Here is a 60,948-nt window from a genome sequence, read left to right on the forward strand (position 1 = left end):
TGACATAATTTATCCGATTACATTCTGTAACATTGTTAAAGATTAAACGACTATCCTAGTAGAAATCTTCAGCGAACAAGTCCAAGAACACTTGGACAAATGTAATGCTTGCTTTTACGAATGAAAACCCCAAATACCAGCGAATCTCAAACTGAATCCCAATATCATGACAATTCATTCAAGCTTTTGTATTGATCGACATAGCGTCAAAACGATTTCAACTATTTTTAACGATCGGTTTGGTCAAGCATTAGATAAACGTTTCCGAGGTGTGCTGATCAAGACCTTTCAACTTCTCATCTCAAAATGGATTTCCTAGACAGCAAAATACCGATTGTCATTTTTTTCCATTTTGTTTGCTATTCTGAATGGAATCAACAACCAAGTCTTCACTGCCCTATCGAACTGAAGAAAAGACTTAATTTGATCGTTACGTATAACGTAGTGGGGAAAAGAGCTGCTCTGTTGCTGACAATCATTTAAAAGATGATTCAAAAATTGCTGTTTACAACGAAGGAGGAAACGCGTGTCACCTTACAAAAATTGCATATTATCTTCTTGTTCGTAAATGGTCTTTCAACAGTGCCACTATGTACTAACAAAGTAGATACTGAAGAAATGATTTTATTTTAGAAAGGAAAAGTTAAAGTACATTTTCGAAAAGGATTCTTGGCTGAATTGTAACATATATCCTGTGTAACGAGGAGTAGCTCGACAACGAGGCTATGTTTAAATTATACTACCTATCTTAAAATCAAAGGTCACTAGAGGATTTCGCTCTTTAACCGATAAAGTTTTGCCGTTAGGAAACGATTTCTCCAAAACGTACTCATTGACCAACAAAGTCTTAAACAAGAATTCATCAGATCAGTGGGAAACGTGTTAATTCAGAGAGGAATAAAAATTCGATTCACCGAGACACCCCCTCCAACTCACTTTACATTACTATCAAAGTATTGTATTCTTCTTCTACGATACATCAAGGACATGGCAGAAATAGACGCTGAAAACCCTTTAAACTTCAAAAACATACCCAGAAAAAAATACGAACAGAAGTAAAGCTGTCCGAAATATGAAAGTGTTTCATTGCTAAAAAGAACACATGATGCTCCGAGATTTTTGTGAACGTTGCAGGTCAGAATTGAATCATTATGACATGCCATCGACGTTACTAACGATACAAGAAACCCAGTGGATACAATTTCATCCCGTGTTGTTTACGACCCTATCAACACATATCGAACTGGTATAAAAAGAAGACAAATTACAGAGATTTTAATAACGTTTACTTGTAAAACTCTCAAAACGGACATCACAATTCCGAGCCTCGATGTCAGAGTAGCTCCGTCCATCCATCCGTTGTATATAGTGAAGTGGATTTGCACATGAATAACAAACTATTGAGCAGCAGTTCTGATACATACCCTTATCAAGCATACCTGGAAAGTCTTTTGTACTGAAACAAGCAACGCTCACCTAGAGGCATCAGTGGTGTGGAAAAGTGAACATTTCGATCCATTCAGTAACGTGGTGCTGACACAAGATTATAATTCTCACAACGTTGAATTAAATGATAAACGGCTGCCGAAAGAAAATCAAACAGAGACAGTTATTTAGAAAATATGGATCGCTTACATAACAAGTATTTGTTAAATGGTGTTGATGTACGTCTGAGATAGAATCGAAATAGTACCGCCCATCATTTGATGGTTTCTGCTAACAACTATAAGACGAACATCGAAAAAGCCAGACTCTATGTGCGACGTGTGGAAATCTCACCTAAAGTGGGAAATGAAATCAGTGAAACTCTGAGCAGAACGACAGCCACATATCCTCTACGACGTTGGAATTCAAAACCTTTACCATAGCCTCTGGAATCCGACGCTAGATAGAAGATCGTGTTGTCCAATGTTTGACAGACATGGTAAACCAGACCCTTTGAACCTAGTTTTTCCCAGGGCAATGACTTGAGATCTTACTTGGCTGTTTGAAACCACACATTTATTATGAACCAACGGTATACACGGCATTTTGTGCGACTATAGTGCTGGAGGATATGCTCTGAGGGATTTGATTTCACACCAGATGCTGTCAGCGAGGAGGGACAGTTCCATCCTATAAAACCAATCCGACTTGATGTGGAACTCCAGTTTGCGCTGGTTCTTGTGAACAAAGTGAACTTCATATTGTAAGCAGAATTCAGTGATACCTTAGAAATCAACAGTCTGAGAAAACGGATGTTAGATTATTAACAACGTGGAACACGAATCCATGGGGATAGGCGAAGATCATTATTTCTATCGAAAACAACAATCACTGAACTAAATGGAAAAGAAGAAGAAGAAAAGGAATGTATGGAACACGAAGCCATGGAAGTAACCGAAAAGGATGATTCTCATCCAGAAGAACATTCACAGGGCCCAATTCTAGGTGGAGAAGAAGAAAAGAAAGATATCGAACACAAAGTCAAGAACATAGGCATAGAGGATGATCTTTTCCAACCAGAACAGCAATCATAAACACTTAATGAACAGGCGAAAGAGACAATCATTATGTCACGATGGACAAAACAAGAAAAACACAAAGTTTACCATTTTACTTGCCATGTAACTGAACGAATCACACACCTGAAAAGATAGCACTGTTGTGACTGTCAAATTCATCATTCTGGTCTGTGCAACATGATAAATGTTAAGTAATAAGTTACAAACAAAGGTAGGGAGAGTATTTGGAGAAGCGTGGACTCAAAAGGGAAAATCTTGAAAGAGCGATTTAAGGACTTGGGTTAATATCACATACAGATACCGAACAAAATTATTTCCCAGTGGGTCTATCTGGGGTGGTTGTAAACTTTTGCTGCCAACGGCTTTAGATTTGTCAAATCGCGTCAGTGAATTGTAACCCAATCATACGCATGGTTTCATTATGACCGAAAGAGAGCGTGTCTCCCAATCGCAAAATCGCTCTTATGAGTCATCAAAAATACATACGCGTACTGATGTCCTAATAAACGTTCTGTATTAATGAGGTTGAATCATTCCACAATAGCCTGGTCGCAAAGTATGTTGACATGTCCAACACGATCCAGAACTTATGTCTCAAAAATGTCTCAAAAAATGGTTCAACTTCCTTGCATCGGCTGACAAACTTCACAATGGTTAACGCATGCTTGTATGTGCGTCGGCGTACCCGATCATGTGAAAAAACGAAAGCTTGATGAACTTCGTTGGGGGTCTTCTCATCAAACCATTTCAGAGGAAATCTTCCGTTCTTCGGGTATGTAAATCTGCCAAATACTTGTTTGGCAAATCATTCTCGAGCAGCCCACTAGGTAACTATTACTAGGATAGCTGGCTTTTTAACTGCTCCATTCCCCTTCCAATAACTACGCGGACTCCATCTTATATTCTTAGCCTTCATGCCACAAATAATGCTCCATCTTGCGATTCTCTTATCCAGTGTGGGACTGATCGTATTCAAGTCATTGATGAGATCCGCATCATCACGTTGACGTACACGGATATTGCACATTGCTTATTACACGAGATCATATCTATAGCATACAGTATATACGCTGTTTTATATGTTCTTCTCCTGGTTTCGGTTGATTGTTAAAGTACAGTCATATATCCAGTCGTATCACAGTACCACAGTAATTGTATCCAGGGAGATGATTGTCGCAAGGACATCCACTCTATGATGTCTCTGGTAGATTCGTTAACGCGGCAGAGATCTGTCAACCTGGCAACCTTTTTATAAGTGTAAACGTCTTTGTTCCAGACAGGTCACAATTCCAGCGATTGTGGTTCTTTTATTACGTGTTACAACTTGAGTTGGATTTTCGGTACGTGTTTTCATGCACATTATGAAAGCGGACTTGAGTTTTATAACAAGTGATATCTAACATGGCATCACAAAGGAGAAAAAACCGCAAAAAATAAGAAAAGCTGACCTTACCGTCATTGACTTCACTGCGCAGGCAAAGCCAAGAAGACCCAATCAGGTGGCATGTTTCTATACTCAGTTCGCAAGACAATCAGTGGCCCGACCGGATCTGGGAAAACCCATCTGATGTTAATTCTGCTTATGAGATGGCTAACGTGTGATCGGGTGTAACTGCAGCATACTCTGACGGCCACACATTTTGGATGTACCAAAGAAATTTTCGGAAGCGCTTGAGTTGTCGAGAAGCTTGTCGTAATTCACATTGATTTCTTTTCCACAATGAAGAAAGTGTCCACGATTGATAATCTATATCCAGAGTACATTACTATTGTTGTTTACTACGATGCAATGTTTGAAGACCAAGACAACCCCGCGAGGATATTTTCAAAGGCACAGACATGATCTATGTAACACAACGATACGCACACGTATTTAAAATGATCTGGGAAAACTGTAGCATGGTCCGGATACCATATCGCACTAGATATTTTCAGGATTACCAAAATGATTCAGATCAATCTAATATATGACGCCATCAAAAATGGAGATTCCTAAACCGTAGTGTCTCAGGGTCATATATTGTTCAGGTTCTCCCTCATCGACAGCAACAATACCCGTACCGCTCAGAAAAATCATCAGTGAGGCTATATCACAACGTCTTACTGATTTCATGATTGCAAATCTGGCAGTGGGAAGTGGAATACGATCGTGGACAAATTCTGGACGCAAGTGGTAACACCACATATGTATTAGACGAAACTGATGATGCATAAATAATAGCAAAATTTGAAGAAGTATCTTATCCTACTTTTGATATGGACGCGTCTGTAAACGTAGAACGAAGCAAAAACATTTTCAGTATTACACTGAGAAAGGTCCTGATCAACGGTATCATGACGTTGTTCAGTGGACCACATTATTTCATTGATGGAAAGGAAATGAAGCATGTTTGAGCAACGTCGACATTACTCGACATATCTTTGAGCCATCAAATTTTTTGACGAATATGCAAGATCTGCTGGCCCGTCTCTGTTTCGTTTGGATGGATCCGATAGTGCAGATCATAAACCGTATAAATTACAGAATGCTTTTATGGACATTGGTACGGATGCTAGACCTAATGCCAAGGCGTCGCTAAGATGTTTAGCTAACTCTGTAATTTTCAACATTATATGCATGCAAACGGCATTACCAGATCCTCATATACACCATAATCTTGCAAAGGTAAAAAAAGAAATCGGCCACTGCAACCATCTTGGGGTGACAATACCAACTCGAGGCCAACTTGAAGTCATTGTATTAGCACATCAAATACCCGGTCGCAGACTACACCACCAGGTATGAAAACACTCGGAGATTGTTTCTACAACAATGAAGTAGAATTTGTCAGCAAATCAACACCGGCTACATTCCGCGTTAATTATGCTGAAAAAATTGGCTCAGGCAAGAAGGACAAATCTCGACTGCTATTCAACAATGATGCACTTGTCCGCGTAACATTTCTTGGACGAGAATGAGATCGATCATTTGAGACACCAAGATATGGTTCAAAGTGAACGTGGTGCTAAACCCCTAGGGCACACAATAGCCAAAGACATGGAAGTTATACAAGTTAAAAGAGTAATTGGTTTGGAGTCAATTGCGTGTTGCACCTGAGCTATAATTGTAGAAATATGATAGACCCTCAAAGTTACCGACTCGAGAACATAACTGAAGCGGAATAACAGCTGCGATATTAAATCACAAATAACACCACGGTACTCGTGAAATATAAAAGTTTGGAGAGAATCACGACTGTGGAGAGAATCACGACTACGTAAACTATTATAGGCACACGTACTTCGTTGGTGTTACATTTGATTCTGTTTTTTTAAGGTAAACGCAAAATAAAAATAAATACAAATCTGCATGCCCGTTTGCCTTTTCACGATCTGATAGTAAATATACATTTCCATTGTCCGTGTTTCCGTTCTGGTATTGTTAACGTACATGTTTGCAGAACCTTTGAGGGTTTCTCACTGTTTTTAAATTTCACTGCTTTTCAACTCAACCTCCTTACTAATTTTCTGAATATTTATGCTCACTTTTTATATTCTCGTTCTCACTGGTAATGAACCTATTACAAAGACTCTTTTTGTTTTAATCTTTGAGTGAAATATATTCTTTTGAGGAAAACTGTTGCGCTTGTTTAATACTTAGTTGATACTGGCATTCAGTGATAATTATTGGAGCACACACATCTACAGCCTTATGTATTTTATTCACAGATCAATATTATTTACTAACATATAATGATAATAAAACTAAAATGCACTGAACATCCAGTAAACTTTTACTAAAGTTTGCTTTTTCATATTTCTATTATAAGATCAAAGATCATAAATGTGTTTTAAATGATTGAGTTGAAATTGAAAGAAAGTAGCTAGGTAGCTTGTTTGGTTATCTAGCACCGACTATTTAAGAGAATTGTGCAAAGCAGGCAAAGTAGCTGGTAGTCAAGATATATAGCTGGTAATCAATGCAATTTGGAACAACTAATTTTACTTTTTCATTGTCATGTGATGTGTTTATATGTGAATATTTAAAAGAATACAATCAAAGCACGACTATCATTTTTAAACGAAAGTTGTAACCGATGCTGAAGCAAAAAACCCAGATGATTTGTGCGTTGTCAAATTAAGCCTATAAACGGTGTTTGTACATTCAAGTATGGACCACACATGAACTACCTTCATACTAGGTGTGAATAATAACAGTTCAAGTATAAATTACACTTTGTATACCTCATACAAGTTGTATTCTCAAGCTACACGTATTACTTATATATTCTTCACACTTATGACAAAACCACTTTCTTTTTGGTGCTTTCTTCCTTGGTAAACATTTTCCACTTGACCGGTCAAAGTAGCCGTCACAGTATATGGCATTGATATGGTTACTGAGCAGCTGGGTTCATATATATCATAGCCATACGACTTCAGGTATGGCTTTCTTTGTATGCGAAATAAATTTGTACAGTATCCCAACCAGCTGTATTCAGATACATCATGGGTCTCATTGAAATGGAAATTTCACCCCTACGTACATCATATATATATATATATTCAGCTTCAGCCACAACCCTATTACTTAACATATCACTACACATTGCATATTGAATGTCGCCATTACTAAGGAACCAACCAAACATCTGCTTATTTTGCTCATTAATATCATTGTGAATGATGGATGTGGCCTTAGAAAGTCTGATGTGCTTGCAAGATAATTCGATGACATTAGATCTTTATGGTCTTACCCTCTTGTTCACTTTGCTTGGTAATATCATTGTTGTAAGCTCTGGATTATCGGTGGCTGCCACGTTGGATGAAGTAGGCTGGGATGGGAACGAAAATGGTATCCATGATATAAGTAGGTTCTGAAGGGAGGGCGGTGAATGTAACCATAGGAAGAACGAGATCTGAAGGGAGGATGCTGGTTACGTCCATGAGATGAGAAGGTTCTGGAATGAGGGCGACTGAATCTATGGTAGGAGAAGGGTTTATACAGAGGATGGAAAAGGCCATGGGATGTGCTTGATCTTCTAAATAAATTATATCCCAGATCAACTCAGGACCTGTATCCTCCAATGCCTCAACTGCGCTCACATTTTCCACCGAGACATCTCTTCCAGAATCTCAGTAGGTTGCAAGTTGCTGAATGATTTTCCGTCATTCTCTGCCACTGAGCCATTCAACTAATGTTTTTTTTTACAGGGTTTAACGCCATTTTCAGCCCAAGGTAGCTATACGTAGCGGCCAGTGTAAAGGGCGGAGGAAGAATCCTGGAAGAACCTTCGTCCAACAGGAAGCTACTGGCAAGCTTTCTCACGAACTTATATTGGCCGAGCCCGAAATTCGAAACCACGCAGCCAGAGGTGAGATAGTAGTGATTTGTAACGGTGGGCTTTTTAGACCACTCGGCCATTCTGGGACACCGCGTTAGTCAATTGAGATGTTGCAATTGAAGCTTTCTTTAACTTCTAACTGAAAGACGATGGCTTTAAACTTTTTGGGATCTACTCCTGTGAAATTCTGCATGAAGATGCTTGTGAATATTGTTGCAGTCTTTGTACTTATTGTTTGTCCATTGCCTTTGAACAAAATCATAGCAGGTGTCTTCTCCATTCTAAGGATTGAGCTTCATGATGATTCTACATGGCAGATGCACAGGTTTCCAAAAAGTGCACTGACATTCTTTAGCTTACACAGTGATTTCTCCAAGAGCAATTTCCATGTTTTTCCATTTTCTCTCAATGCCACGTGCTTCTCTAATTAGTACCTCTAGAAGTTTTGCTACATTCGGAGTCTGAATGTACCAGTATTTGCTAATCACATCTGATGTTGTGCAGAACTCAAGATCGTTGTGCGAACCTCGTTTGTAATATTCATCACTGATGTCTTCAGCGATATCGTGCATTAACTAGCGAAACGTCGCCGGGTCCAAGATGTTGCAGGTAATCAGCCGCTTACAAATAGATGCGGCCTCATTGAGGGCTTCTAGTACGCTGCTGCCTATTCGATCTGACCCCACTAGCGTTTCCAACCTGTCCACGAGTTTGTGGTCTGTGGTTGCGCAATTAACAATAGGCAAGCGTTTCATCTTGCTAATATTGCTGATAACTTTACCAGCAACATTTTGTTCAGGACACTGTCTCTCAACAATTTCTTACTGTCTGACTCGTTGATGTTCTTTATATATTGTTTGCTTCAGCTAAACTCCTTCTACTTCTTATCTGCTGCCTAATGCCTATTAAACCTCTTCAGATATACCCGACCAACCCAACTGTCAGATGCTACCTCTTTGGAAGAATTTTGGAATTTAGCATTACGTATTTTTTTCAGTCATCCTTGGGGAAATAAGCTGCAAATTTAATAAAACCCTTCTCGATCTATTGGCGGCCAATCTCGTTAAATATTCCGAGCTGTGGTATTTTCGACCTGTGCTTGTGTGAATCCGTTGCCTCTTTAACTTCGGCCGCGCTGGCAACTGTTTAATGACTCTGATTATTTTGATAATCGGACCAAGTTCGTCATATTTTTCCATCATCCTTATGTGGTTTATGCGACTTTCTTGACTTTTTTTGCGGTTTCGCATGTGGGTTTGAAGGCCGTCTTTGAGGTCTTCCCTTTCAACCAGTCGCGACGCAAACATTTACGGACACTTATGTAACCACGATATCGATCCTGTGCAGTTTTGCTGGTGATTTTCTGGTTTGTATATTTTGTTTTCATTGTATACATTTATTTTGGTTATTAAATTAATTTATTCAAACCTTCGCGATAATTTCGTCAGCAATCAGTTCAGTCAATCGTGAAAAAGTATGTTGGTTCTTGGTATCCTCAAAGATCATTTCCCGAAAATCATCCCACGAGTAATCGACGGCACACCCTGTCCATTGAATGTTTGCGAGACCATGCACGTAAATATCATGCCTTCGAGAGACAACAATGAACGAAAGATCTCAATAGATAGCAACCGAGTTTCTGAAAACTTTTCTCAATTGTTCATGTACTTATATGGATAGATTCCTTTACGAGTGAGCAAAGTGAAATTGGAACTTTCATCAGCATTTCCACCGTATTGACGAATGCTTGTAAAACGATACTCTACAAGATTGTTTACAAACTTGTGCAGCTTGGAATTCAGGAACTGAAGCGGGTCAATAAAATTCAGCTGGCTCAGCCGAAACGTCATGTATCTTTCCATGTTTTTGGAATCATGCTTATTTGTGCATTTGTTCCGACTCCTTACACGATCAGGTGATCATCATACGTCATGGAATTCCGGACTGGAAGCCATTACTAAATTGTTAAAATTATCCTTTTAATTGATTTGTGCATTACTACGTTCACTGGATATTTTAATGTCACGTTCTTTACTACTCATTTCGATGTCGAAATTGCTAGGTTCGCTCAACGAAGAATTGGTGAACGTCCGCTACGTAAAATTTTCTTCTACAATATGAGTACAATGACTTTTCACATTTTTTGTGATAAGCTTGACAGAGTTTACATGGTTCTGGTTCCATTATGATCCCTAAAAGGTTTACCTTTTAAAGTCTCTCCGAATACGTATTTGAAAATCATACAACATCCTTCGAGCCTCTCTGACAAATCGGTAAGTATTATAGTGGGATACGTTAGCGTCAATGGAATCTCAGTCTAAAAGGTCATGGGAACGTCTAGCGTCAAGACTTTTCAGACCTCCTGGCAAAATTTAGCGCCAAGGGAAGTTGAACATGGAGAATATTGGGTCTGTATAAGCGACAAGGGAAAGTTGGGTTGTTGTAGAGGCAGTAGGAATGGAACAGGTGAGGTTACGTAACGGTACTGAACATTGGTAACTATGTAACAAGGGTTTAACCTGAATACGCGCTACTCTAGGGAGAGACAAATACAGTGTCACGGAATTGTATAAATCCTTTTATTTCTTAAATACATGTACCCGGCTTTCGTTTTTTGTCATACAACGGTATCAGAGGATGATTATGTATATTGTACAAAGATTTCGAAATAGTGAGTTCGGTTCATCCTCTGCCACACGTGCGAAGTGATTTCGATGGGAAGAACCGCATACTTTCAGCGCACAGACGATGTATTGCGGCATTGTCTGTGTATAAATACCTCACCGTAAGAATAAATCTTTACATTACGGAATATATGGTCAGTGAGCGGTCTACTTTAAGGACTTGCACATCTTCAGCTGTAGAGGTATGTGAATTATTAATTTATAGTGTATAAGTTATAACTATTGTACTACCACGTTTATTTTTTTTATATTTTCTATGTTGCTACGGCTTACGTATGTCATGCAAATATTTTATATTCTTGTTTGTGACTTAGAAAGAAATTTATATTGACAATATATAAAGTTGCATTTTTAAGAAACGTCTATTACCGTAGGATTCTTGTCGCGCACAGTTAGGTTCACTTCTGAACTTGTGTATTTAGATATTATACGCAGGCATTAATCATGATTCTTTTCTCATTCAAGTCATTCCGCATTAAACATTGTATATGTATCACATCAAAAGTGTTCTGTTGTAAATCCGAAATCCCACCCGGATATTTTGTTACATACAGTAGAGATATAGACATAGACATATACAACACCTAGACATAGATTGAAGAATATCAATCTATCACACCTAAACCATAAATTCGAGAAGAAGAAAAAAAAAGTAGGCAAGGAGAATAAATGCATATGAGTGGCCCTGAAAAGGCCCTTTGGGTTTCTTTGTCTTGTTCTTCTAGTTCCTTTTTTCCTCCACCATCTTTTTTATTTATTATTGCTGTTGTCTTCTTCTTTTTATCCATTTTTTCTCTCCTGTTTTTCCTTCTCCTCTTCCTCCTTCATCTTCTTCTTCTCTTATCCTGTTCCTTTTCTATCTCTTTATTCCATTCCTTCATTCTTCTGCTATGCTCTTCATCCTCCTACTCCTCTTTTTCTTTTTTAATAATTTCCTTTAACATGTCCTTGGATTTTCTTAGATTATTGATTTCCATCTTGACTCGATGGGGACTGTAAGAATAAAAATCGTCATCCAGTTTGGCTAACATTTCTTTGATCATTCCCAAATTGTCCAGAACGTCTTGCAGCTTCTTCATTTTGTCAGGGTAGTTACTTTCCATCTTGGTTTATTCAACATTGAATGGCGCGAGTGACAAGCGCTCGACTTTATATTTGTCAAGCACGGACGTGAAGGAAAACATTCATTTCACTAATTTCACATAGTATCTTCTATCCACACAAACGTACACGAACACATACAATCACAATATTTACTATCGACACAAACGTACGCGAACGCATACGAACCACAAATATACTATTAACACAAACTTATGCGCAGTCATACAATCACACTATCTACCATCCACACATAGGAAGTAAAAAGTACAAGCGCAATATCTCCTATCCACACACGGGAAGGAGACAAAATAAACACAATATCTACTAAACACACAAATGTACGCGAATGCATACAAACACACACTGTACAATCTACACACGGAAGCAGAAAAAAATAACCCCAAATATACTATCCACACAACGAATATACACACACACACACACACACACACACACACACACACACACACATATATATATATATATATATATATATATATATATATATATATATATATATATATATATATATATATATATATATATATATATATATATATATCAGCAACGGAGTGGGTGTTTATAGTCACACTACTCCACATTCACACCAATTGGCAACATGAATAGTCTCTTTGGTTAGCCCTGGGAAGGCTGTTTTTGTGAGCTTCAGATACACCTGCTTAATGCTGACATCTCCCGGGCCTGGCCCCACACACGCAACGTCTACTCCAGTCATGCTCCCAATTTGAATTTGTTCTTGGTAGCGCACAGGCGGGTTGAGTGGCCTTATCGTCCAAGTCTTCACTTTGTGGCACTGGTATTGTTGGCTTTGTTGACGTTGTTGCGGTTGCGGTGCTGGTTGTGGTGCTGGTTTTAGTGGTGGAGGCATCCTCACATCAGGCTTGATCTCAAACATAGTTCTCGGCATGAGATAAGGAAGTATCCCTCTCTTCTTTTCCTTCTTCTCTTCTTTCTTTCTCTCATCTTCCTCCTCTATCCCAGCACTTTCTGCCATTTCCTCCATAGCCAGCTCATCAAACACCCGCCTGACATACTCCATGTGCATCTGGAGCTCGAATAGTTTCGCTATTCTGCTACTCATTTTCTCAAAGTTGATACGTCAACTTTGGGTAGCCAGACTGACGAACTCTTCCCTTCATTTGTCAAGCACGGACGTGAAGGAAAACATCACTTGACACTAAAACTTACATTGCCCATATCATCACCCAAAAAACATGGAACGCGCGGACCTAAATGAAACCTTCAATCACTTTTTTGCCTACAAACAATAACTGCAAACGCAAACACAGACTATTTGAAAAGCTAGGGAAACGAAGTGCTTATAGGTACACTTCTATTTTTACATAAAACAAAGAAAGAAGTGCTTATAGACATACTTCTATTTTTTACCTACAGACAAACACAAGTAAACAAATTTCTGGCAATTGAACTAGTATGTCTTTTCTAGAGTATTGGGGTAGCACTGAAAAGGGCTATTTTTTGGACGGGGATTATGGCAATCATTGATCGTCTAAGATTGCATACCCGTCTGGCGACAGACTTTCCCAGAGGACAGGGTATGCTTCTTTCGAAAGAGAAGGAGAACTCTTTCGTGTCCACACGGCAGTCGACAAAACCTCTGTCAGGTTCATGTTGTTGGTGTTGCTGTTGATACTGTTGCTACTGATCTCTCTGCTCTCTTTGTTTCTGAACTCTGTACTTCTCGGTCCACTCTTCTTTCTCTTTCTTGATTTCCTCTCTGAAGAGCTCTTCTATCAGGTCTTCGGTCACTTTCAACATTCTGACATTCTCTATCGTTTCAGGCTTCGGTATCAGGCTTTGCCTGACACGATGTAAATTCACATAAGCTTCGTTCAGCTTGGATAGTCTTGAACACATCTTCATATGAGGATGAGTCAACAATGGATGGTCTGACTGGAGACTACCTCACTTTATATGGTTCAAGCGCGGACCAAAACGAATGTTTTGGGTCCGAATACTATAGTTGATTTGAGGGTGAGGGATATAGAGAAGTCAAGAGCATGTATAATGATACCAATTGAAAACAATCGACATTTTCAAAACACAACATTTTTATGTAAACAAACAAACAACCAACAATTAACAATAAAAAAAACTTTTCAAACAATTTTTCAAATAAGAAAGTATTTTTGACAAGGTTGACAACGTTATGAAGTCAAGCTAGATTTCCACTGAGGTAGCTCATTAGACCATTGATGGACACTACATTTCCTATGTTAAGACAAAAAGATAGCCATAATGGTCACAAAACCATGGATCTACTTTGTCATCGTTTCTAGAAGAGTGACGATCAAAATAAGTCACTAAATGTTCTAAGGAATATTCAAGACTGTATTGATGAAGAAAATACACACAATATTGTCCACACACCATGGAATATGTACCTTATAATTTCATATTATTGAATCGTTTCGTCTGGGCATTTCTTCTCATAAAGTCGATGATGTCGTCTTCCAAAGGCGGTAAACCATACGAATCAAAATACTCCATACAACCATCACATGGAAAGTAGACGGCTTCCTAGTGGGTTCCTAGGAGATGACATTCGTTTGTGTTGATGACATAAGCTTGATGGTCTTGAGGACGTTCCCAGGTATCCATTTTTTCTCTTTCTCAGGTAATGATAAGTCATCATTTCAATCCTGAATCTTCGAACTCTTTGCCAAGAGAGATTCGATGCGAAGGATCTCTAGGGCAATCAATGGATGGAGGAATGATCACGCAAGCCTTTATACCACTGATACAACACGGCTTCTTCCGAGATGAGACTCCAAGCTTCGTCCAGATATTCGTCCAATTGTTCTTCCTGACTCATCATCATACGGGTATCGTGTTAAATTTGACTGGGATGATCGTTTTGACATCCATAGCAATCTTCCTTGATCAATTCCGTGATTTTTTTCTGCCAGCTGTTTGGCAAAACAGGATACTAAATGTTGTTTTTGTTCTGGCCCTCATGACATGACCACCACATCCTCTTCGTCTTTGTTTTTGGGTTCCACGGTATCCTCCCATCCCATTTTCATAGATTATTCACCATTCCAAGAGGGATTAAAGTCTTCCATAGTTTCTAATAATCTAGAACGACTTCTCTCAAACTGTTGATTTCTATGGTATTATCAAATTCAGCATACAGGATGGCGTTCACTGACTCCTTCAGCGATCTTTTAAACTGAAGTTCTACACGAATCTGGCCGGATTGTTTAGGGTAGAAATGTCCCTCGTCGCTGCCTTGGAGTGAAATTGAAAGCCCACAAAGCATAGCCTCCTGCATAATTACTGAAAGTAATGCCATGACTGGTGTTAGTCCCTAACCGTCCGGTGGCTTCGTAGAGGGATAAGTACGATCTCAAGACTTTGGCCTTCTTCTTCTCTTCAACATCATTAACATTAAAGCCAGGTTCGAAGGGTCTGGTACACAAGGTCTTGCCATCGCGTCTGACTTCGATCTTGGACACACCAAAAAGTTAAAAAGTTTTTTTGGGTGGGGGGACTCCGCTCAAGGCTTCATTCTCAACCATACTGTCCTTGGAACAGATGATCTTCGATAGAGTTCAGCGGCATGGTGAAGGTTTTCACTTCCACGCGTTGTATCGGATACTTGGCGGTCGTTCTGCTCTCAAAGTGTGGCTGATATAGTTTCTCACTTTAGGTAACACTTCTACACGTCATACGTAGAGTCTGGATTCATCTATGACAGTTGCGTACGTGGTATCATCATCAAATATCAAATGGAAAGCGGTACTGCTAAGATTCAGTCCCAGATGGACATCCATGCCATTCAGCAAATACTTCTCTTGCAACCACATGTCCAAATGTACAAATCCATCGGTTCTAAACTACCCTTTTTAAGCAGTTTGCTTCGATGTTTGACAAGTCCCTTTTTTTGTCCTTCTATATCGTCGAACTTCTGCGCGCTGTCAGGTTTCCATACGACGCAGGCATCCAGATTGATATAATTGGCTTCTATTCCGTACATCAAGAGATTTTCCAGGTACATCGGTAAGGGTAAGAATCCATACTGCTGCTGACCAGTTTGTTATTTAAGTACAAATCCACTTCGCTAAACAAGGAATGCATGAAATTGTTGACGGGGCTACTTTTTCGTCGTACTCTAGATTGGTATTGTCCGCTTCTAACACTCTCACTTTCAGGTACAAGTAACTGCTATTCAGATCAAATGTAATCTTCGGTTTGTCCTGCTGTCCTTTGATTTCAAACTCGACGAGATCTGAGGTCGTCAGAGAAGAGATGGGATAAAATTTGACCCATTGGGATTCTCGCATTGTCATCATGGTGGGTGGCATGACAAACAGATCAAACACTGAAATGGAACAGTCGCAAGACTCACGGTACGTCATTTCTCCTTTCTCTCTCTATTTGTGATTTAATAATCAAAGACATCTAATTCTCGAACAGTTCTTCTTTTCTCGGTTTTTCTAGCTTTAGGGGTGTGAAGACCCCTGGAAGAATGTCTGCTTCGTCGTCTCTGTCTGCCTTGTACTTTTTCTGTCGTCAGGAAAGCAGGAATGACTTACCCGTCAGCGTCCAGGGCATTAATAGAAGTTTCTCGCCGACCAAAAATGTCTTTGACCGTTTGAAGCAAGACATTTTTGCCTGCTCTCGAAACAGCTTCTTTGGGGTTTTGTTTGTCAATGATGACAGTTTGGAGAAATTCTTTGCCTTGCCTCAACTCTGCATCTTTCAAAGCATGCAATCCTCCTGTCCCCGTCGGTTTCAAAACCGGGGCCACCGAAAGAATGGCCGATTTCAGAATATCTTCTAAACCATGTCCTCGCTGTAGAGCGACTCCTCAATACACAGGATACATGACTTACAAGTTGTTAGATAATCGTTTTCGAAAATGGAATTTCACCGTGACTTTCCCTTTGGTGAATGGAATATTTTGCCCCAAATCTCCTTTTATAGCAATGTTGACAGTATCAAAATACGACTTACTGACAGGTAAATAGTGTGGATGTACAAATTCACGGTGAACGTGATAGGTGTTTCCACCTTCCTGTTCATTGGTCGCGGGAAAAACCACTTTGAAATGAATGACACCCAGGAACGGTACGGAGGTGTGTCCCACCACGTTGTACTCCACTACATCGTAGCACACACAGATCAAATTGAGTCCTTGGTTAAGTTCTAGGGTGGATCAAAATACCACGCAAAGTCAATGTTGTTGACAATGGTTGGTACTGTGATCTTTTCGGTAATCTTATGCGTGGCCATTTTGAAGTCTTCGCCCAAAATGTGAAACAATTCAGTACAAAATCTAATACTTATCAATTTGTCCTCTGAAGATGTCATCAGTAGGCGACGAGCCTCTTTATAGTACTCGATGGTGACAGGTTTGTTTGGTCGGGACTTTCTCAAATGCTGCATTGAATCTGGCAACAATTGCGTCTACCACATGTTGACCGCTAAAATAATAGCCTGATAAAATGTTAAACTCATAGATGTACAATGTGTGATTAGTGTCGGCTACTGCTCGATTCGCAGTGAATTTTTGATGTTGTTTACTGCTAATCATGGCTTGTTGTACTGCTCCGTCCTGAACTTCGACCATAAATTTGTACTGATTTTCAAGGGCATTTAGCACTTGTGTAGGGTGAATGATTTCCACCAAAGCCACTTTCCAATGAGCTTCTTGATACAAATGTACGGCCTGATGTAATTTGGCTGTGTAACAGCACAATGTGTTGTTAGGAAACACCTCCATGGAACTGTCACTGGGTAGCGTCAAGTAAATTGGTTGTTGTTGTTGTTCATAATTCCAGAATTCTGCTGTCCGAGAGGTCATTCGAAGTGAGATGAATGTCTAAAAGAGGACTGTTGTTGTTGTTGGAGTGGCGACTTTTGCGAGAGTGACTGACGTTGGTCGCAAGGGTCTTGTTATTCCCGTTCGATGATTATTTCAGGGGTATGTTGGGGAGACGGTAACAGATGAAACTGTGGAGGAAAATGGTCAACAATTGTTTGTCTCCTTGTCGCAAACTCAAACTGGCAATGGCCGCACCGATGTCACAATACACCACAACGATTTGGCAGCAAAAGACGTTTTGCGTTTGAGGCACACGTCCACACCACATACACACGGGCTGCTTTTGTAGATCTTGCAGAGAAGAACAGGCTGAAAGAGTGGTCACGGGTGTAGTGACAGCTGAGGCTGTGTTGAAGGGCATGATGGTCACTTATTTTTTTTATATAGAAAATGACTTGAGAAGCGTCCAAGAATCAAAACTGGGAGGATATCCTTTCCAACGTACTTTGACCCCTTTGACACGACGTTTTCCCACTTTTCATGTTCTTTGTTTGAGAATGCTTTCGATGTCGTACACTTCGTCTTCTTTTTTGGTTACGCGTTGTAACTCGGTTATGTAAAAGTTCCTTTCAACATTTCCCCGTTCATGTCTTCCAATTTATAGATGGCAGAATGACGGCCACGCACTCATCCAGTGACATAAAACAATTCGGCGGTCCAGTTGGGTAAATAATCTTTATCGAAAGTGCGTTTAGTTTTGACAATGCGCTCTCAATCTCCTTTGCCAATTCTGCCCTTTCTTGGGGACTGTCACCGTTGGAGACGTACTAAATAGTCGCTCAAAAATTGTCACTTCGTTGTCGGGAGTCACTTCTTGGGGGGGGGGGGGGGGGGTCAGATCCGATGCTCCGATGGTAAGATTGGTTGTACGCTTGGCCCAGGTGTGGTAAGACGTCGATGTACTTGAGAGTGTGTTGATGCGTAAAATATTTCCATATGCGTTCTTTCAAGGTGAGTTGAAAACGTTCCACGACGGAGAAGTACAGACTTCAGAAACAGCAGAGAGAGCAGAGAGAGTATCAGCAACAGCAGCAGCAGCAGGAACCAGACAGAGGTTTTGTCGACTGCCGCGGAGACACCAAATAGTTCTCAGTCTCTTTCTGAAGAAGCAGACCATATCCTGTGGGAAAGCCTGCCGCTAGACTGGGACGCAATCTTAGACAATAAAAGATTGCCATACCTCCTCGTCCACAAAAAACAGCCCTTTTCTGGGCTACCCAATACTCTAGAAAAGAGATACTAATTCAATTGCCAATGGTATGTTAGTAAGTTAGAAAAATGTAAATGTGTCTATAAGCACTTCGTTTCTTTAACTTTGTTAGAAGTGCATCTATAAGCACTTCGTTTTCAGTAGCTTGTCAAATTTTTAACTAATGTTTGTAAATAAAAAAGTGAGTGAGTGTTTCTTTAAAGTCCGCGCGTTCCATGTTTCTTTTGGGTGATGTTATGGCCTTGTACATTTTGGTATCAGGGGGATGTTTTCCTTCACGTCCGTGCTTGACAAATATAAAGGGACGCTTGTCAGTCTGTTTACCAATTGTCAACGAGACAACTGTAAAGAATGAGTAGCAGGATAAGCAAATTGCTTGAACTTCAAATGCACCTAGAGTATACCAGGCGTTTATTGGATGAACTGGCTATGGAGGCGATTGAAGAGGAAGACAGGATAGAGAAGGAGGAGGAGGAGAGAAAAAAGAAAGAAGAGGAGGAAAAGAAAAAGCTACCTTACCTCACCTCATGCTGAAGCAAATTTGTGAGGTAAAGCCTGTGGTGAGGACACCACCACCAACACGTTAGCCACAACCGATACCACCACCGCCGAGAGTCGCTGTCCTCCAGATTGAGAGGAGAGACAGCGACAAGAGTTTGAGCCTCAGCGACCTACGCAAGTAAGGAGACAACAGCACCCGCAGGCAGGACGTAGAGTCGTGATGGAGAGAAACTTCAGTATCCCTCAAGTGAAAATTGGGACGATGAGGCCACTCGTCAACCATTTGCGCTCGCAACAACAGAAATCAATTGGGAGAATGATTGGTGTATGCGCTGCGTGTGTGGTGCTCGGCCTGGAAGGTGCATGCATTAACCAGGTGCATTTGGAGGTTTAAAAAAAGCCATTCTCAGGGCTAACCAAATCTCTAGAAAAGATACTAATCAAGTTGCCAATTTGTATCAGTGTGGAGTAGTGCGATTAAAAACACTGACTCATTTACTAATGTGATTGTGTGTGTGTGTGTGTGTGTGTGAGAGAGAGAGAGAGAGAGAGAGAGAGAGGGAGAGAGAGATTGTGTTTGTGTGTGATTGTGTGTGTTTGCATAAGTACACATGCGTTTGGGTTGGGTGGATAGTAGATTTTAGAGGTTTGTAAGCGTTCGCGTACGTTTTTTGTGTGGATAGTAAATATTTTGGTTTTTGATAGTATAATTTGGGTTTGATTTTCTCCTTCTCGTGTGTGGATAGTATATTTTGGTTTGTTTTTGCTCCTCACCTCTGTGTTGATTGTATATTGTGGTTATTGATAGTATATTTTTGGGTTTGATTTTCTCCTTCTCGTGTGTGAATAGTATATTTTGAATTTTTGATAGTATAATTTGGGGTTTTGTTGTTTTCCTTCCATTGTGTATGGATAGTAAATACTATGTGAAGTGAGTGTAGGGGATGTTTTCCTTCACGTCCGTGCTTGACAAATATAAAGTCAAAGCGTTCGTCGTTCTCGCCATTCTACGGAATAACAAAAGAAGAATATGGCAATCGCTTTATTCAACAACTTGAAGGACAGTTGGTACTGGATGGTGGATGCCACCTATATAGTAGAACGGCTTGATGAGGAATAGCGGTATCCAGTTACAAAAGACTTTGTAACAAGACAAGTGACAAGCATAAAAGTAGCCATGCATCTTGTGAAAGACATGATAGAGGAAAAAGTGAAGAGATTAAGAGGCTTCATTTACCCTCTGTATGTGAGAGTGAGAACATTCAAGGAGGCCGTTGATAATGTAATGAAAGTCATGTGGGTTTTTTTTTTAAATACAAGATATATTGAATTTCACAGAGTAGTCTTTTGTAAGGTGGGGGTTGGACCAGCTAAAGAAAGCAGAAGTGAGAAAAGTGCTGGAAGAAGAAGTGAAGGAGATAAAAAGAAAGGTGGTCTAAAGAAAGAAAAGACAAAGAAAACAGAAAGAAAAAGGAGTTTGAGAAACTAAATGAAAACTGGATGAAAGTGCATGAGAAATTTAGATCAATGGGGCATCCTGACTGGATGCCAGAGGATGGAGAGAAGAAGAAGAAAGAAATCTTTGAGAAAGTGAGCAAATGGTGGAAGAAGTGGAGAAAATAGAAAAAGAAGCAGAAGAATCCAAAGGCCCTTTTCAGGGCCACTCATATGCCTCAAAAAGATTTGCTTTCTTGCCTAAACGATTTTTGTTAGTGTGTTGTATAGTTGTTTGTATAATGTCTATTGTATGTGTTATCTCTGTCTCTGTTCCGGCAGTCCTGTTCCCGCCAAGCGTTCTAGGTTTTTTTTTCACCCGCTCTTTGGTCCGGATTGAGGTCAGCTGCTTGGAACATTATTGCTCATCGTCAGTACCGTGACGTCACCTTCCCCGTTCCATTCTTATTGTTCCTATACAGGCCCAATACTTTTTTGACTGGATTATCCCTTGTACCTATACAGGCCCAGGGTGTTTTTCCTTCTTTCTGCTGATTTGCCCTATATCGCCCCCTATTACTACTCCCGTAGGCGCTGGCTGCCTAATCAGGCTATGTTATCATCACCAGATACATACCTAATACACTCCACCCCCCAAAGGCTTTCGCTGGTCATATTCTCAACAGTTATGGTAGAAAAGGGGGTACATTCACTTAATGAAACTTCCATACGCGTGTAATTTTAGAAAAAAATCGTTTATAAGAACGTGGACAACGATATAATACAGAATTTAGGCAATTTTTTAATGCGTTTTTGTTAATTCACAAGCTGGATTTAAATACATGCGGCAACTTTATATATATATATATATATATATATATATATATATATATATATATATATATATAATTTTATTCTGGATCGCCAGAAATGAGAAGGCATCAATACTGATCATGTTTGAACGCAAAATTGATAGCCATACTGGGCGTGCGAGGAAGTTAAATTTGTTCACCAATGTGGAGCGTGCGTTGAAACGAACATAACCGAAACAAACCGAACAAACCCATTTAGAAAATGGCGTACTACGGACAGCAGCAAGCCTATCGTCCACCTGCTCCTGCTGGAGTAGATCAGAATTTTCTTTGGAATGTGTTTCAAAGGTATAAACTCATGGGGTTTTATTTATCTTCTACGAAATATACTAATTGTTCGTGTAGATCAAGGTTGTGACTGAGTTAAGTTCACGTTTGGTCTATGAAGACTGCGTGTGTCAGTTTTGCTTTGGCGTCAGTTGCCGTCTTGTTTGAACCGACATTGTGAATTTGGTGGTGAATCATATAACAATAAAATTGCTCTAATATAATTTATCATTTCAGTTGACTTTGTTTAGGATGTACGATATAAAAGTCGCTGAAAGTTAAATAAGCTACTTGGCCAGGTCAAAGGGGTTCGTTATAGCCCTACATGAAAGACCACGCTGATATTTATGTTTTGGGCGTCATGGTCTTACTGCCTAACTAATAGCGCTGTGTAGTGTATTTTGATGTCGACTAACATCGTAACGAAAGTCAGATTTTCAGGAATATCTCACAACTGGTAACTAAAATAACGGCGCTTTTCTACAAAGTAAAGTCAATGTTTTAGTCAGACTTTACTTACTCTGATTTCTTTTCTCAAATAAATTCAAATTCTCACAAAAGAAATGGACCTGCTTTAAAGTTTCATTGGCCTACATTTCAATTCACTGGAAAGCGATGAAAGCCGTGAATGCCAAAATCGGGCTAAGTTGAAATAATATTATTTAACGATACAAATAAACTTATAATATGCCTATTCGAACTGTAGAGCAACATTTCGTTTAATTCAAGAAACATATCCCCCACATGAACCTACTTAAATATACTTCAGCATACCTTGACCACCGTCACATTGCAACAAATTCAAATGTATGTCAACAGAACATGAAAATGCGTCCATTTGCTAGTGTCATAGTTTCATTCCGCCAGGATAAAGACAGCAGAGTAAGTATACTAATTACACATAAATTAGTGGAAGAATGTCGATATATGCTGCCAAATGTGTGAGATATTCCTGAAACTTTGACTACTCGTTCTGATGTCAATGACATCAGAACATGCTATACAAGGCCATTGTTTGGATAGTAAGACATAGCACTAAAACAAAACCAACTTGTGCTACATCTTACATTGTAGGACTAGGGTTCGTTACAGAGAAAATTAGGAGTCTAACCTCTAACAATATAACACCAGGCAGACTTCCCGAAAGCTAAAAAAAAGTGTCAGACATTCGGTCTGACAAAACCTGAAAATCTGTCAGACCGAAAAAAAATCTGTCAGACCGACAAAATATAACAAAATTGAGGTATTTTGTAACGTGTTTTGTTTTCTATTTTCTAAGTGTAAATAACACATGTTAATCAAGTAAAGTTAAGTTAAATTCATTGCTTTGTAGAATTAAAAAAAATCTGATCTTATTTAATCAAATTTACAGAATTTGTTAAACTTTTATAATGAATCATACTTTCATTGATGTTGTTCTCCTTGAAGACCTGCATAACATTCTCAAAGAGATCCAGAGACTTTGTTGAGTTTGGAGTGCTAATGTTCAGGAACCTTTCTTTAACAACACCTTTCATTGCAGTTCTTATGTATATGGTCTCCTGTTCATCTCCTGAGATATCTGTACTTCCATCCATCATAAAGGCAAAAAATGGATTATACTCTATAAGATTGACAGTTTTTTGCTTCTCTGTCTGTGCTATACTGTGTATGAAATCTGCAGCTGCTTTGTCATTAATATATGTACTGCCTATGTCTAATTGTTTTAGCTTTGTCAATTTCACACAGCCATGTATAATCTGATAGTGGACAATTATTTTTGGCTACTGCGTGTGCATTTCTGAACAAATGCACTAATCTACTTTTTTCAGCTGCCTTTAATTGCCTAAGTGCTTTGCCGGCTTCTGACCCTAGTTTTTCCTGAGCAGTTTTCTGTCTGCCTGAAACAAACTCTGATGCTCTTTTGTGGGACTTGGAAAGTTCATGATTATTTATTGTTGACATTCTAAAATTTGTACATCTGACGATAAACGCGTTTGTGTTTCGCAAATTTTCATCAGACCTCGCTTTCTCGCCGTAGAAACTGAGACACATGGCACACTGCATAACTTGCTTTATTTCATCAAATATTAACCAGTCTCTGTTTTCTTTCCATTTATCATTAAAGGTTCTTTCAACCCTATGTTTTTCATAATCCTTTTTCTTTTCTTTCAATTCTTCATAAGATAGTTTTCTTTTTTCCCTGGTTTCGCTCCGTCGTAATATTTCAACGATGCCATGATGACAGGTGAGCCGCATAACTGTTTATAACAGGCGTAGCGATTGGATCACTCAAAAGCTTGTAACCAATGAAAATCTGTTTAACAAACTAGATTCAAGAATGACTACTCGAGCGGTGCAGAGTGAGAAAACTGCCGGACAGTCGGTCCGATGCCGACTAACAAACTCTCGGTCCGGGTAAAAATTTGTCGGTCATGTCCGACGGACCGATGGCTTTCGGGAAGGCTGCACCAGGGAAGACACGAGTCTGCACCACTTGGTAGTTCCAATCCTGCTAGTCTATCCTAATTGCATCTGCTAATTTTCAGCTTAAGCCAGTCATAATCAAGAACAGTTCAGTTTTCAAAACAGCTTGACACAATTCATTCAGTTTGTGAGATATTGGAGAAAATGCAATAACTGTTCGCTGATTTTGATGTCAGGACAAGTAATGTCCCCGGCAGTGCCGTTTGCGTTCGGATAGTCTTGGATTTCACCATTGTTGTAGGACTATAGTTTAAAATGTGCTATTGTGGAATATATGCAGAGTTAATTTATTATAATGAAAACAACCACCCCTAAACAACAAAAAATTGGGACAAAAATATAATAGAATTGGCTCCAATAACATGTTCCCATTCTGTGCCTTATTTCATTGCTAAATATATTCTCTGATATGGAAAATTACCCCCTTTTCTTCAAATGGAAGCGAAATGTATCCCTTGAAAGCTAATTTTCAGTTCTGTAACATGCCCCTGTGGGCGAACTGGGGCATGCTTGGACCAACAAGTTGATGTCTGCCTCATTTTAATCTTAACAGGAATGATGGCAGAGAAATACTGCATAAAGATGGAACCTGAGCTGGACCATCTAAGCTGTAGACAGTACCGTCGTCAGGCTGCTTGATACTAAAGTGAATACTGAATAGTGGTGTCAAACCCACAATGCCAGATGAGCATGCCAGTAGATGCAGATATTTCTCCATGTTTGTCATGACACTATGTCCAGTGTGCAATTTTTATCAGTCTTTCGTTTTAAAACTTAATACAAGGGTATGTATATATGCTTCTTCAAAGTCTCCATGCTGATGAAAAATCTATGGCACATGCTACATGTTATAAATTTTCCACACTCCTGATGTCATTTTGATTCTCACTACCCGCCCCGCATAACAGTTGGTACTGTTAGAATCAAATTTTGTGTTATTTATTTTGGATTATATGAATTTCAACTGCTGATTCCTAGTTGAGCATACCTCGACTCTTAGCATCTGACAGGTTCACTAGTCCTGTATCATGACACAAAGTTCAAAATAATCTTTGTAATTCTACAAGACAGGTGGGCCAGCATTGTACACAGAGCTGATCAAATTCCATAGCCCAACAACATCCAGGACTATTTGTTATCAAAGTTGGATAAGTACAATGTTCTTAGGTGCTAGCTGCTACCAGTGCTATTTTCCTGTACACATAAGTCTGCCAAGCACTCATTTCTTTATCTACCTTTTTTTCCAGGCCATTCAAACAATCTGGGTGTAGTGAATGCTTGACCAGGGCTTGAAAATTACCTCTTTTTTTTTTTTTTACTTGCTGGTGCAGGACTAGTATGTCTCCAAATTGCTCACTCCAACATAAGCCAAGGCACAGTCCAACAGCTAAATTTGTCGTGCAGATATTTACACTAGTGTATTTGTATTAACATAAACAGAAGACAGGAAAAATATAAATTGATGCAAACTCTAAATTCAAATGAGTACTTATCGCTTATTCAATCATATCAATATTTTGCTAAGCTTAAAATTTTAAAATTTTCGGATCACATTACCATGCCTTTTTTTGTCGGATTGTCTTTGAGTCTTTGTACTGCAGTTAACTAAAAGTTATCAACATCAGATACAAAACATCAGACACCCAGATAAAACAAATTTGCCATTCCAAAAAATCATTCAGTGAAACTGATGAGAAGACAGCCCATGTCATACAATTTGCACAATGTTCTTTTGGTTCATACTTAATTGAATTTTTTATCAACAGTCATTCCTTAAATGTTCAATCACAAGTCCAAAAATATAGAATGCTGCACATGAATTCCAATAGTCTTGAATGCCTGAATGTACTACAATGATGCAATCCAAAATATATGTGAATGAGTTCGCTATAATTCCAAAATAATGTGTTAATCAAAAGTCAATGAGCACCTTGTAATAGACCCGTTCACAGTACGCGTTTCAGACAAGTTACCATTCCTGATATCGATAGCAAAAAATAAAAATGAGGTTATCACTGCAGGGTGAATGTTTATATTGGAAGCTGAGATTGGTGGTAGAAAGTGAATAATATGTCGTTATAATATTATCATTCAGAATAACAGTAAAACAATCACTGCCCTTGCAAATTGAGACTGCAGCAGCCCATCTCCACCCTTTCCATTCAGCTTAAATTTAAAATAAAATTTTCCATAGTTCCATTAGACTAATAGCAATTTTAGTCTGGTGAAATCTATTAGTCTCTGACTAATGGACAAATGTCAGTTTCAGACCCTGAAAATGTCTTCATAAACCCATTTTCAGAATCCTGGATATATAAGCCTGACAATTGTCTAAACAATTTTAATTTAAAATAACATTATTTGATAGATTTAGTATTTTTAGTAAAATAATATTCTATAGTTTGGGTATTTTAAATAAAAAAAACGTGCATGTATATAGTTTAGGTATTTTAATTTAAAATAACATTATTCTATAGTTTTAGTATTTTATTTTTCATGGATGCAGTCACATTTCACATACACAATTAAGGTCTCTGTTCCTAGAAACTTTAATCTCAATTACTTGCCTTTCAGTAAAAAAAAATGCAAATGCAATCTGTTTTTTAAAAAATTGTTCCTTTCATCGCTGTTTTCGTTTTCTCTACTAAATAGTCATAAATCTTTTGAAAAGTCATTTCTGATAATTCTTTTTAAATCTCCAGACCAATTCACATTTTTGGAGAGCCATAACAGATTGTAAAATGTTAGATGTCAGCACGACCCTTACACTTATTTTAACTGCAAGGATTCCGTTTTCCTATACATTAGAATGTAGGTACGTAATAGTAGCATGGTTGGTTGTCTGCTGACAATATCATACTGCAGATTTAAGATTACTTTTAACTGTTCAACAGTTAAACACTGTTAATCCACCAGGCTATAATCAATATACTTCTCCATTCTGACATCTTGATTGTTTGTAAATCTCCCAGCAGTGAGAACCTGATTTTGGAATTGCGAGATAACCTGAGAACATTATTTTCAGGTGTTGTGAAACTTGTCCGTTCTAATGTTTGGTTTATGTAAATAATTCCTCTCAAATTATATATTAACACAACTATAAACATTGATAGCAAATGGATTCCACATACTGATCTTAAAAACAGAAATGAATTACTTGCTTACCAAAACCCAGTATATGCATTTTCACTTGACCTGGCTGTGAGTCATTCCCACAGAAAATTAGTCATAAACAAATTTGTTTCTCGAACATTCTAAACTCATAAACAACCTTTTTATAACCTGCAATCATGGACAAAAGTAAGCAATATAAACACACGATTTACAAATAACCATTATCTTAAAGTACAATCTACAGTCATTGACAAAAGTTAAGCACACAATATAGATATATATACCACTGTGGATTAAAGTATATACATCTTATCTATGGTATTCTAGGCAAATGATTGAAATTTTGGGGAAAGTAACATTTTCTGGAACTAGATGTCTGGGACAAGTAGTTCCAGATAGCTATTTTTGTCACATGTGGGGTTCTTTGGATGAGGTCATTTTGTTTGAGTAAACGTGTTTTTGCAGCCTTTGATGTTGGAAGGTGTAGAAGTAATCTTGCTGTCAGATTTGATGGGATGTAAGTTAGGTCATTTGCTGTCCCCAAGGAAAACGAGGCTCACTTGATTACTGATTGGTTGGCTGTTAAAGGGCCTGACCTTGTTTATTAGTTAGAATGATCTGGAAATGAACTTTTGGTCCTCAGCTTGGTTCTAAAAATGTGTTTTTTTTATATCAAAGTTCATAACAGAAGTATTATTACTATCTTAAATAGTTGTAGTGGAGACAGTCATTTAATTGTGTTCAGTTATTATTTGAAATGATTTTTTTTATTTCAATTATTCATTGGAATTGCAATATGCTCATAAAGACCATGTAGTTATTTTGGAATTATGGAGAATTCATGTAAAGGCTTTTTGGATTATATCATTGTGATACATCAAGACTGTTAACATATAACATTATTCAAGGCTATTGGCAGTCCTGATGTGGGTTTAGTTACATTCATCAGTTAGTTAGATGTGCTTGCCAATGTAAATTACAATTACAAGACAATTTTTTTGGTCCTGATATGGTATCAGCAAGAGTAGAAAGGAATGTGCTAGAGTTCAGACTGTCCCTAATTTCTCTCAAGGCTTGATCAGTTGACAGAACACACTCTAACATCCTGAATGTGTTCTTGTAACTGAAGCCAACTGCACACATCATTTTTAAATTAGAAAATGGTTTCCATAAATGGATTGGGTGTAGGCTCTGTTAAAGAGTTTTTTTCTTTGTTTCATTTCATTCTAATTTAGTTGTAAAATGGCTTTTTTTTGGCTTTTTCATGTGGAGTGTAGGGATTTTTGATTTGTACTGGATAATGTGCTGCACAAGCTGTATGATGTCCAGAACTGTTGTGAGATTTGTTTGGTTCTATCCTTAATTTGTCAGTTCCATTGATAAATACATGTATACTGGTTGGATTTCCAACCTGTGCCATTTTGGGATGTTTGCAGTAAGGGCAAAACATCTTTCCTTTAGAGTTAATGAAGTGCCTAATCAAAAGGTGATCTGCTTATGAGTATCTGAGTTGCGTAAATAACAACATACCAAGGCCATTAAAACCACTGCTAATTAATCATGCCAAAATTGTTTGTTTGTAGTGGTTTGATTGAATGATAATTTGGTTGCTTAGCTCAATATGCAGTCAGTGGTAAAAGGATGCATGCAGTACCCTAGTTATCAATGACTACTTCTGTAGGTGTGATAAGAATAGAGAAGGCTAGATGCAAGCATTCAGTGTGTTTGGAGGGCATGCATGGTCAGAGAAAGGTACTGGTAGATAAAGTGATTAAAGCGTGAAAATTAATCTTTGTATGACTTGTTTAAGATAGGAAAAATCACTTGTCACAGGCTAGCACCTTGGACAGGTTTGTCCAAGTTCAAAAATTGAATATTCCATGATGTCAGGCTATGGAATTTGATCAGCCTTGAAGTTAACTTGCACAACAGTATTCCAAATTATACCCATTTACCCAGCATCTGGGTATTACTCTTTTGATGACTACTTTTGTGGCCTTGTGGTTACAGCATCCACCTCTGATGCAGCAGGTCATGCATTTGAACCCTGGCCGAGTCATACCAAAGACTATAAAAAATGGTACTAACAGCTGCCTCGCTTGGCACTCAGCATTAAGAAGTTAGAGTTAGGACTGGTTGGTCTGGTGTCAGAATACTGTGACAGGGTGGGACATGATGCTACATATCTGCGGCATGATATCCCAGTACTAGACATCACTATGGACTATCACACTGCAGACATCAAAACAATATTACTGAAAAATTGTTAAAGCTGTTAAAAATCCTAAAACAAGCACACACACAGACACTTTTTGGATAGAATGGTTTGCAATACAGGAAAGGGGGCCCCAAGTGGTCTAAAGCGCTCACCGTTCCGGATCACTGCCATCTCACCTGTCTGCGTGGGTTCGAGTCCAAGGCTTGGCTAGCATGGGCATGTGGGAAAGCCTGCCAGTAGCTTCTCATGGGTCGGTGGTTCTTCCCTGGGTTTTCCAGGGTTCTTCCTCCACCAGTTATACTGGCCGCCATGTATATTCTATCTTGTGCTGAAAAATGGCGTTAAACCCTAGAACAACAACAACAACAATATAGGAAAGAGGTTTTACTGTTGCTTGTTAATATTTCAGCTTAGATAAAGAAATCATGCACAGTGTTCTGATGAATTTATTCAGGCTAGGTAGTGGTGGAACATTACCCATGTTTCATGTGTGCATCATTATATGGTAAGAGGATCAATTTAAAAAAAGATGGTACGATAAACGGTGTTCTGATTGGTGCCATTTACCATCACCATCCTGTTGCACTTTCATTTCAGCCAGCAATATTTTTGTGTGCTCTTTCTCCCAACTAGCCTTTGAAAGTTATTCTATTAAATAAACATTCTGTCATCTAATTCCATGCCCTCTCACTTGAATGCACCTTATTGCTTTTTTTTGTGTCTAATGAAAATAATCCACAATAATTACTCACTCGCTTAAACATTTTTGTACCTGGTTTGACCATAATTGCCAGAAATTACATTGCTGTCTATGGTATTCATTCCAAAAATGAACCAGTGATCTTTGAAAAACAAGTCAACATTTAAATCTGTATAGCCCAATCAGATATGAAGTGGAAATCAGACCCGGAAAAATCCATATGACTTTCCAATAAGGAGTTTGACTTGAATATAATAGTGGTGTGAAGTAGTGAAGAAATGAAACATATACAGTATATTATTTAAATTGAGAGACCATAATATGCTTTGGCATGAAAATATAAGTTTGGTAAATAAAAATGCTATGCAAAATATTGACTTTTATATTTTATTGATTTGTTCACTTTTATATTCATAACACACTTGTGAAACAGTTTGTGATGCTTAATGTGTTTACCTTGATACTGTCAAAATCTCCCTGGATAAAGTGAACATAATGAAGAAACCTGTAATACCATCTGAATATATATGCAGACTGCTGAACTCCAGATGTATTCATCACTGTTGGATTTATAAATGATTCAAGAGTATTTGAGCTGTTTGACTGAATCTAATACATGCTGAGCAGAAAGTTCTTATTCTTCCTGTGACTATGTTGTGCAGACATCAAATGGAATAGATTATAGTTTGTTCCAAACTGCATCGTGAATCCTATCTGTATCTATAGCTCAGTGAATTTTCAGGTTAGCTTCGTTAGATATAACAAAAAGTAACATTCGTTTTGTGGACAATATTTCAGTACCTTTCTCAAATCGACATAGAGCGCAACACATCTCATTGAATACATGCTAAAGCAGGGTGGTCTGTTTACAGCAACTTTATCATGAACCATGGCCTGTGGAAGAGTCAGTTTATTTATTAAGGAATGATCATATTTCCTATTTGGCCATAACGTAATTGCCACCTGTTTTTTCTTTGCAGTATCAATTATATACTGTTCCTGAACCCAGAACAAATATGGCGGATAACATGAACACAGACCAGTCTTTTTCTGAATTATTGAATGAATGGTGTTATGCTGTATGGTAGTATGGATTATGTTTAAACCATTCATGCACAAAATGAATTAGGAAATTTTAGCTACAGTTTGAGACACTGACATGAAAATTCAATGAGAAACAGATGCAGATATCATTCATGATGCTTTGCGGAATGAACTATAGTAAGTCAGATTTGTCCCAGAGATGTTTGGGACAAATAACACAGCAATTTGAGTATCAAGAATCATCACTTGTACTTGGTGGAAAAAGTATGCCGAGTTTGCTGTGATGCTACTGATTTGGTACTGTATATAATGGCTTATAAGTCAAGACCAAATGCAAAGTGCATAGACCCAGATATGTAATCGCATTATGCACTACCAGATCTATGTGGTTGATAGTAATCAATAGAACAAACAACATAGACTTTGATCTGCAGGTGCATTATGCAATGGCAAATCAGGATCTTTCTTGATTGCAATTTTTACAACTTATAAGTTAGTATTTACAGTAATCAATTTTCCATGTCCTGTTGCTAATATTTATGTAAACAGAGGCTTTACCAACCATTTTACCCATAGCAGATAAATGAAAAATGTAGTGAAGTGAAGTTTGGCATCCCGATGTATCTGAGGATCATGTAATGCAATTTTATGCAATTTGTTAGCATTTCAACATTATTAAGGTATGTAGTTTAAGGTAGAAATAACAGCAGAATAATGTATTTGAATTGACTCTTGTCCACTGGCTTTTCTAGAGTGGACAAGGACAGAAGTGGGCAAATTGCATCCAACGAGCTAGGTGAAGCATTGTCTAATGGTAAGTAGCAATTGGTTATGTTCCAGATATTTTCACGTCTTTGGACTGGATTTGATTCTGTGCTCATACTTGTGCATTTACAAGGTGCATGTAGAATTAAAGCATGGCTGTATTCAAGCAGTACTTTCAAAGCTTGATGCATGTTCATTCAACTTATATTTTAAGTGGATAGGCAAATTATTTGCTGGGATGACTTTGTGGCATTTTAACACTAGTCGTTCATGTAAACTCTGAGTTTCATTTTCTTCAGGACATTTTAACATATTTTCTAATGGCACCATTTTGACACTTTTTTAAAAACCAGTTGTCTTCTCCAGAGTAATTCTTTTTAATTTGGCAGTATTTCTTTTCTAGCACTGTGAAACTTTATCTCAGGGTTACTTGGTTTGGGCACCTGCCCAGTCTTAAGCAGTTTTTTTTTCTTCAAGAAACCAAAGCATAGATCAGATGAACTCTGTAAGCACCCACTTATCACTTCTTAAGTGGAGTTTTGATCATACATACCTTCTTCTTGTCTGACATGACATTGTGTATTTTATTTTCTATCACTACAAATATCAGTTTTTTTGACCATGCATAAAGTTTTGAAGAGATAGGTATTTGTTTTCATGTTTATTAGTTGCACTTTGTGACAATCAGTCGATAACTGTCTATTTCTCCACTGTTCTCAGGGTTGATAAGGACAGAAGTGGAGAAGTATCTGCTGTAGAACTCCAACAGGCTCTAGCCAATGGTAAGCTTGATCAATCTGTCTTATAAGTGAAGAAGCCTTCAGTAAGTCTACAGCATGTATTTGATGGAGCAGATACATATGAATATGTAACATGGTGTACGGTCATTTTGATTCTGTTGGATTACAAAGTGTCTGTTGGTGATGAGTCAATGTTATGACTTGGTAAATGATGTAAATTATTCGGTATTCATTGTAGAATTGACAGAGATGGCAGTGGGGACATCAATGCCTCGGAGCTACAACAAGCTCTCTCAAACGGTAAGGTGTGGTGTGGATTAATTAATAGCAGGTGTTAAATCTATCTCTGCACAATCCTTTTTCCAGAAATGGAAAACCTACGATCCATGTACCCCTGCTAGATCAGAAAGTAAGGTCGTTTTGAAGAACTGGGATTGCAAATATTCTTGTTTCATGCTTATTTTAGAATTTTGTAAAAATCATTTCAGGTTCCATGGCCTTCCCAGGTATAGATAAAATTTGATAATACGTGGTTATTCCAGCGGAACCAGATTTGAAAATCTGGTAGCCCAGCAGATATTTCTCATTGCTGGCAAAATTGCTGGAATTGCCACCAAGATTGCCATAATCAAAATAATTTAATAACTTTTGTCATCTATATTAGGGAATCCATTAGCATGATATTTCATGGAGTCCCGAGGACCCCCATGTTTGAATTTTATATGGTCCTTACAAGATGTTGAAGGGTCCCACTTCATTGTTTCTAGAGAAATCTGTGTGTGTGCGCATCAGTGTGTGTGTGAGAGAGAGAGAGAGATTGAATCAGGCATGTTTACAACACATCAGTGTACACTGGTTTAATTCAGATCATATAAAAGTAAGCCAGCAACAATGTAATAGACACTTATGAACTATTTCATCATTATGTTTGCAGTAACTGAGTTCACATTTTCCTATGCTTGCATGTGTTAAAATGCATGCAAGCATCTGTGATAAGTTTATCCAGATCAAATTCAGGGTGCCCACTTTTAGCCTTGATGAACATTTTTTTTTTCAACCAAGTATAATTTGTGGTCTTACTAGAATGTTAAAACTAGTGCAGTCCCCTCCAGAAGCATGTTGGGCATACAAGAAATCACAATGAAACTAGAAATCTGGTCGCAAAGATCTTTGTGAGCATTTTTTATTTTGTTCATGTTTTTATTTATCTGTGAATAGCCTCAGCAAGCCTTCTTAGTTTTCTCGTGCAGACCAAAATCTAGGCCAGTTTAAGTACATGTACACAGGCCATGTAAACAACAATTATAGATTCATGTGCTGCTGGTGACAATGAATTACATAGTGAATTATTTAGTAACATGTGTTTGTTGATAACGGAATATAGGTCAAATGAGGACTGGCATTTTTTTTTTTACATGTTATTAGTGTTTTCTTGCAAATGAGTGTAATAATTATTTTCCTAGGGTTTATTTTCTAATTTAACTTGAATCCTAGATTTCAAGGTCAAATGCATTCCTTAATCAGTTTTACTCAGAAATGAACACAATGCATAATCTGTGAGCATGACCTCAATTCTGTGTGCTGAGTGGCTTATCTGAAAAACTACATTTTTTGCACAGTCAGAGAAAGTCTTATGCATAATTTGTGTATTGGAATGTCGATGTAGTGTTTCAGAGTAAGAGTGTTGTGGAGGACTCACACATACATGATTTTCTGCATCCCAGATTAAGAAAATTTCATCCAAATATGCATGATGCAGCATTTCAGAGACCTATCTATCCCTGTAGTTTAGTACAAAGCAGGAAGAATATGAAGTAGGGAACCATACTACACATGGTGCTGCTTGTTCAAGAAACCTTGACCTTTTCGGTCAGCTGTAAGTCAGCTTTTCCAGCAATTTTGTATGTGCCAGACAGGACTATTAGGATTGGGTTTGAGTGCATCATTTTTAATTTTATCACTTCGGGGATGCACATTTGTGCGTTATCAGAAGCCCTTTCATGTTTCTTGAGGGTTCATCCAAAGGGGCTGGTAAAATGAACTATGATTCATTAATCAGATATTGTGTAGTCGACACATGAAAACTAATGTGGCCTCTAACGGTACTGATAGAAATATACATGTAGGTTCTGAGAGCCATAATTTATGATCATATTTTTGTCATTGGAAAATATAGCAAATTTCAGTATTATTTTTAACATGATCAATTGTTTTAGTACTTTTGGTTGTTTAACTGAGCATTCTTGGTGAGAATTACCTAGCACTGAACCAAAATTAACAGCTTCTTGGGATGAAGGGCTTCAGTTTTGTGCAGTGGTGCTGCTTCACCATTAGATGTGGCTACTAATGCAAATAACACCCAAACCTTTAAAGGTAGACCATATCACTTACCTATGAATTATTCAAAATGATGATTTATGTGATATCTGATAATTTAAGCTCAGTGCAATGAACAGTTAGCAAGATATTTAAGTTTAAATATCCATCAAAATATTTCCCCAGGGCCATTTACAACTGCAGGTTTCATGCCTTGAGCTGTGACGTCACAAGAGGAACTCCCCACATTGTGAATCGTCATTGATCTACCAATGTGGATTATTCAGATGAGATACCACTGTGGATTATGAATTTATTATAGATCTTTTTCTGATTGCATCATGGGAAGGAGGTGTGTTTTTGGTGGTAGTAGGATTATGTCTTCACCATCTTAACATCGCAAAAATTTAATATCATGAACTTGCAATTTCTTTATCAGCTGAATGTCAGATGATAATGCACTGTATCAAATTACTGAATTCTTATGTGAGATAGGGAAAACTTGACCACATTAGACACAAAGTGTCTTAGCCTGAAGAGCTTTCAAATTTATACAAATGGTCTGATCAGCTTTAAAAAAATAAAAAAGCTTTATAAAAAAAACGGCTCAACTTAATTTGACCAACTTGGACTTAAAGTATCCTGTTATATAGGCATTGTGATGTTGGACAAATGAAGTTGATGTGCCATACGATTTTGATAAAGGTACAAACATTGAGATTCTGTGAAATTATTTTTGTCTTAACATATGCGATAAATATCACTAGAAAAATAAAAAGTACAGAACGCCTCATACTGATACATATTTCTTAGCCAGGTGCTATCTCAGGCCAACTTTGTCCTTGTTTGTTTATTACTTCCCAGTATATACCTTTGATACTAATAGAGCAAGTGTTTGTTTCTTCTAAAGATATGGAGGATGTCTTTTCTCAATACCTGAGACTGAGCAGCAAAAATATTCACCCAGTATTAAATGACATGATGCAAAGGCTGACAGGTTGCTGTATGGATGGATGGATGGATGCTTCTATGTATTTTGCACTTGCCAGTAATAACATCCTATGTATCATTGCTTCTATGTATTTTGCACTAGCTTTCTATGAGTGGGTGGTTCTTGACTGGGTTTTCCCAGGTTCTTCATCCACCTTACTTGATGCCTGTATAGCCTCTATTGTGCTGAGAAATGGCATTAAACCCAAAATAAGAACTCCCAAATTGTAGCAGAATTGTTACATACAAATAATATGAACACGTGTCAGACTAATTAGGTTTTAAAACAAATTGAACGTATGCAAATTCAGGTTGGTGTATATATCATGATATTTGGAAAAATTCATTCTGGAGCTGCCTAAGATCTTTTGACCTTTGACGTATTTTTCCTACCATAAATTGTTTGACCTGTGTAGTAAATAATATTTTTCCATTTAAGTCATGGTAGATATGTGATTATTGTGCAGTGAACTATTTTCAGAATGCAAGAGAATAATAGGGAAAACATATCCCAATGGTATGACATTAGGCTGTACTAGATTTATTTGTCATTCTCAAAAAAATGGATATGTTTTGTTGCTTGTAAGGAATCATGCTCCTATAATATGCAAGACAATTTTTTAAAAATAGCCTACATGGAAAATCCTGACTATATATTGATTATATAGGATAAGTGTGTCTCTTGATGTAACGCAATAAAATGGCAATTGAGGAACAAATTACACCGAGTTTGTCACAGACTGTTTCTCAAATAGGACCTGATCTTCTGTTTATATTGTCTAATACTTAAACTATTGGTAACTAGTATGTTAATTTGTGTTTTTTTACTTGCCTATATTTGATGCAATGTATTGCTTATATACTACAGCTTGCTTTATTCCACACCACATCTTACCACCCTCAAATGTGCAGAAAGAAATGATAATTTCATGTCCATTTCCATAGAATATGCTATATGCTGTTGTCTTTTTTGTTGAGTCAGCATTGGTTAGATGATGAGACATGGGTATAACTTTATGGTGGTGGCAGCAATTGCATCTTCATCTGATTTAAGATACTGTGCTAAAATTTGGGCACATGTGCCATTATTTACTATTGTTTAGCAACAACAGTACTGGTAAAGAATAGTTTAAAAAATGTTTCCTGTAACCCAACCAACCCGTCTAAAATCCCGTATACTTCATTGTTTTTTGACAGCCTATTTATGATTGAATGTTATTTATAGAAACTTTCACATCTGGTTTGTTCCAGATTTTTATGTCATTTCTGAATACTTTATAGTTCTTCAGTGACAGTTTAGGACTAACCAATATAAACAAAATTAATATATTACTAAAAGAAACTTTCTTTAAAGCCTGTTAAAAGAAACAAATCTTTTGTTGTTGCTTGGTGTATATAGATGGAACTATGTAAGAGACAAGCTTGCTCACTGAGTACATGAGACAAGTAAATCCACTCGGGGATTCCCCAATCCCACGAAGAAACTCAGATTAGTTGTCATACATATATTCACAAATGAACTCGCTTCAGTTTTATCACATTCCCTTCTGCATCACTAAAACCTAATTACATTTTCTAAATCGATTATTTTAAAAACCTCACATTCCTTGAATCAATTATATGAAGTGTACCATACCTACCCATGGGTAGGTAATTCTTACAAAGGTTTTGCCAGGTTCTTCCACTATCATTTATGCTGGCCACCAAGTATAGCCTATTGTGCTTCGAGAAATGTCATTAGACTTTAAAAATGTATCTTCTTTAGCTTTTCAGCTTTTTAAGTGAGAAAATGATGAAAATTTTATTGTAAGAATTTATTGATATTATTATTTGGGGAACTTAACATTTCATTGGCACCATATAGCTACTATTGTGCTTCAGTGCCATAAAATGCTACCAGAAACAAGTTTGATACACCAACTCACACGTGTCTTCTTCAGATGTTTCGGAATCATGATGCATTAGGAGAACATTCAGTAACTCACTCATGCCATCCCAAGCTAAATCACTACATAGTTTTGATCATGTTAGAGACAAATGTTGTCTACTTGCCAGTGTGGAAGACCAGTGAGAGATGTCATGGATGGAGGAATTGATGACAAATCCAGCCAATAGTTGTTACTTCCACACGTCTTGTTAGCGCACACTCTTACACAGTGCCTTGCACATGTATACCTTCTACTGTGTGCATTTTTCACTTGTTTGAATGATCATTGGGAGTTTTCTCACCACATGGAAGTATACTCGATCTATTTTCTTACTAAATCTCACTCTGTCATCATTACAAATTAAGATCTTGCACCTCATTTGTCTTGCTTCATTATATGACAAACTTTTTTTGGGCACTATCTTAATTGCTTGCCAGATGGTCCATATTACTTTTGATTCTTCTGGTCCTCAAGCAACTTGTACCAAATAAATGTGCATTTATTCCCAGTAATAAGATCATTTTTTGCCAATTTTTTTCAGGCATTTATCTTGATGCATACCATCAGCTTGCCCTTTATAAAACAGGCATGTTGCTGAATTAAGTGCGGTTTGTGTCAGAGATTGAGGCTGAATGAATAATAAATCATCCTTCCTGTATAAGCTGTATGTCAGGGTGTCGTTCAAGCCATACATGGATTTTTGCTCTCAGTCTCGAGAGATGAGTCAGTCATGGCTAAGCAGTTGACCTGGACTAATGAGAGAGCCAAGAAATGCATACAAATTAGGATGTATACATCATCAGCGTTGCCACCAAAGCTACTTCAGTTCCTATCTTCCTCATTACCGAATTGCTTAATGCAGAGAAAGACTGCTCCAGTAGCCTAGTGGATAGAGCATCTGCCTCGGAAGCGGGAGATTGTGGTTCGATCCCCAGCTGAGTCATACCAAAGAGATGCAGAAATGGTACATCTACCTCTCTTGGCGCTCAGCATTAAGAGGTTAGTGTTAGGACTGGTCAGTCTGGTGTCAGGATAATGTGACTGGGTGGGACATTATGCTACATGTCTGCGACATGATGCCCCTGTGCTAGACATCACTATAAACTGCAACACTGCAGACATCGTAGTGATATGACTGAAATTTTTTTAAAGCTACATTAAAAATCCTAATCACACATACACTTAATGCAGAAAGATCAATGATTCGAAAAAAGGCCCAGAAATCTTTGCTTCTTTGGGCCTACCATACTTACAGCCCCACCATTGCCCACAGTACCAGAACCATAGCATACCAACACTGTACAGACTTCTTGTCCATTACCCACCTGGAGAAGTCCTTGACATAGATCAGTCACTTGATAGCTGGTACTGGGCTTTGGCACCTAATGACAGTGTCCATTCCAGCTCCAACACAGTTTTGACCTACATTTTCTAACACTCAAACTGAGTAAAGTGATGTCTTCCCTGTATACTCAGACTTAGGGGTTGAGATACAGTGCCTTGCACTTGGTAGTGCCAATTCTAGTTCTAGTTCTATCAAAGATACACAGCTTAATGATCACCAGATTTGGTGATTATCGTGGAACAGCACCATCATCATTCCTGTCTGTCATGACCCAGTACTGGCTACATAGACTTCCCATTATCAGGGCTTGTGTTTTTGTAAAATGCAAACAGCTCTCCTTGTAGTATTGCGAGTTCTTCCCTCTCTTCAGATATTTGAGACATTGTTGTTTACGGCATGTCATCATTTACGACACATGATGTCATATATCAGATTGGCAGAAACTTATAAGATAAAACATATCAGTATTTGTGAAAGTATCTGCCTTAAAACCTGTGACAAAAATTGAGACTATTTATTCAAACGGTTTAGTTTTGTACTTTTAGATCAATGTATCTTATATATGCTATTTCTTTCTCTGATGTAGTAGCAACAGTACTTCAGCAAAATGAAAAGGACTTTACTGGAATTCTGATCTTTCCTGGTTTCTTCTTTCAAAACCTTGTCAGCTGGCAGAACAAAGTCTATTGCCCTTTCTGTTCTTATAAATTGTGCCAAGATTACTATGATTCTTCTCATAGAGATCCACTGACAAAAACACTGGTTGAATTTCCAGCCCTAGCCAGTTTGGGTTTTTGTTTGCAATAATTTCAAAACTTCTTTCCTTCAGTGCTGATAAATTCAGGCATAATTATTACTCAATGTGGCTGAAAATTTCTTTATCTCTTGGTTGTGTCATTTGACATTTTGTTTGGTTTATGTCATTTTGGAGAAATAGTTACCTCAGACTCAATGGCAGTTGTACCTCCTATCCCACCACTTTCATGTGAATTTTACTTCTCATAAATGTCCTTCCTTGCAAAAATAATGGTGTAAAATTGTTTAATCCAAACTTTACAACTGCTTCAGGTAAAGTGATTATAACATACATTTTGTCATTTAAATGTGATCACAGACTGTTCCTTTAGCTTAAAGCTGTAATTGATTTGCTTCAAATGCACCTCTCTACAATCAATTAAAAAATTAAAGACTCACATTCCATGCAACCAAGAGGTTTGAAATAAAGTAGATAGAGTTCGAGTGAATAGAATAAATGTAGAATGCTATGCAGATGTTTACTCAGCATTTCTATGAATTGTCGAGTTTGCTTATATCATTATATCCTTATGATGTCATCCGAATTTATGTTACCTTGTGATGTCATCCGAATTTATGTTACAAATGTAACTTTCTCTGCAGTTTAAGAATGTATTGGGTAAACAAATCATAATTTTTATGATTTTGGCTTGATGATATTATCATAATGGTCAGTTACAAGCTAACATTTAATTGTTGCTGTCTGAACATAACCATTTCCATGCTGGCATGCTAATATAGGAATAAAATTCAACTTAATTGATTACCTAGCTTATCTCGTTCTACGTCATTTCTTGAATGATTGGACCATTTTCTGTTATAACTATCTCACTTTATCACTGCACAGTTATAAATGAATTGATTGGATTAAAGAGTTCTTGTACTTTCTTTACCTTGTGTATAGACCCTGTTTGTAATGGGATCAGTCTGACAAGTCCACATTCTGGTCTGCAAAATCTCAGACAGACTGTCCTAACAGAATCAATCAGTCCTTGCTACATGGCACTTTAGCCTCTTCATCTTCATTTAGTTGTGCACCATTTTGGGTTAACCTTTTGTGATCTCTTTGCAACTAGGTGGAATGCCAGTCTCCTATCCTTTATCTGGCCAGCTTCAGATTCAAAGCTTCTGCAGTGTTTGGCTGAATCTCACTCAAATGATATAGATGCATATATCTTTCTGTGTGCCCTTCTGATTCCCAAAGTCTTGTAGAAATTGTGGAAATCTGAGTGTCTTCTATTATTGATTGCTCCCTAGAGGTGTGAAAATCATGGAACATTGACCGACTCAACTCTAGCAGCAGAGATTACTGTACAGTCCAGACTTCTTGCCTGCGGAAACAACCACATTTAGATTTTCCATCCATATCCTAGAACTGCTGAATCAGCATGTTGGATCTCAATCTGGCAAGTACTTTGGTGCAACTGTTTTCTGACTGACTTTATTTAAACTATGGGATGGTAGTCGGAGATCACATTTCCTTCAACCTCAGAGACTAGTCATCCAAAAGGCATTGATTGAGCCTTGGTGGGTCTGTATCTACAATACAATTGGCTACCTTCCCAGGTCACTCTGCAGCTCTGTAAATGTTTGGGCTACTCTAATTCTGCTGGATTTGCAAGAGCAAACATTGTTCTGAAAACTGCACTAATGCATTGACCCTATGATGGCCCTGGCCCATGGAAAATGCAACTCAAAATTGCTTCACACACATTAGGAGATTGGAGACAGGTACAAGTGTAGTGCAAGGAGATGTAACTCACCAATTGAACTAACATATTATGTTCAGGTAACTTGTTTAAAAAAGAAACCAAAATTTTGGCACAAAATGTTTCTTTATAATACTTTTATTATGGGGACACCCTCTAAAGTTCTTCTCAGTTACATTCCTGGAAGAGCATGCACATCCACTTCTGTAGTAACTGACAGTTAACAGGATTTGGCAACAGTTCCTTTATTCAAGAGGTCACACATTTATCATCTGACTTGCACCTCTACAAGCAGACAGCATTTTAGTACTTTGTTGCAAAAACATCCCAAAAGACAGTGTACATCTTCATTTTCTCCAGAAGGATGGATTTATGAGGTTGATGTTCTAATAATATATTTTAACTGGGTAAGTATTATTGAAGAAACATTTTAATTTTTGTAAAACAAATTGGTACAGTACATCTAAAAAATATATGCGGGTCATTACTGTTACATGTATTAGAAACTGGTTTAGGAGCTATGAAAAATACTAATTAGCAGTGGCATAAGCTAGACTAGTCACTACTGTAATATACAGGTAAAACCCATTATAATACGATGCTTGGGGTGCAAAGAATGACATAACAATATTACCAGTATTGCGTTAACACATTTTTTGAAAAACTTCCCTATTGAAAATGTGCATTGAAATTTCAGTGTCATCAGGTTTAACTATCTCTTGATCATATATTGTTTTATTCACCAGGTTTCATCAGACATCAAATATACTTCAGTTTTGAATTGTATACATGCCAATTTGGCAGAAACTGTGCACAGTGAAGTTAAGGCAACATTAAACACAGTGCTGGGATTATAAATCTGCTAGGGATACAAATAATCGGCTTTTCTGAGAGCATGTATTTAGGAAGTTAGAAAGAGAGGTCACCTTAAATTTAAAAAATGGGACCCATGCTGCCATCACATTGTAAGTAGAATCACGTTGTAATGAATCGTGTTATAACGGGTTATACCTGTAAGTATAGAATCCACAAATCAACATCATATTATTGTAAGTAAACTTTCCAGTAATATCAGATATACCCACAATTGTTCGGTTTTGCACAGTTCTTCCCGATAGTGATGACTCATGCTTATTTAATATGCAAACATTTTATATTTTACACGGCAGAGCAAACTATGGTATATATGATTTTTGTCTCACATTCAGAGGAGACCCCATGTGGCCAAATGGTCCAAGGCACTTGCCTTTACTGATCACTCACATCTCATCGCTGTTCACTTGGTTTAAAGTCTGTTGCCTGGCCAACACGGGTATGTGAGAAAGCTTGCCAATAGCTTTCCGTAGGTTGGTGGCTCATACCTAGGGTTTTCCCGCATTCTTCTCCACCAGATATACAGGCCACCTTGTATAGCCTATCATGTGCTGAAAAATGGCATTAAACCCCAAACAACAGCTATCTCCTGCAATGTATAGGCAAAACTTTGGCTTCACTTTTCTGATCGATTTGTTTTTTTTTATTTGTTGTTGTTGTTGTAGATGTCAGCATTGAGGTGCTGCATTTTTCTCAGACTCTCTGACACCAGTATTACAGCCAGTAAACTTTGACAGGTGTATTCGTCTTGGAGGGTATGACTTGGCATGGACAAAAGTTTTGGCATGTTTTCCTTTTTCAGGTAACTTTGTATGCAGTTATGAAACACGATATGGAATATTCATCTTAAATGGTATACCAGCCATGAACAAAAGTAGAATATGATAACCTACTTTTCACACTCAAGTTGTTACTTTTAGCTTTTGCACTTGGCTCAATTCTGAGACACTTTTATGTGCAGTCACAAAACCTGATTATTGTTTTTGTCATAGGAGATACTAGTCACCATTGAATAAAGTTTGTCACAGTGACCTGCTTTTTGTGCTACAGTTTTTGCATATTGCCCATTTTATCTGAATGTTTTGTGTTCAGTAATGGTACTACTAACCATGGACAAAAGTTGGTCTCATTGACCTCCTTTCATGCTATAGCACTTGCATTATGTTTTTGAATTTGTCTCGGTTCCTTGTTAACTATTGTTCACTCAGCCCAATGATCTGCAGTTAAGATCAGTTATTTGCTTTGGTGACTGTGCAGGCTTGAGATTATGGCATGGCAGAGCAGGTGTGACATAGCAATTTGTTGAATTCTTGTATGCATTAAAGTTTTAATTTATTACTTATTATTTCTATTCAGGTACTTGGACCCCATTCAATCCAGAAACAGTGCGTCTGATGATTGGTAAGTACTGATAACATATTTCATCAGTTATACTGTATGTTTGTGAAGAATTGAGACCTAGATGTGCTGGTCCATATGTGCCAGAAGATCAGGGTATACAACATTTTATTTTACTCTTGTTTTTAAGCACACCGCATAGTCCCCGATCACTTAGTGTGTTAAGCAGAAGTAGATACTGATCAGCAGTATTTGAAGTTGGATGTATGTCGTAGAGAGATGCATTTGTCACATTACAGTAAATCAGCAGCAGTACCTCAAGAATCTTGTTTTTAAGTACACAGATGACAATTAGTACCAAAAATTTCATTTGCCATGGAATCTAGATTTTGCAGTCAGGTTCCAGTCAGTACATAGACTGATAAATCAACCCCCAAATCTGTGTTCATACAGATGGACAATATGTGGGTCTGATGTCACCTGTTCATTAAAATGTGCAATTTTGCTGCATGCAAATCTTTCTGGAAGAAAACTATGTACACTATAGATACACCTGTAATTGGTAACAGCCATATCTAGTGCAAAATTCAAAATGGCCACAGGACAGATGGTTCTGCTATTCCATGTTGGTTTACAAGTCACTACACATATGATTTACTCCTGAAACATAATGTACTTGTCACCAAATGAAACCTTCAGCCAATGGTAGCTCCACATCTGCGAGAAATACTGGTAAATGTATAAAATGTACACTGATGTGTGCAGAAAAAATTGGCTTCAAAGTTGTGCAGATTTTAATGAATAGGTGATTTCAGTCCTAAACCAAAATTCAGTTTTGTCATGGGTGAAGGGCTGATTTATCGGCCAAGTACAGAGTACCATATGATTGTTATGTATAATCGGATTGAAATCAAGAGTTTTTCATGAGAGATAATTGAAACAATATTAATTAGTTTTGCTTCAGTGCCCTCCCACCCCCATTTTAAATAATATATACTGCTTGCTGCTAACCATTTTTTGATTAAATAATAAGTAAACTAATGTACAAGGACTGTATAATCATAGTATTCAAGTTTATCAACCTTGCAATGGTCACTGTCATGGACCTTTTATGGTTTGGCTTTTCTAAGTTCTGGCTAATGGTTGGGTTGGGACAGGTGTAAAAATTCTGGGACAGTTGTCAGCACTGCTTATGTCCGAGACTGTACAATTCCAAGGGGTTTTATGATGAAAAATTACTATAATCAGATCTTGATTGAGTGTCCAACGCATAGAGATTTGGAATGAAATGTAAAATCATGATTTACAGTTTAAGTCTAGTATAGTTATTTTCCTCCCAATATTTCAGGTATGTTTGATCGTGACAATTCTGGGACCGTCAACTTCCAAGAGTTTGCATCATTATGGAAGTATGTGACAGATTGGCAGAACTGCTTCAGAAGTTATGATCGAGATGGCTCTGGTGCCATAGATAAAAATGAACTTAAAATGGCTCTGACGAGTTTTGGTAAGAGATTTAAATCCTTTTGTGGGTATTTCATACTAAACAAAGATGGCTATGTGTAAGTAGCCCTTTATTTGTGCTGTTCATAATTGGATGCTTGGTCCAAGAATATTTCAGAATTAGCAAGCATAACAATTTTTGTCTGATCTGTGAAGTATAGCTGAGAGTAGGTATCACTTTTTCTACTGATTTTGATGATGTTATTGGCATTGACATCAATGTTAAGTTTTTGCATTTGGCTTAGTTTTTCTAACTGTTGTATGGACAGTGACGAAACTAGACCAGATAAAGTCAAATTGATTGCGCTGGGTATTTAGAATTTACCTCGGTAGAGCGGGCAATACAAATCCTTCAGAAGTTTTGTATTTATTAAATGAGGTCAGAGTGACCTACTTTCACACATGATTGTGTTGGATATTGGGAATATACCAGTATTCTTAGTAAAACTTCCAAAATGTTGCATTGTAACAAATTGATTACAGCCAGGATTCATGTGTTCCCAGTGAGTGTTAATGAATTGTTTTACTGTATTTTATTGCATTTGTTTCAATATAAGTAACAATAATCCTGTTTGATTATAGCCTTTTTTTGTAAAGTAGCACTCCACAGCCATAACTGATTCACTCATATCAGTTCTTATGTTTTTTCTTTGAATATGTTAACAGATTACAGTGTGTTAGGGGTGCATTCACTAATTCACAAGTCCAGCCCTCCCATACAAAGAAAGACATTCACTGCCTTTAGCTTTTTTAATAACAATAACAAAAGTGTTAAAATGTCATTTGCTTGCTAATACAGAAGTCAGTCAAGAGGTGTCTCCTCTTGAATAGAGGGATTGGGACCAAATCCAGTCACTTGACAGTTACTCATGCCTGGTCAGCATTCTCTTACAAGAGGATTTGTAAATACTGTTCACTTAAGTAAGCAATCCTTTGGAGTTTTCTTACTTCAGAGAAGTATCTTCCATCTAATTTATTCTTAATCTCACTCTCTTTTTTTTGTAAACAAATGTTAACACTTCAGTTGTCAAACTTTGCCAGATAACAAGCTAACTTGCACCATCCAGATTGCCTGGTCTATGACCTATGGTACTTACAATTCATCTCAATACCATAGCTGCCAACTGTCCTGTATTTTGGACCTGAATACGGGTGTACGTTTTTTTGGCAAAAATACGTTTTTTATTTTTAAAAAAATATTAAAAAAGTTCCTTGCAATTTTCAGTTTAGAACGGGCACTCGGTTCCATTCTGCTGAAAGAAATGTATCGCATGTATATAGGAACACAGTTCTACAATATGATTGGTTCATTTGAAATCGAGGCTACAATGCCTGTCTTTATCCGCCATATTGGATTTCGCATAAACAGTTACCGCTGTCACTGTATCTCATTTTTGTAATATTCAGCTTTTAATCATGTTGAATAGGAAAGCAGAATATTCAGAATTTTCTCCAGGAAAGACAAAACAAACAGAACTAGAAGGACAATTGTGCCGTCTTGTTTAGATTTGTCAAACCATCTAGTAAAGGAGAAAACTCTACAGTTTGCAAGTTGTGTAACGTGATTTCGCTATTGGGCGCCTATGAAATAAAGAGTACGAAAAAGCTAGTAAACATCAGCTTGCTGCTTCATCATACACAACTCAGCCTGAACTTACGACGTATATAAATACCAGAGAGAACCTTGATGTAATTTGATCGAAGTTCGGTTTATTAAATTTCTTTTGGAAATTAACCTTCCTCTTTCTGTTACTAGTGTTGCTGGTGATTTATTTCGCACACGTTTTCCAAACAGTAAAATCGCAAAGGATTACTCTTATGCTAGAACGAAAACAGTTAAATAAGAAAATCACACAGAATTGAGATCATCGGTGAAAGTTGATACATTCAAATTGATAATGATTGGGAAAAAAAATAGGGTGTGGAAAAGGCTACTATAAAAAGTATGTGTCTGAGTGTGTTGCACTCATGCACCTTCTGAATGGGCACCCGAATGGAATATGGTACAACACGTGCATATTTGACATTAAATAATTATGTAAAGCACTGTCCTTCTTTTCTGATGGTTGTATATGTTGTAAATAGTTACATATACACAAAAATTTTAAAAATCAGTATTTGTTCCTGAAAATCAGTATTTTTGTCACAAGAAGTCAGTATTTTTTTATTCCGGGGTTGGCAGCTATGCAATACTCTACATATTTTTGTAAGCTCTATCCAGTAAGTGATCATTTATTCCTAGTAATATAGACATTTCTGTAATTTTCTCGAGCATTTAACATATCTATTTATAGCATTCACTTAGCACATCACTTACCATCGCACATGCCCTTCTGGGTGCATGCGATGTAAATCCAATCAATCAATCAAAAGCACATCACTTTTCTGTCATCTCTTGTCTGTGTTATTGCATTGCTGTCTTTCACTGCAGTTATCAACAATAATTGTCAATATATATTGGGTGGGAGAAGATTAACTCGACCTATGTAAATTGTATGTGGGTGGCACTGGCTATGGCAGCTTGCTATTCGTTGACACAGGGTACCAATATCAGATTTTTGATACCACTTAAAGTGGATGTCTGGAAATCACAATGCCCCAGCAGTGGATGGACTCCTAGCTTCCTTCCTTGTCCACAATACATTTCAATAATTCAGTCCTTGCTACCTTTGCACAGGGTTCCCATAGTCATTGAATATACTGGGGAAAAATATTTGGTTGTGGAAAGTAATAGAAAATAGGTAAAAATAGTGTTATAGTGGCTGGATCAGATGGCTATAAGTAGACACTGTGATATGGATTGACCAATAACAATATTGTGCAGAAATTGTGTTACAAAGAAAAATTACCAAAGAGGATTCTGGTGAAAAAGCTGGTAAGAAAAACCTCAAAAGCAAATGAAAGTCAGACAGTGAAACTTTGATGATTAATTGAATTCCAAAATTGTGGAAACAATATCACACCATCACTTGAGAGCACTAACTTATAATAGACTGTTGTCTGTAATGTTGGTGGAACATGCACTTGTCGACTCAGACTTCTCCAACACTATAAGAGTATGAGATATCAAAGAGGAGAATCCTAAATTAGAGAAGGTTATTGATTTAGTTTTTCATGCATGTAAAATAGACTATGTAAATTATGTGTCACTTTATGATAAGGTTGGCCTGTTATCTTTGTTCCATTGACCCACTGTTTGAACGAAAGGGTGCCAATTGGCCCCAGTGGTTTTTCAAACCTGGATGAAACACTGCTGTGACATAGCGGGTGAGATGTTTTTCATACAGAGACATGAAATCCCATGTTTTGCTTTTGCTTTGCCTTAGATTCCTTGTCAATAAGGACAGATCTGATCTTGTTCCATAGCTTCATTTTAATCGCCTGTGCATGAATTTCAAAACCTCCCAGAATGTCAAGAACATTACTTGAAAATCATCTTGGTAGTGTCCTGCATCCAATTGTAGAGTCAAATGTCAGTCTGAGAATTTCTTATTCTCCAGGATTTAAATGTACAGCTTGACATTATTCTAACTGTCCTGAAACTTGTAGATGTTTTTCAATATTTTTTTCTGGTATTAAAGTTAGTACTGTATTTATTATTTGTGGTGATATATGAAAATAATGTTTTCATTAAGTAGCTAAGATAAAGATGGCATGTTGTTTCTGCATATTGGTGTTAAAAAACTAAATAATGAAAGCAAGGCACCATTTTCATCGGAATTTTACTGTAGTGTTAGTGTTGCTTTTTTTCCAGGATACAGACTTTCGGACCGTTTCTATGAGATTTTGGTCAAGAAATTTGACCGCCAGGGTAGGGGGACTATTCCATTTGATGATTTTATCCAGTGTTGTGTGGTACTGCAGGTAAGGTTAAAATACAGTGATTTTATTATTTGACATGGCTGCTATAAACTATGATTTTAGAATCCCAATGAGTAATGATCCATCCTCCCTAATCATGATGAAAATGTAATTTTTCCAAATAAAACTCAGAAATATCACATCCAGTTGAGTAATTTTGTTATAAAGACCCAGCAGCAAGCCAGATTTACTGCTTATAACAGACTAATCAAATAATGACAGTAATTTTTAAAATTGTAATATTTATGTCTGAAAATTGTTTTCCTTTGTTATATTACAATTTTTTGCCACCTATTTAAAATATACTTGAGCCTGTAGAGGTGAACTATCAGTCAGATTAGAAATTGAGCATCCAAAGTAATAACAAAGTCAGATGCAAGATCCCATCATTAATATGTGTTGACATTTACAATATTATACCACTGCAGAGCATCTGTAACATTTTAAAAGAATGCAGTTTTTGTAAATAAAAATTGTATGCTTATTTGAGGGATGTTTACTGTATACATCTTTAAAGAATTTTAACATCTGTAGCTTTCTTATTTTGCTTTGTAGGATGTTACAAGTTATTTTGAAGTGTTTATCTTGCTAATGTTTTCCTTTTGAAACTTTTTGTTGCCTTTACATTTTTAGAATGTAGCCTTCAGTCTTAACCATAGAACCAGTATTGTACTAACATCTGTTAAAACCTATATATATATACCTACTTACTTCTTCATCATCAGATGTGCCCTAGATTGTGAGGATATACCTATACTTCTGGTTTGATATAAATTGAATCAGGAGTAAGACATCCAGAGTAGTAATAAGTTCATGTATCAGATGCAAGATCACCTCATTAACATTCATTGATCTTACCTAGTATTAAACTTGTCCATAATTTAAGGTTTATAATAGGAACTAATGTTCCAAGATAATCCTAATCAGACAGGAAATAAGGCCTCTAGAGTGGAAGCATGTTGAGTCACTTATTCAGAGTTCAATAAACAAAGAGTAACTCTACAATTTCATAGCTCACCTACTTTCATTTGTCCCCAAGGATACAAATTTCAGACTAAAGTATTTGGATCCTTTTACAAGTAAAGATATAATTGCAATATTTTGCCTTTACGTCTGAACATTTAACCATTGTAAAATTTGAAATCTAGCATTGAATTGGTACTATATGCCCTGTACTGTGTTACATATTGTGAAATATGATATATCTACCATCCCACCTACCTAATGTGACATGGCTAAAAGAATAAAAAGTTTATTCTTTTCTGCCATATCAAAGCAGAGGTAATGAGTTGATAATAAATTAATGTAATATATATGTAGCACTTATCAAGATGCATCTCCTCAACAACTTTTGTGAATCTAGGTATAATTATATATATGCACAGGGTGCTAAAATCCTATTTGGTCAAGAGCTAAACAGAAAACCTTACCATAAGCCAGTAAAATATGAAATGTTGGTCACAGTGATGTTATTTTGTGTGAAAGTGTATGCTAATAACAAAGATTTAGACAACCATCTAGTTTGATCAGTCTAGCAAGAACAGACCTTGGAAAAGACATATAAAGCATTTTAACAAAGCCAATGAAGCATGAACTACAGGTCACAGTGACCTGCTTTTGTGATATGAGAGTCGAACTCATCAAAATGCATTCCCTCACCAGGTTTCATTGAATCTAACTATAACAACATATGTATATGTATAAAAACCTATTTGGTCATTAGTTAAATCCATACCTCAAGCTAAACCAGGAAAATGAGAAATATAGGTCACAGCTACATTAAGGATTCATTTGTCTGTATAATATGAAGGCCAAAGGCCAAAGACACTGAAAACAGTTTATGCACATACATTTCATTTTCTACGTAGAGAATTATTAAACATGGAGCAGGCATGTAATATGGTGTTCACAGTACTCATGTTGTATTTAAATTAACTTGTTTTTAATTCTTATTTTTAAAAAATGTTATATATTAAAATTAAAATCTGTATTTGTGTTTAACTTTCATCAGAATGTCAGCAGCATAGACCCAGATTGGCTACAGCATAATTCATTGTAGTTGCATTATGTTGCACAATATGGATCAAGATACAGGAATGTTCTTACAACCTTGATTAGATTATAGGAAATATAGAAAATCAGTATATCTGAAATAACTGTTTTGATCTTCCTCAAATTTTGTAAAGTTTTCCTTCTAGTTCCTGTAAGATGTTTCTATTTTTGAATGCATTAGAAAAGATTTTCTTATGTAAATGAGCATAGTTAGTGCTGGCATAAATTTTGTGAAAGGTCCATTCCTCATAAACTCCACAGTTCTATAAAATTGTCTGTCTTAATTTGATTTCAGACATTGACAAGTGCCTTTAGAGGATTTGACACGGATCAAGATGGGATCATCAATATTGGCTATGAGCAGTTCCTTAACCTTGTATTCTCACTGAAGAGCTGAAGACAGAAGCATTTTTCCATGAATATGGGAATTTATTTGCAATCTTAATTAGTTCAGCACTGAAACTCAATCTTTCTGTATATAGGCATTATCCTACCTAACATAGAAATTTGCTATAAAAACCAAATTTGTATGAAAATGTACAGGCTTCAATTTGTATGACACTAGCTTTATACATACTAATTGTTCATGTGTTTGTTTTAGATATAAAAACTTCTGAGATGTTTGGTTCATGAAGGACTGGAATTGGCACAGACGTATAATGCTTGCACCTGTGTTTAAGAATATAACATGATATAGCTTTTTTCAGTCTTTTTATGTACAACTGTATTATCATCACCTATCACAATTAGTCACCTGATGCTAATATGTCATTTTGTCGGACATTTAACTTGAAAAAGTTATCCAAATTCTTGTCAGATTTTTGTTGTTTACAGCAGAGTTGTAAACTCTAGCATTCGTGACTTTCCCTGCTTCTGGTTTTCAGAGACAGTTTTCAAATTAATGTTATAAATATTATTAACAAATTTCTTAATAGTCTTTTCAAAATGTCAACTGATGTCGCAATCAAATTCACTTTTTTTGCATAAATTTCAATATTAACTTTTTCATGATTTGTATTCCTAATTATCTTACTCTATGTTCATATTTAATAAAATTATATATGTTCCCAGTTTTCACATATAGTATCAATATGCTCTGTAAGTTATATACTTGCTTTTAGAAACTGTTGGTCTAATGCTGTTTGTAAAGGTAGAATTTAATATGAAATTTGGGCAGGTTAAATGTTAATCTCTGGTACAAGTACATGTTCAGAATACCAACAGATTCTTGTAGTACTAAAACATAAATATGATCAATTCCACATTTTTTTCCCCGAATAATGTACAGTTGTTGTAATTAATTTGATAATATAATATGCACCTTCTGTGGCAAAGTACAATTTTCTTTTGTTGGTTTTAACACATCAGTGACTATATTCTGCCAATGAAATGGGAGTTAAGTGCTCTTCCCCAGGGACACATCAAAGCTGGTGACCTGGGCTGGATTACAAGTCCTGCACTCGACCAACTGAACTACATAAGCTCCAAGCAAAGGATAAAGCATTAGTATCAGTGTCTGCAGATACTAATATGACATATATACTTAAAAGTATAGGTAACACAGCAGGGTAAGCAACATGTAAATGTTGAAATGCTTTTGTGATGTAAGGAGTAATTTTGAGAGATTTTGCACATTATCTTGTTTTTTTGGCTGAAAATGCTTTGCAGTTGTTTGTATGATTTTTTAGCCTTGAGGTTATGATTGTTTTGCAGTTGGATGTGGGAGTACTACGTGAAAATGAAAAAAATCAAGATAAATGTGGATTTTGAAAATAGTTGAAAGTGATATAGGTAGCAGTTTGAAGAAAATATAACAATATAAAATATTCACTACCCACATTAAACATGTGACTTTCTGAATTCATTGGTAAAGAAAAATGTACAAATGTGCTGATTTGGTCATTTTAGCAGACGAAATTCCAACATGCAAGATGTCACTGATGTGTTACATCAGTAAGTTGTCTGGCTTCTAGCTGTAATCTGGCTTCTAGTCATAATCTGTCAGTTTCTGGCTTTTTTTAAAGAGTTACCAGCAATTTAAAAAGGAGACCAGTGTGAGTACAATGACAAGGAAGAAAATATGTTTGTAATTATTTTGTAAGTTCGATTTTTCTGCTAAATTTTAAAATTATTTACTGGTACATTATGTGATGGCTAATTCGACTATCATATTTATTTTTTTGTGGTATGTGCTTTATATAGGTCAATATGGTATAGCTTGGCTGGCTGTCAATTGCTGACTGGGTTCTTAGTGAATGTGATCTAGGTTTGCTCATTGTCAGTTGCTAACTGGGTTCGTGGTGAGTGTGATATAATTTGGCATATTGTTGATTGCTGACAGGGTTGTGGGCTATGGGACAAAATGGTATAATATGGTTCATCTGTTGATTGCTGACTGGTTTAAATTGATTGACTGATTAATCCTTTTTACTCTCTGTACATATATTTTATATGACTGATTGACTTATTAAATAGAGGTTACTATTTTGGCCTACGACTATAAATGTTGGAATGAATATCTCCTTATGCCCCATCCCACTGTGATACACAGGTACATATATCTATCCTATCCTGCCAATCAATGATTTTTTTCCACACATCAATTTTATACTTTTTATGAAATGATAAATATGTGCCTGGAAGAACTCCCAAACTTGTGTTGTCAAATGCAACCGTTGATTGTAATTGATTGGGTATCATTCCTGATAAATCACGGCATTGAACAAAACTTGGTATCTGTTTATGCACATTGGGCTACACTCATTTCTAAGCTGCCTGTTCAGGAGAACTTTTAACTTGAATCCCACACCACCATTTCCTGCATGAAAGTGAAAATTTTAAGTTTACTTAAACTGCCACTGCTTTCAGCTTTACAAATTATATCTCCATGCAGTATATTTAGGGTGTTCCTTACATCATTCAGAATCACCCCTGGGAAATGTAGGTCACTGTGACTTTGTTAATTAAAGGTTAATTCTGATGTAAAAGTTTCGTTTTCCCCAGAAAATCTCAGACAATAGGCATGGTATGTTCATGGAACTTGGTCTGAACCACCTAAAAGTAAAGGGCATGGTGACTACTTCCCATTTAGTGTTGAATATTGTTCGCAGTTTTGTCTTGCTGGAAAATTTCTATATGTAGGTATGCTTTATAATGGAATTTGGTCAGGGTGTTCCTTGCATCATTTTAAACAAACCCAAGTGAAAGTTGGCTACAGGAACCTCTTTTCACTTTGATGACTTTGACCTAATTGTTAATGTTAATATCATGGTAAATCTCTTGTAGGCATTGTATGTTCATGGAGATCGATCAGAGTGTTTCTTGTATTTTGTTCTAACAACCCCATTGGAATGTAGGTCTCATTGACCTACTTTTCTTAAGTTAATGACTTCTGTCCAGGTTAATCTATCATAAAAATTTTGTTTTACTGATCTCCTGTTGTAGGTATGCCATGTTTTTGAACAGGATGTTCCTTGCACCATTCTAAACCATCTTTGCTGAAAGTTGGCCACAGTGCCCTACTTTATTTACACTAATGACTTTGTGGATGAAAGGTTAACTCGAGTGTAAAGGTAGGTCATCATGGCCAGCTTCCAGCTGTAGGCTTGGTACCTGTATGACAATTTATCAGAATGTTGTTTACATGTTTCTCGATTCTAAATGAAAGTAGGTCACAGTACTAATGATATTTTTGCTAGTAAATTATCTTCATTTTCATTGTCAGACAAACACTGGTATACATGCGAGCTTGTTGTCTTTGACACTTTTGTTTTGGCACATTCATGTTTTCTAAGCCACATTAGGATGCTTATCTTCCCACTTTAGATAAACTTCTTCTCCACAATTTCTTAAATTCTTGTTTTAATTCAGTTTGAGGTTGACCAAATAAATTGTCCCATATTGGGTTAAATGTTGCGGTCTACAATCCTACAATGAATTCTTTATTATATTTTAAAATACTGTTTTAATTTACAGAAACAGTTTGATACATTGGGATGAATGTTTTGATAGATAAAGACCTGATTTCACGTAGGGTTATTCACTTTCTGGATAAGTCTTTTTGCCCCATATTGGGTTAGGTATGAATGACTTGAATATCCTTCTTCAGTGTTATAGGTTTGATAACTTGCTGGTCAATATTCCTATCCCATATTGGGATAAAAATCTTAATTACTTGACCAAACCGGATTTCCACATGGGTATGTTTCATCACTGATCTGTATGGAAGACATTGGTTCAAGATCTTGTCTTTTTCTGTCCTTTCTTTTTATTGGCAATTTTCCAGGTTTAAGTATCATTCTATTCTTTTTGACATTATTGGTCCCACATTGGGATCAGTAATATACTTAGGCAAATCACTTATTGACAACATTTGAGTCAGTACATTATTTTACCAGATATTTGTTTGAATTGGGATTTGTTGCTTGATTTGACAGTATCAGTTTCTCCCACATTGGGTTTATTATTTTGCATGGCTGTTGCATTTTTGCCAAACAGGTACCATGCCTTGCAAGACTGAATACTTTGTCCCACATTGGGATCAGTATGGTTGATATTACTTGGGAGTTTAAGTTTTGCTATTTTTGCTGAAAATAATTGAGCCTTCCAATAAAGAAATAATATATTCATGCATAAGTAATGTTATCACAATTTAATATTTAATCTGGCAGAAAAATTGGTGTAAACAAAGCGTGTCAAATGTTACTGGCACAAAATGCAATTTACTCAAATAATTCTAAGACAAGTAAATACAATGCACTCAAATAATTCTAAGACGTATTTTTCTTAACCAAATACTTTATTGTACACTAAGTTCTGCATCATTTCCAATCCACTTGTTTTACTTGAACTCCTCGAGAAGCTTTGTCTTACTTTGTCAAACCTATCACCAGTATTAGATTAAATATCAAAATTCACTCTCAAATTTGGACATTTGTTTTTGCATAGTAAAATTGTCCAGATAAAGTTTAAAAGCTTTCTTGACCAACCCAGCTCATTTTCCCCATATTGGATTCCATATCTTACGTTTATCTCTCCCATATTGAGTTGTTATAGTTCAGCTATACCAATTTTCCACATTCGGTCCACTGTCTTTATTTACCATCCCATAAACCATCTGTTGCTTAAGTTTCATACTTAGCAGATGACATCATTCAAATGTGATTAAATTTCAAGGTCAAATCATGTGTCCCACATTGGGACAATTATTGTGATTGGCCAAAAATTGCATCTTTTATTTTGTTGTACTTAACAAATACACCTTTCCTACATTGAGACATATTCACATATTACCTTGGCCAAGATTTGTCAGGCATACCTATTGTCTAGATCAAAATCTCAGACATTGGATTTATTGTATTGCTTGGTCAAACATTTCGTCCCATGTTGGGATCTCTTCTTTTGGTTACAATGGCAATTTTTTTGACCCACATTGGGTCTTGTATCTTGTTTGGCCAGATCCATTTTCTGTTGTTGGCTTTGGAAAAATCACTTTCACTTTCTCTGTACTATGTTTTATTCCATGCTTTAAATCTTTTGTCTGAGAATAGCTTCATGTTCTTGTCCTATGATGCAGCACCTTTTGTCTTTGTTTGTAATTGTTTTCTCAACTGCGCCCAATGGTCAGACCAGTCCCATAGTTGCATCTACTTTGTTTGATTGTGTGTAGCACATGACCAGTTATGGAGAGCTTGAACCAAAATTTGTCATTATATAATGCATCAGATCAGAATTAATGCCGTTCATTCAACTTATGATTTGAATTATATAGCATAGACTGTAGTGCATTAGCTGTATATATGGTTAAGTGCATTACAGCTTGCTCAGTGTACCATCAACATTTAGGACATTAAACTTGCACTGCCTTCTGTAAGAAATATTTTGTTCAAAAAATTGACAATTTGCTTTGCATAGTCTCAGTAACTTCCCTTGGACAAACCCTTTGTTCTGCAGGAGTCTCGGATGTTATAGTCAACTTGTCCACAATTTGTTGATTCAGCATTATGCTCCATGGTTCCATTTAGCTTAAGATTTGTTATGGTTATCTTTTCAGTCCCTTATCCACGATGTAGAGCCATGGTGTTTCTGTGATTAGCACACCCAACTTACAGCCATAGGTTTGCTTGTTCAGTTCCTGCTCCAATGAGACTGTCTTGGGTCTTGTTATTATTCTGAGCACAAAGCACTTTACTTCCATTGCCTTGGCACTAAATAGTCTTTCATATGATGAATTGCTGTAAATCAACAGTCACTGAAACCTTTCTACGAGACCTAGTACTAGGATTGATTAAAATAAACCTTATTTTCATATCAGATCCTGAAAATGTCTTGCTTAGTTAAAACCTGTCATGAGAAAAGTAGTACATCCTTTCAGTCTCTGTGCAGAACCTATTTTCTCCCATTATAATCTCATATTTGACATGGCAATACTATCTCTTCCACTGTGAAATAGTATATATCAAATCCAGTCAAGGCATGGTAGATTTTTTTAATGCCTTTACTCGATCTTTGACAACTTTTGTAATGCCTCACATTGTCCTAAATAATATTATATTTGTCTGTGGTATTTCCCTTTTCTAAATTTCAGTAAATCAGAATTTATATTTGCTAAACTTCTGTATTGAAAGATTTGCAGTATCTGAAAACTGATTACAAGGATGCATGATTATGGATGCTTGTTGCCACCATTTGCACTAAAGTGCCATGTTTTGCAAAGGCTGTATACCAACAAATGAACATGGAGTATGGATATTGCTTTCGAGAAAAGCTCCAACTAATATTTAGTCCAATTTCTTTGTGCATCGCTCAAAGTTGGTAACAATTCATATTATGCATTTTTTCAAAAAAATAATCCCATGTATTGGAATAAAGTGATCTAATACGTTTTGGATAAAATCATCAGTGGAAAAAAATGGCTTTTGCCCATATGTAGTTTGCTGAAATTGTGTATAATTTTGGTAACTGACATAAGTCTTGGGACAGGAAAAATGATACATTTTTTTATGCCCAAAGACTCTTGCACTTAAAAATTGTAACCGTTTTTGTTGTCCGAAGACTTGCAGACTGAAATGTAAGATGTTATTGGCATAATTGCCACAAGTTACAGCTGAAGTGACTAGCTCTTATCAAGTGAATAAACTGTTGTACACTATTATAATTGCTTTTATATTGTTATTTTCTGTGCATATTTTCTGATTTCTCCAACATAGAAATGAAAATAAATGTAATTAAAACTAGACCTCTGGTCACATGGTAACCTATGACTTGAAATAGACCGAAGTAATTGCATACATTATGTGGGCATCACAACCCCTTGTTTATTTTTTTAAACAAATATATTGAGAAATTTTTTACTTGTTTATTTTATATACATCTCATTCTTTTAGATTGTACTGAGGATTAATAGGTGTTTGATTTTTTTTATTATAAGCAATTATACATGGTCATGTGATCCATATAAAAACTGTTCAATCAACATTTATTGCCATATTAAGGCCTAACTTTCCTATAACCTTCATATGTTTATTAAAGAAGTTAAAAGCTAAACTGCATCCAACTAGGTTATGAAATGTAACTTCACAACAGCAATCCAAACCAGTTAGATGTTTTATATACAGAAAATAGCTTGAGAGGAGGGAATTTTGACAGGTGGTAATACCTCTTTGTTTTATGACATTAATAAAAACCAACTAATGGTTAATAAATCAGAAGATTTAGAGACAATATACTCTTAGTGATTGCAATAGTCTAATTCATCCCAAAACATTTACATTAAATCAACTAGTCGTTGACTGTTAAATAGATATGCACAGTTAGATCCATTCAGTAGAAATTAGCATGATGATTAATGGAACAGAATACATGTAAATATTTACAGTTTCTTACTAACAAACTGCCATTAATATTTCCGATATTGTAAAAGCATTTGTTCTAAACCAAAAGATGTTTTTAATTCAGCAGGAGTATATTTCGTGACAGTGATTTAAACAAGATCATTCAGAATCGATGCATATAAACCATAAAAAGTGCAACTTTCACTAACCTTTTGTAATACTGCTACCACATTTTAATGAGGTATTTGCATTTTCAGGGCAGAAAGCATTGTATTTACTCTAAATAGTTTTAGCATAATAATGCATATTCTATGAGCCCTATCTATATTATGGGGTCTCCCCATAGCAATAACGATGGGTCATTATCCCAGTCTACGATGCTTATATTGTCATCAAATTTCATGATTGTCTTTTACGTTACAAATATTTTTCACATTCAAAATATATTTTTATAGTTCTCTGAAGCTTTTATATTATGATTCATCATGCAGACATTATTAATTAATTCAGAGTCCTTAATTCAAACTCAGTTTGTAATGTGAACATCAATATCAGATATCCTGCATGTCCCATCCAAAGCTAAACCAATATCTAAAGTAATTACCTAAAATAAGTTGCCTCAGTAATTTGTTTATTTTCACTCAAGTCTTCTGCATTTTTAACATACAGTATCATTTCTTTGGATAATACAATCCAGCACTTGCAATAGCTTACACCAATATTTTTGATAATATACATGCTTAAAATAACAACCTTAACAAGTAACAGCAATATTTTGTAATTCTTCATCAATAAAAATACCCTTTTCATTCTTTTTTATTCACAGTTGTTAACACATCATTAAGAAACAAAGAGAAGAGAAGGAGGCTAATTATATATCCTTGCTGCAATATCAATGACTTTCCAGGCAAACTTGCAGAACCTTGTGTAAATTGAGTACATTGTTTCTTTCTTTTTCTTGGCCAGTTGAGCTTAGAGTATGGATCACCATCTGTCATCTTTCTGTCTGGAGACAAATTTCTGACCTGATTTCAGTCTGGTTTGGAATATGGGCTTATATCATCACATTAGATAATGTCTCCAAGCATAATAATGATCTTGATTTTGATCAATATTATCAACATTTCTGACAAGTTATATAATGAGGTAATCTTGCATCTGATTGAGATTAATTGTTACAACTTGAGACTATATTTCTAGTCTGATTTTCTTCAAACTTGGAATATATGTTTATATCATCAAGGTATTGGACAGGTTTGATAATGAGTGACATACATATTAATGAGCTATTCTTGCATCTGATTGGTTGAGATTAATTGTTATAACTCTATATTTCTAGTCTGATTTTCTTCAAACTTGGAATATATGTTTATATCATCAAGGTACTGGACAAGTTTGATAGTGAGTGACATACATGCATATTAATGAGGTATTCTTGCACCTGATCGTCCAAGCTTGTTGCCATTCAGAAAATTATTTCAGATCAAATTTGTATCAGACTTGGAATATGGGATTACCAAGATATTGGATGGTTTCAACAATTAGTAAGATCTTGAATTAAATTAACTGAGCTTGTTACTCATCAGA

At 36.7% G+C, this 60,948-nt stretch overlaps 1 protein-coding gene across 3 annotated transcripts; it reads left to right on the forward strand.

Annotated features, from left to right (window-relative positions):
• The first annotated feature begins 21,640 nt into the window (after nucleotides 1–21,640).
• Nucleotides 21,641–58,685, forward strand: LOC149782871 (programmed cell death protein 6-like). 3 transcript variants are annotated; one of them, XM_089934405.1, is made up of 6 exons: nucleotides 21,641–21,793; nucleotides 32,800–32,861; nucleotides 44,132–44,176; nucleotides 45,462–45,620; nucleotides 49,371–49,480; nucleotides 51,825–58,685. In XM_089934405.1, exons 1-6 carry the CDS (start codon nucleotides 21,708–21,710, stop codon nucleotides 51,924–51,926), a joined length of 564 nt encoding a protein of 187 aa, XP_089790531.1. In that variant the 5' UTR covers nucleotides 21,641–21,707; the 3' UTR covers nucleotides 51,927–58,685. The 3 variants fall into 3 exon arrangements, with proteins under 3 accessions (XP_089790531.1, XP_089790530.1, XP_089790532.1); XM_089934404.1 differs by lacking the exon at nucleotides 32,800–32,861 and adding an exon at nucleotides 32,067–32,128 and having other exon boundaries at nucleotides 21,649–21,793; XM_089934406.1 differs by lacking the exon at nucleotides 32,800–32,861 and adding an exon at nucleotides 33,058–33,119 and having other exon boundaries at nucleotides 21,683–21,793.
• Nucleotides 58,686–60,948: the final 2,263 nt, after the last annotated feature.

The sequence above is a fragment of the Sinohyriopsis cumingii genome, chromosome 15 (assembly GCF_028554795.1).
Source record: "Sinohyriopsis cumingii isolate HCF-2022 chromosome 15, ASM2855479v2, whole genome shotgun sequence".
Taxonomy (NCBI): Eukaryota; Metazoa; Mollusca; class Bivalvia; order Unionida; family Unionidae; genus Sinohyriopsis; species Sinohyriopsis cumingii.

Coding starts and splice junctions, on each gene's coding strand:
- LOC149782871 (XM_089934405.1), top strand. CDS start 21,708: ATGGCGTACTACGGACAGCAGCAAGCCTATCGTCCACCTGCTCCTGCT. Junction 21,794..32,799: donor CTTTGGAATGTGTTTCAAAG/GTATAAACTCAT, acceptor CACTGTTCTCAG/GGTTGATAAGGACAGAAGTG. Junction 44,177..45,461: donor AACAGTGCGTCTGATGATTG/GTAAGTACTGAT, acceptor CCAATATTTCAG/GTATGTTTGATCGTGACAAT.